At 44.7% G+C, this 72,089-nt stretch overlaps 2 protein-coding genes and 1 long non-coding RNA gene across 4 annotated transcripts; 1 reads left to right on the top strand and 2 right to left on the bottom strand.

Moving 5' to 3' along the window:
* Positions 1 to 23,936: 23,936 nt before the first annotated feature.
* On the bottom strand, positions 23,937 to 47,343 carry LOC139577345 (sorting nexin-18-like). 2 transcript variants are annotated; one of them, XM_071404396.1, is made up of 3 exons: positions 45,984 to 47,339; positions 34,052 to 34,521; positions 23,937 to 24,935 (listed from the first exon to the last, which is right to left on the bottom strand). In XM_071404396.1, the coding sequence occupies exons 1-3, from the start codon at positions 47,030 to 47,032 to the stop codon at positions 24,682 to 24,684; spliced, it is 1,773 nt and encodes a 590-aa protein (XP_071260497.1). In that variant the 5' UTR covers positions 47,033 to 47,339; the 3' UTR covers positions 23,937 to 24,681. The 2 variants fall into 2 exon arrangements, with proteins under 2 accessions (XP_071260497.1, XP_071260498.1); XM_071404397.1 differs by lacking the exon at positions 23,937 to 24,935 and adding an exon at positions 24,942 to 25,250 and having other exon boundaries at positions 45,984 to 47,343.
* On the top strand, positions 46,666 to 52,051 carry LOC139577347 (uncharacterized). Its single transcript, XR_011675260.1, has 4 exons — positions 46,666 to 46,804; positions 48,095 to 48,165; positions 48,282 to 48,358; positions 48,468 to 52,051. It is a non-coding gene; the product is annotated as an uncharacterized lncRNA (long non-coding RNA).
* A 580-nt stretch (positions 52,052 to 52,631) lies between these two features.
* On the bottom strand, positions 52,632 to 53,809 carry hspb3 (heat shock protein, alpha-crystallin-related, b3). Its single transcript, XM_071404398.1, has one exon. It carries the CDS (start codon positions 53,424 to 53,426, stop codon positions 52,905 to 52,907), a length of 522 nt encoding a protein of 173 aa, XP_071260499.1. The 5' UTR covers positions 53,427 to 53,809; the 3' UTR covers positions 52,632 to 52,904.
* Positions 53,810 to 72,089: the final 18,280 nt, after the last annotated feature.

The raw sequence follows: 72,089 nt of genomic DNA, 5'->3' as shown, positions 1-72,089 counted from the left end.
TATGTTTTCCCTAACCCTATAGACAAGGAAACTGACACCATGACCCTATAGACAAGGAAACTGACACAATAACCCTATAGACAAGGAAACTGACACCAAGGAAACTGACACCATGTCATATGGTGCAGTATGTTTTCCCTAACCCTATAGACAAGGAAACTGACACCAAGGAAACGGACACCATAACCCTATAGACAAGGAAACTGACACCAAGGAAACTGACACCATGACCCTATAGACAAGGAAACTGACACCATAACCCTATAGACAAGGAAACTGACACCAAGGAAACTGACACCATGACCCTATAGACAAGGAAACTGACACCATAACCCTATAGACAAGGAAACTGACACCATAACCCTATAGACAAGGAAACTGACACAATGTCCCTATAGACAAGGAAACTGACATCAAGGAAACTGACACCATGTCATATTTACATTTACATTTAAGTCATTTAGCAGACGCTCTTATCCAGAGCGACTTACAAATTGGAAAGTTCATACATATTCATCCTGGTCCCCCCGTGGGGAATGAACCCACAACCCTGGCGTTGCAAGCGCCATGCTCTACCAACTGAGCCACACGGGACCATATGGTGCAGTATGTTTTCACTAACCCTATAGACAAGGAAACTGACACCAAGGAAACTGACACCATGACCCTATAGACAAGGAAATTGACACCAAGAAAACTGACACCATGTGTGACTATTACAGGCCTCTGTTACTGATAACATCACAGTTAACCACTCTCCTTATTAAAGAAGACATCCAACACTTGCAAGTGCAGATTAATTTGTGTTATTCTGTGGAGTTAATTCAGCTGGAATGTGATGGAGTTAGCCTGCACTCAGGAGATTCCAACAGGAAACAGGCTCTAGTCTGTTTTCAATTACAGTCTGTACTGTTGGGACTCTGCTGCCCTTTGATGCCATAATGGAGTTAGCAGATCTGGGATCAGTCTGGGACCTACTGCTAGCCTCAGAGAGGGACCCTGGACATGGAGTTAGCAGATCTGGGATCAGTCTGGGACCTACTGCTAGCCTCAGAGAGGGACCCTGGACATATATACAGTATCGGTACAGGCCCTTCTTTGACCCCATTCTGTATTATAGAAATTACATCCAAACATGTTGAGTCAACCAGAGCAGACCTACAAGAGCTGAACAAATGGACACTATAGCTGTGAAGTGTTATTAACTGGCAGATAAACCTTACAGGAGGTCAGTGAAGCTGCTGAGTTCAATACCACAAATCCGCAGAGCTACGGTCTGTTGTGACTAATCTGCAGCTCGACGAATGTAAACATGTATTTAAGAGATCACGCCCTCGAAGCCAGTGTTTTGGAGAATATGGCATTATCACTTTTATTCAACGGGTTACCAACATATTTTAATAAAAAAATATATTTTAATGATTTTATTCATACTATTTCATCCTTCCACAAGATATAGTCCCGACACAAATCTAGGGTCGCTACCCAAGCCGGCTGGTCGTTCGTTCTATCAGTTCTGTGCCAGAGACGTGACCCAGTCGTTCAGTCTTTTAGTTCTGTATCTATGGACGTGACCCAGTCATTCAGGTCTTTTTGTTCTGTATCTGTCAGGACCCGGTGCGAGAAACAGTCACTAAATCGGCAGAACCCAGAAGATGAGGCAGACACAGCAGTACTAGAGATGGTGGTTTAATAAAAAATAGATATCTTCCAAAATACAAAGAAAATCCACAAAGTGGTAAAAACAGCAAGGGAAAAACAAACCTCAAAAGACTAATCCAAAATACAAAAGAACAAAACCAGAGAACCTCTGGAAAATCCAACAAGAGAAAAATATATGTTCACAACAAGGCTTGGGCTGGGGCTGGGTGCTAACATACAAACACTGAGCAAGGAACTGAGGAACACACAGGGATTAAATACTAACAAGGGAACGACATACAGGTGCAAACAATAATTAGAGCAAGGGAAAAACAAAAGGTACAAAAAAGGTGCAATGGGGACATCTAGTGACAAAAAAACAGAACAGTCCTGGCCAAAACCTGACAGAATCCCCCTCCTAGGAACGGCTCCTGACGTTCCTACCAGCCTTCTCAGGGTGGAGGGCCCTGAACTGACGAATGAGGTCAGGGTCCAGTATGTCCTTGGCAGGAACCCAGGAGCGCTCCTCGGGACCGTAGCCTTCCCAGTCCACCAGATACTGCCAGGACCGCTGCACCCGGCGGGAGTCCAGTATCCGGTGGACGGTATAAGCCGACTGGCCTCCGATGACACGGGGCGGAGGGGGAGGTCTGCCTGCCGGAATAAGGGGAGAAAAAACAACAGGTTTTAATAAAGAAATGTGAAATGTGGGATTGATTTTAAGGGATCTGGGTAAGTGCAGGCGAAAAGTAACGGGATTGACTCTCCTGGCAATCTTAAAGGGTCCGATGAATCTCTGGGACAGCTTGCGAGACTCCACCCGTAGCGGTAAGTTTTTTGTTGAGAGCCATACTCTCTGGCCGGGGTACAGGGTAGGACCGGGACGGCGACGTCTGTTGGCTTGTCGTTGGTACTGCTGTGAGGAACGCAGAAGATTAAGACGGGCCTTCTTCCACGTAAGCCGACAGCGTCTGATGAACCTCGAGGCTGAAGGCACTCTGACTTCTGCCTCCTGGTCCGGGAACAATAGAGGAGCATAGCCAAACTGACACTCGTGCGGGGATATACCAGTGGAGGAGGAGCACAAGGTGTTGTGCGCGTACTCAGCCCAAACAATGAAGGATGACCATGTGGATGGGTGTTTGGAAACCATACATCTGAGGGTGGTTTCCAGCTCCTGATTCATCCTCTCAGTTTGGCCGTTGGACTCCGGATGGTACCCTGAAGATAAACTGGCCGTGGCCCCTATGAGTTGGCAGAAGGCCTTCCAAAACCTTGAGGCGAACTGGGGACCTCTGTCGGAAACCATATCTTGCGGGATGCCAAAGACTCGGAACACATGGTTAATCACCAACTCAGCTGTTTCCTTGGCAGAAGGTAATTTGGTCAAGGGAACAAACCTGGCCGCCTTAGAAAACCTGTCGATGATGACTAGGATCGTAGTATTACCATGGGACGGAGGAAGGCCAGTAATAAAGTCCAGCGAGATATGGGACCAGGGTCGGTGGGGAATAGATAAAGGGTGAAGGAGTCCTTGAGGGCGGAGGTGAGAAGATTTGCCCTGGCAGCACACGGAACAGGCCTTGACGAAAGTGGCAACGTCTTCTTTTATGGTGGGCCACCAGAACTTACGCTGGATGAACTCCAAGGTGCGACCTACGCCCGGGTGACAGGTGAGGCGAGAGGAGTGCCCCCACAGAAGGACTTGGGACCTTGATGCCTTGGGAACAAACAACCGATTAGCAGGACCTCCTCCAGGGCCCGGTTCGATGGCTTGAGCTTGTTTCACGGTATCCTCCACTTGCCACGAGATCGGAGCCACGATCTTAGCGGCAGGAAGAACAGTCATGTCAGTATCTTCTCGAATGGCAGGAGAGTAGACTCGTGACAAGGCATCCGGTTTGAGATTCTTCGACCCGGGTCTATAGGTGAGAATAAACTGGAATCGGCTGAAGAAAAGAGACCATCGAGCTTGTCTGGAGTTCAACCGCTTCGCCTGCTGGATATACTCCAGATTTTTGTGGTCCGTAAGCACTTGAAACGGTTGAGAAGCCCCCTCGAGCCAGTGTCTCCATTCCTTCAATGCCATCTTAACAGCTAGGAGTTCACGATCCCCCACATCGTAATTCCTCTCGGCCGGGGTAAGCCGGTGAGAGAAGAAGGCGCAAGGATGAAGCCTCTTGTCTTCACCCCTCTGAGACAGGACAGCTCCAACACCAACCTCTGATGCGTCTACCTCCACCACAAAAGGTTCATCCGCCGTCGGTAGTGTCAGGATGGGAGCAGAGAGGATGCGCTGCTTGAGTCCTTGGAAGGCCGTCTCAGCTTCTCTTCCCCACAGAAACCTTGTGTTGCCACCCTTGGTTAAAGCTGAGAGAGGGGCTGCCACCGAGCTGAAGTTCTTGATGAACTTGCGGTAGAAGTTAGTGAAGCCCAGGAAACGCTGAACTTCCTTAACGGACTTGGGGGTGGGCCAATCTGCTACCGCCCCTACCTTCTTGGGGTCCATCTGGACTCGACCGGGTTCCACTACAAATCCCAGGAACTGTACTCGAGAGGAATGGAATTCACACTTTTCCGGCTTAACGTACAAATGGCTGTCTAGGAGGCGTTTGAGCACTTGTCTGACATGCTTAGTGTGTTCTTGAAGGGAGCTCGAAAAGGTGAGGATGTCATCCAAGTAAACAAACACGAAAATGTTAAGCATATCCCTAAGCACATCGTTTATGAGCGCTTGGAACATAGCCGGGGCATTGGTCAGGCCGAAGGGCATCACCAAGTATTCGTAGTGACCAGTAGGCGTGTTGAAAGCGGTCTTCCACTCGTCACCGGGTTTGATCCGCACAAGATGGTATGCGTTCCGCAGGTCAAGCTTAGTGAAGACCACTGCTTCCTGGAGCAGCTCAAAGGCTGTGGCCATAAGGGGTAGCAGGTAGCGGTTACGGACGGTTATGGCATTAAGTCCCCGGTAGTCGATGCAAGGACGTAATCCCCCGTCTTTTTTGGCCACAAAGAAAAACCCTGCTCCCGCCGGCGAGGTGGATGGACGCATGAGGCCTGCTGCCAGAGCGTCCTTGATGTAGGTATCCATAGCAGCTCGTTCGGGAGGAGATAGGGAAAAGATCCGACCCCTGGGGGGGCAGGTGCCCGGAAACAGGTCGATGGGGCAATCGTAAGGTCTATGAGGTGGTAGTTTGGTGGCCCTCTGTTTGCTAAATACCGGTTTGAGGTCATGGTAACACTCGGGAACTCGGGACAGGTCGATGGATTCTAGAGACTCGGGAGGGGAACTCGGGGAACTTGGGAAGATACAAGTGGCTTGGCACGTAGGACCCCACTGCTTGATAGTGCCCACAGACCAGTCGATGTGAGGGTTATGGCTGTGAAGCCAGGGGTATCCAAGGACGAGAGGGAACTCGGAACACGAGGTCAGATGAAAGTTCATCACTTCCTGGTGTTGGGAAACTGAAAGACGCAAGGGGGTAGTGACACGAGTGAGAAGTCCAGATCCCAAAGGGCTTCCATCCAACGTAGTAACCCTTATGGGGTCACTTAGAGGTTCAGAGGGAATGCCATTCTCCTTCGCCCAGACACCATCCATGAAGTTACCTGCGGCTCCAGAGTCTACCAAGGCTTGAAGGGGAAGCTCGTGGTTGTCCCAGGAAAGGGTAACTGGAATGAGCAGGCGGGAGTTGGATGGATGAGAGGAGGTTATGTTTCCCGTTACCGTCCTCCCAGGCCTGCACGGGAGAGTGCGTTTTCCCTGGAGCCCGGGACACGTGGAGAGGAAATGGCCCGGTTTGCCGCAATATAGACAGCATCGCTCCCTCATCCGGCGGTCTCTCTCAGCCTGGGAGATGCGTCCAACCTGCATGGGTTCCGGTGGAGTCAGCGGGGATAAAGGTGGAGACTCGGAGCTGGGACCGATAGGAGCTAGGGTGAGAGATCTACGGTTGAGCTCTCTCTCTCTCAGACGCTGGTCTATGCGTGAAGCCAACTTGATCAGGGACTCGAGGTTGTCCGGTGGTTCCCGAGTGACCAGTTCATCTTGGATGGTGTCGGAAAGACCCTTCAAAAAGCACACTGTGAGCGCCTCGTCATTCCAGCCACTCGCTGCTGCCACCGTGCGGAACTGGATGGCATAGTCCGTCACGCTGCGCCGACCTTGGCGGAGAGTCAGGAGCTGTTTGGCTGAGTCAGGACCGCTGGTAGGACCTTGAAACACTCGCTTGAATTCTTCAGCAAAGGTAGAGTAGCTGGCACAGCAGGGACTTTGGGCATCCCACACAGCAGTAGCCCAGGCTAGGGCTTTTTCCGACAGCAGGGTGATGATATATGCTATCTTGGACCGGTCGGTGGGAAATGACGAGGGTTGCAGCTCGAAGGAGAGAGAACATTTGGTGAAAAACCCCTTACAACCACTCGGATCACCTGAGAACCGTTGGGGAGGCGGCAGACGAGGTTCAGCCAGGGGGTTAACTGCCACGGGCACTTGAATCTGATGAACTGGAGCAGAAGCGGTTGCAGGAGAAAGTTGATCAGAAATCTGCTTTATGGAAGTCATCATCTCCGACAGAAGTTGAGAATGTCCAGCCATTAAGGCCTCTTGCTGAACCAGAGCAGCTTCGTGACGTTGGACAGTCCCCTCGTGGTGGGACAGCATGGGAAAAAAGTCCTGGGTACTGGCTGCCTCTGGGCTCATTTTAATGGCTCAGTGTTTCTGTCAGGACCCGGTGCGAGAAACAGTCACTAAATCGGCAGAACCCAGAAGATGAGGCAGACACAGCAGTACTAGAGATGGTGGTTTAATAAAAAATAGATATCTTCCAAAATACAAAGAAAATCCACAAAGTGGTAAAAACAGCAAGGGAAAAACAAACCTCAAAAGACTAATACAAAATACAAAAGAACAAAACCAGAGAACCTCTGGAAAATCCAACAAGAGAAAAATATATGTTCACAACAAGGCTTGGGCTGGGGCTGGGTGCTAACATACAAACACTGAGCAAGGAACTGAGGAACACACAGGGATTAAATACTAACAAGGGAACGACATACAGGTGCAAACAATAATTAGAGCAAGGGAAAAACAAAAGGTACAAAAAAGGTGCAATGGGGACATCTAGTGACAAAAAACCAGAACAGTCCTGGCCAAAACCTGACAGTATCTATGGACGTGACCCAGTCATTCAGGTCTTTTTGTTCTGTATCTATGGACGTGACCCAGTCGTTCAGTCTTTTTGTTCTGTATCTATGGACGTGACCCAGTCGTTAAGTCTTTTTGTTCTGTATGTATGGACGCGACCCAATCGTTGAGTCTTTTTGTTCTGTATCTATGGACGCGACCCAGTCGTTCAGTCTTTTTGTTCTGTATCTATGGACGCGACCCAGTCGTTCAGTCTTTTTGTTCTGTATCTATGGCATCCCAGTTGTTCGTTGTAAATGTCCCATTACCATACTGGCTAGCAACGTTCTTATTCCTTGCTTGCTAGCTAGCCAACTATGGTTAATTTACAGTGCCTTGCAAAAGTATTCACCCACTTGTAATTTAAATAGATTTTTATTTGGATTTCATGTAATGGACATACACAAAATAGTCCAAATTGGTGAAATGAAAAAAAATGAAAAAAAAAAATCACACGATGCGCAACGATGTCGTCATTGGAAACACAAATGTTCACATATGTTGATGTTGGTGAGATGATGAATATGACGTTGAAATAGTGTAACGTTTCCCTTTAAGAGTATCAGTCTTTCAACCTGAAAAGCTGTAGGCTAATACCGTATCCAATCTAGCGTTGGGTGGTATCCAGACATTCATACCGCCATACAGTTTCTGTGCAATACCGTGGTTATATGGTATTACCGAACGTGCACACAAGGATTACTATTAAAAATGTAAAAAAATAAACACACGAAACAATTCATGAAACGTGGATCTTGATCCAGGAGGGGGTTGAGTATCTCTGCTGTAAACCAACAAGCTTGATCTTGACATCTAGCCACTTAGCTAGCAAGTTGGCAAACTAAATACATAGCCGGAGCCCTGATCTGGATGTCATCTATTTGACACATCTTGGGCTGTGGCGGTCATGAAATTATGTCAGGAGATTACTGTCATGCCAAAGACTGCTGGTTTTATGGTAATTGCCCCGTAATTAACAAACATGATGTACATCTCATTCATATAAGCTGCTGATGTCTTTGGAACATCAAAATAAATCAACTATTTATTTTAGCCATGTCTAAAGAAAACATTTGAAGAAAATGTATTTTAGAAGAACAGAGTTGACCTACTGTATGTTATCTGGCTATGCGCCACGCCATGGGCTGTAGCCCAGCTAGGACAGTGGATCTGGGCCGATTCCGGCTGAGAGTCGAGGCACTTGGCTGAGAGTTAGACTCGGCAGACGTGTCATGTGGCCCGAGTCTGGGCCGCCTTCTGCAGTATTACTTATGGCTAGGATGCGGGGATTGAGCTCGGGCCAAATCCAGTGTGAGTTATCTGGCCCAAATGTATTACTTGGGGCTCGTGCCGATTGGGGCTACTCTCTGGCAGATGATTACACGTGCTGCTTTATATCATTTAAATGTAATTATTTATTTTTCCATATTTTCTCATTGTTCCTGTGATTAAAAAAATACAATTAACATTTAACTGAATTTCTTTAAGAGTCCTGTGTAGTAGTTTCATATTTTGATACTTGCAAAGCAATTGATCAGCATTAAACACTTGGTGGATGGAGCCTCCTGCCTGGCGCAGTGGTCTGGTCTAAGGTCTAACCTGCGGTGCTACAGATGCTGGTTCGGAGATCCGTGCCGGCCGCGCCCAGGAGACTCATGAGGCAACGCACAATTGGCCCAGCGTCGTCCGAGTTAGGGGAGATGTTCTTGTCCTATCGCGCTGTAGCGACACCTGTAGCTAGAGAGAGGAGACGGTCAGTGTTACTGGAGAAGGAGAGAGGAGACGGTCAGTGTTACTGGAGAAGGAGAGAGGAGACGGTCAGTGCTCCTGGAGAAGGAGAGAGGAGACGGTCAGTGCTCCTGGAGAAGGAGAGAGGAGACGGTCAGTGTTACTGGAGAAGGAGAGAGGAGACGGTCAGTGCTCCTGGAGAAGGAGAGAGGAGACGGTCAGTGCTCCTGGAGAAGGAGAGAGGAGACGGTCAGTGCTCCTGGAGAAGGAGAGAGGAGACGGTCAGTGCTCCTGGAGAAGGAGAGAGGAGACGGTCAGTGCTCCTGGAGAAGGAGAGAGGAGACGATCAGTGCTCCTGGAGAAGGAGAGAGGAGACGGTCAGTGCTCCTGGAGAAGGAGAGAGGAGACGGTCAGTGTTCCTGGAGAAGGAGAGAGGAGACGGTCAGTGCTCCTGGAGAAGGAGAGAGGAGACGGTCAGTGCTCCTGGAGAAGGAGAGAGGAGACAGTCAGTGCTCCTGGAGAGAGAAGAGTGAGGAGAGGAGGGGTCAGTGATGTTTTACTGGAGTCAATAGAAGGACAGCACTTCTGGCAACAACAACTTGATACGCCCATTATGTGACCACCAGGTATGTATGTTGAGAGCAAGTTCACTTACACTGAGTGTACAAAACCTTCCTAATATTGAGTTGCCTCCCCCTTTTCCCTCAGAACAGCTTCAATTGGTCGGGGCCTGGACTCTACAAGGTGTTGAAATCTTACCTTAGGGATGCTGGCCCCATGTTGACGCCAATGCTTCTCACAGTTTTGTCAAATTGAGTGTTGGATCATTTTTGATACACACGGGAAACTGTTGAGTGTGAAAAAAACAAACAGCAAGCAGTTCTTGACACAAACCGGTGCTCCTGGCACCTACTACCCTACACCATTCAAAGGCACTTAAAATATTTTGTCTTACCCATTCACCCTCAGAATGGCACACATACACAATCCATGTCTCAATTGTCTCAAGGCTTAAAAATCCTTCTTTAACCCGTCTCCTCCCCTTCATCTACACTGATTGAAGTGGATTTAACAAGTGACATCAATAAGGGATCATAGCTTTCACCTGGTCAGTCATGGAAATGTTTTGTACATTCATTGCATGTGTAAACTTACATTCAACCACTTCATCACTGATGAGATCATGGTAGATGTAAAACTGTCTTGATGGCCGAGTGCTCGACCCCAAAATAATAGTCTCCAAATTCCTGGCATGAACGATCTGTTCCCATCGGCCAGAGACCGCTGCCCGGGCTACTCTGTAGGCATTGTTTGATCTGATGAGAATGGTTCCCGAACAGGGAACTGCAGCTAAAAATACCAAACGCATTACCGCCAAGGCTCAGTCTGGATACCCATGTTAGGGCTTCAAAGCTGTGGACTACAGTGCCTGCATGGCTCAATAAAAATGATTTACAAACACTAAATATAGCGCTGAGTTTTTTGGGCCTTGCCAGAGGCAATGAGAACAAGAGGAATGAAACTAGAAAAAGGTAAAACAGAACAAATGGTTTTCTGTTTGATACTTTAAGGTCAGATATTGTTAACGATAAGCATAAGCAATGCTTCTCCATCGTTTTCACAAACAAACTAATAGCTAATCAAGCACCACTATGAATATTAGGTGATTTAACCAATATGGCTGTTTAAGCTAAATGTTATTTACATGTCATCTCTTTTGGATTGTAGGACTATTTAATTCGATGCCAAGCAGCATTGGTTCCCATGATTTAGGCAACATTTCTTAACCAGGTGTTCCCAAACTGAACCCCCGCCGGGGTTCCGCCAAATAAAAATGTGATTCACATAAAAAAATAAAATAAAAAATGTTCTTCAGATTTTCAAACAGTCCATTTATATTTTAGTTTTTTTTCTCGCCTGAGTAGCCTCGTTTCACTGCCAAAAATTTTATTAAACCATCTAGTGTTCAGCGAAATAACAACACAATGTCAAATACAGGTAGCCTAGTCAAAAAAGTAACATCCAATCACATTAACCGTTACTCTCTCGTGGGAAACCTTCACTCTTGCTTAGACATTTAGAAACAAAACATGACAATTTGAAAAATAAGCCACGGGAGTTTTTTGAGCGAGAATTAAGACGACTTTTGAGTAGTAAGAAGATACCATTAATAAGAAGGGGCTAGAAGTGTCTTATATGGTGAGCTACCGAGTGGCTAGGACAGGCAAGCCCCATACTATTGTGGGGGACCTAATTCTTCCTGCTGCTGTGGATAAGGTTGGGACAATGCTGGCGGAAAATAACAAAAAAACTATACAGACAGTGCCTTCATCAAACAACACTGTTTCATGACGCATCAGTGATCTCATACAAGCCAGTGAATTATATACGTTACAGCTGGATGAGTCAACAGACGTGGCGGGCCTGGCACAGCTCCTGGTATATGTCCGTTACGTTCATGGGGGGTCAATTAAGGAAGACATCCTCTTCTGCAAACCACTGGAAACCAGGACAACATCAGAGGATATTTTTAAAGTACTGAACAGCTTTGTGACGTCAAATGGACTTTGTTGGTCAAGATGTGTTGGTATCTGTACTGATGGAGCAAAAGCCATGACAGGGAGACATAGTGGAGTGGTAACGCGTGTGCAAGCAGTTGCTCTTGACGCCACTTGGGTACACCGTAGCATCCACCGAGAGGCTCTTGCTGACAAGGGAATGCCTGACAGCTTGGAAAACGTTTTGGACACTACAGAGAAAATGGTTAACTTTGTTAAAGCAAGGCCCCTGAACTCTCGTGTATTTTCTGCACTATGCAATGATATGGGCAGCGACCATGTAACACTTTTACAACATACAGAAGTGCGCTGGTTATCAAGGGGCAAAGTATTGACACGTTTAAAAAAAATTGAAAGCTGACCCTGGTGCTAGAGGGGGTACAGCTGACCCTGGTGCTAGAGGGGGTACGCAACTGCATCAGTAGTAGAACATTAGAACAGCATCAGAACATTAGAACAGCATCAGTATTAGAACATTAGAACAGTATCAGTAGTAGAACATTAGAACAGTAACAGTAGTAGAACATTAGAACAGTATCAGTATTAGAATATTAGAACAGCATCAGTATTAGAACATTAGAACAGTATCAGTATTAGAACATTAGAACAGTAACAGTATTAGAACATTAGAACAGTATCAGTATTAGAATATTAGAACAGCATCAGTATTAGAACATTAGAACAGTAACAGTAGTAGAACATTAGAACAGTATCAGTAGTAGAACAGTATCAGTATTAGAACATTAGAACAGTATCAGTAGTAGAACATTAGAACAGTAACAGTATTACAACATTAGAACAGTATCAGTATTACAACATTAGAACAGCATCAGTATTAGAACATTAGAACAGTAACAGTAGTAGAACAGTATCAGTATTAGAACATTAGAAAAGTATCAGTAGTAGAACATTAGAACAGTATCAGTATTAGAACATTAGAACAGTATCAGTATTAGAACATTAGAACAGTATCAGTATTAGAACATTAGAACAGCATCAGTATTATAACATTAGAACAGCATCAGTATTAGAATATTAGAACAGCATCAGTGGTAGAACATTAGAACAGCATCCGTATTAGAACAGCATCAGTAGTCGAACATTAGAACAGCATCAGTATTATAACATTAGAACAGCATCAGTATTAGAATATTAGAACAGCATCAGTATTAGAACATTAGAACAGCATCAGTATTAGAACATTAGAACAGTAACAGTAGTAGAACATTAGAACAGTATCAGTATTAGAACATTAGAACAGTATCAGTAGTAGAACATTAGAACAGTATCAGTATTAGAATATTAGAACAGAATCAGTATTAGAACATTAGAACAGTAACAGTAGTAGAACATTAGAACAGTATCAGTAGTAGAACAGTATCAGTATTAGAACATTAGAACAGTATCAGTAGTAGAACATTAGAACAGTAACAGTATTACAACATTAGAACAGCATCAGTATTAGAATATTAGAACAGCATCAGTATTAGAACATTAGAACAGTAACAGTAGTAGAACAGTATCAGTATTAGAACATTAGAACAGTATCAGTAGTAGAACATTAGAACAGTATCAGTATTAGAACATTAGAACAGCATCCGTATTAGAACAGCATCAGTAGTAGAACATTAGAACAGCATCAGTATTAGAACATTAGAACAGCATCAGTATTAGAACATTAGAACAGCATCAGTATTAGAATATTAGAACAGCATCAGTAGTAGAACATTAGAACAGCATCCGTATTAGAACAACATCAGTAGTAGAACATTAGAACAGCATCAGTATTAGAACATTAGAACAGCATCAGTATTAGAATATTAGAACAGCATCAGTATTAGAACATTAGAACAGCATCAGTATTAGAACATTAGAACAGTAACAGTAGTAGAACATTAGAACAGTATCAGTATTAGAACATTAGAACAGTATCAGTATTAGAACATTAGAACAGTATCAGAACATTAGAACAGTAACAGTATTACAACATTAGAACAGTATCAGTATTAGAACAACTGCATCAGTAGTAGAACATTAGAACAGCATCAGAACATTAGAACAGCATCAGTATTAGAACATTAGAACAGTATCAGTAGTAGAACATTAGAACCGTAACAGTATTAGAACATTAGAACAGTAACAGTAGTAGAACATTAGAACAGCATCAGTATTAGAACATTAGAACAGTATCAGTAGTAGAACATTAGAACAGTAACAGTAGTAGAACATTAGAACAGTATCAGTATTAGAATATTAGAACAGCATCCGTATTAGAACATTAGAACAGTAACAGTAGTAGAACATTAGAACAGTATCAGTATTAGAATATTAGAACAGCATCAGTATTAGAACATTAGAACAGTAACAGTAGTAGAACATTAGAACAGCATCAGTAGTAGAACATTAGAACAGTATCAGTAGTAGAACATTAGAACAGTAACAGTATTAGAATATTAGAACAGCATCAGTATTAGAACATTAGAACAGTAACAGTAGTAGAACAGTATCAGTATTAGAACATTAGAAGAGTATCAGTAGTAGAACATTAGAACAGTATCAGTATTAGAACATTAGAAAAGCACCCGTATTAGAACAGCATCAGTAGTAGAACATTAGAACAGCATCAGTATTAGAACATTAGAACAGCATCAGTATTAGAACATTAGAACAGCATCGGTATTAGAATATTAGAACAGCATCAGTAGTAGAACATTAGAACAGCATCCGTATTAGAACAGCATCAGTAGTAGAACATAAGAACAGCATCAGTATTAGAACATTAGAACAGCATCAGTATTCGAATATTAGAACAGCATCAGTATTAGAACATTAGAACAGCATCAGTATTAGAACATTAGAACAGTAACAGTAGTAGAACATTAGAACAGTATCAGTATTAGAACATTAGAACAGTATCAGTATTAGAACATTAGAACAGTATCAGAACATTAGAACAGTAACAGTATTACAACATTAGAACAGCATCAGTATTAGAATATTAGAACAGTATCAGTATTAGAACATTAGAACAGTATCAGTATTAGAACATTAGAACAGTATCAGTAGTAGAACATTAGAACAGTATCAGTAGTAGAACATTAGAACATCATCAGTAGTAGGACATTAGAACAGCATCAGTATTAGAATATTAGAACAGCATCAGTAGTAGAACATTAGAACAGTATCAGTATTAGAACATTAGAACAGTATCAGTAGTAGAACATTAGAACCGTATCAGTAGTAGAACATTAGAACAGTATCAGTATTAGAACATTAGAACAGCATCAGTATTAGAATATTAGAACAGCATCAGTATTAAAATATTAGAACAGCATCAGTATTAGAACATTAGAACAGCATCAGTATTAGAACATTAGAACAGCATCGGTATTAGAATATTAGAACAGCATCAGTAGTAGAACATTAGAACAGCATCCGTATTAGAACAGCATCAGTAGTAGAACATAAGAACAGCATCAGTATTAGAACATTAGAACAGCATCAGTATTCGAATATTAGAACAGCATCAGTATTAGAACATTAGAACAGCATCAGTATTAGAACATTAGAACAGTAACAGTAGTAGAACATTAGAACAGTATCAGTATTAGAACATTAGAACAGTATCAGTATTAGAACATTAGAACAGTATCAGAACATTAGAACAGTAACAGTATTACAACATTAGAACAGCATCAGTATTAGAATATTAGAACAGTATCAGTATTAGAACATTAGAACAGTATCAGTATTAGAACATTAGAACAGTATCAGTAGTAGAACATTAGAACAGTATCAGTAGTAGAACATTAGAACATCATCAGTAGTAGGACATTAGAACAGCATCAGTATTAGAATATTAGAACAGCATCAGTAGTAGAACATTAGAACAGTATCAGTATTAGAACATTAGAACAGTATCAGTAGTAGAACATTAGAACCGTATCAGTAGTAGAACATTAGAACAGTATCAGTATTAGAACATTAGAACAGCATCAGTATTAGAATATTAGAACAGCATCAGTATTAAAATATTAGAACAGCATCAGTATTAGAACATTAGAACAGCATCAGAACATTAGAACAGTAACAGTATTACAACATTAGAACAGCATCAGTAGTAGAACATTAGAACAGTATCAGTATTAGAACATTAGAACAGCATCAGTATTAGAATATTAGAACAGCATCAGTAGTAGAACATTGGAACAGTATCAGTATTAGAACATTAGAACAGTATCAGTAGTAGAACATTAGAACAGTATCAGTAGTAGAACATTAGAACAGTATCAGTATTAGAACATTAGAACAGCATCCGTATTAGAACAGCATCAGTAGTAGAACATTAGAACAGCATCAGTATTAGAACATTAGAACAGCATCAGTATTAGAATATTAGAACAGCATCAGTATTAGAACATTAGAACAGTAACAGTAGTAGAACATTAGAACAGTATCAGTATTAGAACATTAGAACAGCATCAGTATTAGAATATTAGAACAGCATCAGTATTAGAACATTAGAACAGTAACAGTAGTAGAACATTAGAACAGTATCAGTATTAGAACATTAGAACAGTATCAGTATTAGAACATTAGAACAGCATCAGAACATTAGAACAGTATCAGTAGTAGAACATTAGAACAGTAACAGTAGTAGAACATTAGAACAGCATCAGTAGTAGAACATTAGAACAGCATCAGTAGTGGAACATTAGAACAGTATCAGTATTAGAACATTAGAACAGCATCAGTATTATAACATTAGAACAGTAACAGTATTATAACATTAGAACAGTAACAGTATTAGAACATTAGAACAGCATCAGTATTAGAACATTAGAACAGCATCAGTAGTAGAACATTAGAACAGCATCAGTATTATAACATTAGAACAGTAACAGTATTAGAACATTAGAACAGTAACAGTATTAGAACATTAGAACAGCATCCGTATTAGAACATTAGAACAGCATCAGTAGTAGAACATTAGAACATCAACAGTATTAGAACGTTAGAACAGTATCAGTATTAGAACATTAGAACAGTATCAGTATTAGAACATTAGAACAGTATCAGTAGTAGAACATTAGAACAGTATCAGTAGTAGAACATTAGAACAGTATCAGTATTAGAAACTTAGAACAGTATCAGTATTAGAACCTTAGAACAGTAACAGTAGTAGAACAGTATCAGTAGTAGAACATTAGAACAGTAACAGTAGTAGAACAGTATCAGTAGTAGAACCTTAGAACAGTATCAGTATTAGAACCTTAGAACAGTAACAGTAGTAGAACAGTATCAGTAGTAGAACATTAGAACAGTAACAGTAGTAGAACAGTATCAGTAGTAGAACATTAGAACAGTATCAGAAGTAGAACATTAGAACAGTATCAGTAGTAGAACATTAGAACAGTAACAATAGTAGAACATTAGAACAGCATAAGTATTAGAACATTAGAACAGTATCAGTAGTAGAACATTAGAACAGTAACAGTAGTAGAACATTAGAACAGCATCAGTATTAGAACAGCATCAGTAGTAGAACATTAGAACAGTATCAGTAGTAGAACCTTAGAACAGTAACAGTAGTAGAACATTAGAACAGTATCAGTAGTAGAACATTAGAACAGTATCAGTATTAGAACCTTAGAACAGTATCAGTATTAGAACCTTAGAACAGTAACAGTAGTAGAACAGTATCAGTAGTAGAACATTAGAACAGTAACAGTAGTAGAACATTAGAACAGCATCAGTATTAGAATATTAGAACAGCATCAGTATTAGAATATTAGAACAGCATCAGTATTAGAACATTAGAACAGTAACAGTAGTAGAACATTAGAACAGTATCAGTATTAGAACAGTATTAGAACATTAGAACAGTATCAGTAGTAGAACATTAGAACAGTATCAGTATTAGAACATTAGAACAGTATCAGTATTAGAACATTAGAACAGTATCAGTAGTAGAACCTTAGAACAGTATCAGTATTAGAACCTTAGAACAGTAACAGTAGTAGAACAGTATCAGTAGTAGAACATTAGAACAGTAACAGTAGTAGAACAGTATCAGTAGTAGAACATTAGAACAGTAACAGTAGTATAATATTAGAACAGCATAAGTATTAGAACATTAGAACAGTATCAGTAGTAGAACATTAGAACAGTAACAGTAGTAGAACATTAGAACAGCATCAGTATTAGAACAGTATCAGTAGTAGAACATTAGAACATTATCAGTAGTAGAACATTAGAACAGCATCAGTAGTAGAACATTAGAACAGTATCAGTATTAGAACATTAGAACATCATCAGTAGTAGGACATTAGAACAGCATCAGAATTAGAACATTAGAACAGTATCAGTATTATAACATTAGAACAGTATCAGTATTATAACATTAGAACAGCATCAGAATTAGAACATTAGAACAGCATCAGTATTAGAACATTAGAACAGTAACAGTATTAGAACATTAGAACAGTATCAGTATTAGAACATTAGAATATCATCAGTATTAGAACATTAGAACAGTATCAGTATTAGAACATTAGAACAGTATCAGTATTATAACATTAGAACAGTATCAGTATTATAACATTAGAACAGTATCAGTATTATAACATTAGAACATCATCAGTATTAGAACATTAGAACAGTATCAGTATTAGAACATTAGAACAGTATCAGTATTATAACATTAGAACAGTATCAGTATTATAACATTAGAACAGTATCAGTATTATAACATTAGAAGAGCATCAGTATTAGAACATTAGAACAGCATCAGAACATTAGAACAGTATCAGTATTAGAACATTAGAACAGCATCAGTATTAGAACATTAGAACAGTAACAGTATTAGAACATTAGAACAGCATCAGTATTAGAACATTAGAACAGCATCAGAACATTAGAACAGCATCAGTATTACAACATTAGAACAGTATCAGTATTATAACATTAGAACAGTATCAGTATTAGAACATTAGAACAGTATCAGTATTATAACATTAGAACAGTATCAGTATTAGAACATTAGAACAGTATCAGTATTATAACATTAGAACAGTATCAGTATTATAACATTAGAACAGTATCAGTATTAGAACATTAGAACAGTATCAGTATTAGAACATTAGAACAGTATCAGTATTAGAACATTAGAACAGTATCAGTATTATAACATTAGAACAGCATCAGTATTAGAACATTAGAACAGTATCAGTATTATAACATTAGAACAGTATCAGTATTACAACATTAGAACAGTATCAGTATTAGAACATTAGAACAGTATCAGTATTATAACATTAGAACAGTATCAGTATTACAACATTAGAACAGTATCAGTATTAGAACATTAGAACAGTATCAGTAGTAGAACATTAGAACAGCATCAGTAGTAGAACATTAGAACAGTATCAGTGTTAGAACATTAGAACAGTATCAGTAGTAGAACATTAGAACAGCATCAGTATTAGAACATTAGAACAGTATCAGTATTAGAACATTAGAACAGTATCAGTAGTAGAACATTAGAACAGCATCAGTAGTAGAACATTAGAACAGTATCAGTAGTAGAACATTAGAACAGTATCAGTAGTAGAACATTAGAACAGTGTCAGTATTAGAACATTAGAACAGTATCAGTAGTAGGACATTAGAACAGCATCAGTATTAGAACATTAGAACAGTATCAGTATTAGAACATTAGAACAGCATCAGTAGTAGAACATTAGAACAGCATCAGTAGTAGAACATTAGAACAGAGTCAGTATTAGAACATTAGAACAGTATCAGTATTAGAATATTAGAACAGCATCAGTAGTAGAACATTAGAACAGCATCAGTAGTAGAACATTAGAACATCATCAGTATTAGAACATTAGAACAGTAACAGCATTAGAACATTAGAACAGCATCAGTAGTAGAACATTAGAACAGTATCAGTATTAGAACATTAGAACAGTATCAGTAGTAGAACATTAGAACAGCATCAGTATTAGAACATTAGAACAGCATCAGTATTAGAACATTAGAACAGTAACAGTATTACAACATTAGAACAGCATCAGTAGTAGAACACTAGAACAGCATCAGTATTAGAACATTAGAACATCATCAGTATTAGAACATTAGAACAGTAACAGCATTAGAACATTAGAACAGCATCAGTAGTAGAACATTAGAACAGTATCAGTATTAGAACATTAGAACAGCATCAGTATTAGAACATTAGAACAGTATCAGTATTATAACATTAGAACAGTATCAGTATTAGAACATTAGAACAGTATCAGTATTATAACATTAGAACAGTATCAGTATTATAACATTAGAACAGTATCAGTATTATAACATTAGAACAGTATCAGTATTATAACATTAGAACATCATCAGTAGTAGAACATTAGAACAGCATCAGTAGTAGAACATTAGAACAGCATCAGTAGTAGAACATTAGAACAGTGTCAGTATTAGAACATTAGAACAGTGTCAGTATTAGAACATTAGAACAGCATCAGTATTAGAACATTAGAACAGTAACAGTATTACAACATTAGAACAGCATCAGTAGTAGAACACTAGAACAGCATCAGTATTAGAACATTAGAACAGCATCAGTATTAGAACATTAGAACAGTAACAGTATTAGAACATTAGAACGGCATCAGTAGTAGAACATTAGAACAGTATCAGTATTAGAACATTAGAACAGCATCAGTATTAGAACATTAGAACAGTATCAGTATTATAACATTAGAACAGTAGCAGTATTAGAACATTAGAACAGTATCAGTATTATAACATTAGAACAGTATCAGTATTAAAACATTAGAACAGTATCAGTATTATAACATTAGAACAGTATCAGTATTATAACATTAGAACAGTAGCAGTATTAGAACATTAGAACAGTATCAGTATTATAACATTAGAACAGTATCAGTATTACAACATTAGAACAGTATCAGTATTATAACATTAGAACAGTATCAGTATTACAACATTAGAACAGCATCAGTATTATAACATTAGAACAGCATCAGTATTAGAACATTAGAACAGTAACAGTATTATAACATTAGAACATCATCAGTAGTAGAACATTAGAACAGCATCAGTAGTAGAACATTAGAACAGTATCAGTATTAGAACATTAGAACAGTATCAGTATTAGAACATTAGAACAGCATCAGTATTAGAACATTAGAACAGTATCAGTAGTAGAACATTAGAACAGCATCAGTAGTAGAACATTAGACCAGCATCAGTAGTAGAACATTAGAACAGTATCAGTATTATAACATTAGAACAGTATCAGTATTATAACATTAGAACAGTATCAGTAGTAGAACATTAGAACAGTGTCAGTATTAGAACATTAGAACAGCATCAGCATTAGAACATTAGAACAGTATCAGTATTAGAACATTAGAACAGTATCAGTATTAGAACATTAGAACAGCATCAGTATTATAACATTAGAACAGTAACAGTATTAGAACATTAGAACAGCATCAGTATTAGAACATTAGAACAGTATCAGTATTAGAACATTAGAACAGCATCAGTATTAGAACATTAGAACAGTAACAGTATTAGAACATTAGAACAGCATCAGTAGTAGAACATTAGAACAGCATCAGTGTTAGAGGGTCAGGACTAGGACTAGTTATCAGAGGATCAGGGTTTAGGACTAGTTATCAGAGGATTAGGGGTTAGGACTAGTTATCAGAGGATCAGGGTTTAGGACTAGTTAACAGAGGATCAGGGTTTAGGACTAGTTAACAGAGGATTAGGGTTTAGGACTAGTTATCAGAGGGTCTTGGTTTAGGACTAGTTAACAGAGGATCAGGGTTTAGGACTAGTTATCAGAGGATCAGGGTTTAGGACTAGTTATCAGAGGGTCAGGGTTTAGGACTAGTTATCAGAGGGTCAGGGTTTAGGACTAGTTAACAGAGGATCAGGGTTTAGGACTAGTTAACAGAGGGTCAGGGTTTAGGACTAGTTAACAGAGGGTCAGGGTTTAGGACTAGTTAACAGAGGATCAGGGTTTAGGACTAGTTAACAGAGGATCAGGGTTTAGGACTAGTTAACAGAGAATTAGGGTTTAGGACTAGTTATCAGAGGGTCTTGGTTTAGGACTAGTTAACAGAGGATCAGGGTTTAGGACTAGTTATCAGAGGATCAGGGTTTAGGACTAGTTAACAGAGGGTCAGGGTTTAGGACTAGTTATCAGAGGGTCAGGGTTTAGGACTAGTTAACAGAGGATCAGGGTTTAGGACTAGTTAACAGAGGGTCAGGGTTTAGGACTAGTTAACAGATGACCAGGGTTTAGGACTAGTTATCAGAGGATCAGGGTTTAGGACTAGTTATCAGAGGGTCAGGGTTTAGGACTAATTATCAGAGGGTCAGGGTTTAGGACTAGTTATCAGAGGGTCAGGGTTTAGGAGTAGTTATCAGAGGATCAGGGTTTAGGACTAGTTATCAGAGGGTCAGGGTTTAGGACTAGTTATCAGAGGGTCAGGGTTTAGGACTAGTTATCAGAGGGTCAGGGTTTAGGACTAGTTATCAGAGGGTCAGGGTTTAGGACTAGTTATCAGAGGGTCTTGGTTTAGGACTAGTTATCAGAGGGTCAGGGTTTAGGACTAGTTAACAGAGGATCAGGGTTTAGGACTAGTTAACAGAGGATCAGGGTTTAGGACTAGTTATCAGAGGATCAGGGTTTAGGACTAGTTATCAGAGCGTCAGGGTTTAGGACTAGTTATCAGAGGGTCAGGGTTTAGGACTAGTTAACAGAGGGTCAGGGTTTAGGACTAGTTAACAGAGGATCAGGGTTTAGGACTAGTTAACAGAGGATCAGGGTTTAGGACTAGTTATCAGAGGGTCAGGGTTTAGGACTAGTTATCAGAGGGTCAGGGTTTAGGACTAGTTATCAGAGGATCAGGGTTTAGGACTAGTTATCAGAGGGTCTTGGTTTAGGACTAGTTATCAGAGGGTCAGGGTTTAGGACTAGTTATCAGAGCGTCAGGGTTTAGGACTAGTTATCAGAGGGTCAGGGTTTAGGACTAGTTAACAGAGGATCAGGGTTTAGGACTAGTTATCAGAGGGTCAGGGTTTAGGACCAGTTATCAGAGGATCAGGGTTTAGGTCTAGTTAACAGAGGATCAGGGTTTAGGACTAGTTATCAGAGGGTCAGGGGTTAGGACTAGTTATCAGAGGGTCAGGGGTTAGGACTAGTTATCAGAGGGTCAGGGTTTAGGACTAGTTAACAGAGGATCAGGGTTTAGGACTAGTTAGTAACACAGCAGAGGCAGAATGGTTGTCTGTGTGTTAACTCAGTGAGTTTCTCAGTCCACGCAACAACCAACCACAACCACGACACACCAGAACACGATGCGACACTGACCAAAGACTTCCTGTCTGTTAGAAAAGCCACAACTGTCTCTGCTCTGACACGCAGTACCCAACATCCCTCACTCTTGACCCTCCTCTCTCTCTCCTTAACCCTCCTCTCTCTCCTTAACCCTCCTCTCTCTCCTTAACCCTCCTCTCTCTCCTTAACCCTGCTCTCTCTCCTTAACCCTCCTCTCTCTCCGTAACCCTCCTCTCTCTCCTTAACCCTCCTCTCTCTCCTTAACCCTCCTCTCTCTCGTTAACCCTGCTCTCTCTCCTTAACCCTCCTCTCTCTCGTTAACCCTGCTCTCTCTCCTTAACCCTCCTCTCTCTCCTTAACCCTGCTCTCTCTCCTTAACCCTCCTCTCTCTCCTTAACCCTGCTCTCTCTCCTTAACCCTCCTCTCTCTCCTTAACCCTGCTCTCTCTCCTTAACCCTCATCTCTCTCCTTAACCCTCCTCTCTCTCCTTAACCTTCCTCTCTCTCCTTAACCCTCATCTCTCTCCTTAACCCTGCTCTCTCTCCTTAACCCTCCTCTCTCTCCTTAACCCTCCTCTCTCTCCTTAACCTTCCTCTCTCTCCTTAACCCTCATCTCTCTCCTTAACCCTGCTCTCCCTCCAGACTGTTGCAGTTCTGGTACACTCTAGTTGAGAACTAAATCTAACCACTTACTCTCAGACTGAGCAATCATTTCCATTGAAGACGTGTGTTGAACTCGCTGTGGTTGTTGAGGTTGTCCTCATCTCTAACGAGGTGGGGTCTGATGTGTGACAAGCCGGGGTAAGAAATGTCTCAAGTTACCTTTTGTTCAGGATGTGTTGAACATTTAGGCCCAGAGCTAGAGACTGTTTGATAGCAATCATTCAGGGAGGTTTGATTTGACCGACCTACTGCTATTGACACTATTCTAGCTCTCTGTTCTGTTAACGGGGCGGAAGTATTAGTTTAGGACTACATTATTAGCTTACATCAATAACTGGGGAGTTTGTAGCCGATTCAGAGACACATGGATGTGGTGCGTGTCAGCTGTGTCATGGGATAGTTGACACGAGTCTTGGTTTGCACAATTTCAAAAACGTTAAAAGACCGAATGTCATTTATTCATCTCCATCTGACTTTCGGGGTTCACCGTATTTTTTTAAACATTTTTTTTTATATAGATGTATTTTTTTTTCAGCTGCAGAGTATTAAAACTCTCCTGTATCGTTGCTCTAAATCAGTGAACCAGAGAGCACTCTCTCACATTCGTTCTCCCTCTCCTTCAGGTCCATTTAAATTGCATCCAAAATAGATAATCCTGTTCAAGATTGATAGATAGCCCTATACTGTGTGTGTGTGTGTGTGTTTATATATACACAGTACCTGTCACGATGTGCGCAACTGGTTGAAGGTAAGTCAGGTGCAGGAGAACAGGAGCTGGGTGACACACTTTATTCATGCCCAAGGTACACAAACGGTACAATAAACAAAACACCCGGCGCAAACCAGCCTGATGCGAACCACACGTAACAAACAAACAATTCCACACACAGACATGGGGGGGGGGGGGGAAACAGAGGGTAATATACATTTTAGTCAGATGAGGGAATGTGAACCAGGTGTGCGGAAAACCAAGACAAAACAAATGGAAAATGAAAAGGTGGAGCGGCGACGGCTTAAAGACCGCCGAACGCCGCCCGAACAATGAGAGGGACCGACTTCGGCGGAAGTCGTGACCGTACCAGTGAAAGGTTTGGACACCTACTCATTCAAGGGTTTTTCTTTATTTTTTTTACTATTTTCTACATTGTAGAATAATAGTGAAGACAACAGAACTATGAAATAACACATATGGAATCATGTAGTAACCAAAAAAGTGTTAAACAAATCAGAATATAATTTATATTTGAGATCCTTCAAAGTAGCCACCCTTTGCTAATGACAGCTAATCAATCTCATGTTTGATGCTATCCAGGTTTCTCTGTCTTTTTCTCACAGTGGATTGTATTGCTGTCAGGCGGTTGACTGTAATGTCGATGATTGGCTGGAAAAGCAAGGTCAAAAGTTCAGATCTGGAACAATCTAGACCTAATAGGAGGGCCGGATCTGAGATCTGGACCAATCAGAAAGTGTCCGATCAGATCTAGACCAATCAGGGGTGTCCCTCCAAACCCCTCTCTGCTCTAAGCGGTGTCGTACTTCTGCAGGGCCTCCTCCAGCTTGCCTGTGATCTTCTGGAAGAAACCAATCTGCTCGGTTAGATACCGCTGCATCTGGGCCTTGAAGTCCCTCACCCTGACCTGGTGGAAGTGCTGGATCTCTGCCAGCGTGGCGAAGGAGATGATGTCACAGCGCTCGTTGACGCCGTCCGCCTGGGGAGCGTCCATCTTGCCTTCCTCAACGTGCTTCTGGGACTCCTTCACCTTGGTAAGTGCTCCTGGAGAAGGAGGAGAGAGGAGAGGGTCAGTACTCCTGGAGAAGGAGGAGAGAGGAGAGGGTCAGTACTCCTGGAGAGAGAGAAGAGAGGAGAGGGTCAGTGCTCCTGGAGAAGGAGGAGAGAGGAGAGGGTCAGTACTCCTGGAGAAGGAGGAGAGAGGAGAGGGTCAGTACTCCTGGAGAGAGAGAAGAGAGGAGAGGGTCAGTGCTCCTGGAGAAGGAGGAGAGAGGAGAGGGTCAGTGCTCCTGGAGAAGGAGGAGAGAGGAGAGGGTCAGTGCTCCTGGAGAAGGAGGAGAGAGGAGAGGGTCAGTGCTCCTGGAGAAGGAGGAGAAAGGAGAGGGTAAAAGAACAACAAAGTCACACTGTCAGATGAGGCAAAAAAAAAGACTAAAGTTGTATTTTCACTAATATTTCCTAAGTATGAAGTCATTAAGTAACTAAGTATTAGTGCATTACGGTGATGAGAAGCAGGTTTCAGAGATGAGATTTCGCTATTGAAAAACGGTACTGAGCTCTATTAAAGATTACATCATCAAAATGCCATTTTGTTCATCCCAAACTAAAATCACAGATCTAAACGCAACTGAATAAAACCCTTTATTTTATCATTAGTAATTACGCGCTTTGTATTTTCAAAAGTTAATTTTAAAGGTAATATTTGCATATTAGTTCATGAATGCTTGGTTCTAAAAGTATTTTTCGATGCATTTCTAAATTGAATGGGATCCTATGAGCAAATGGCATGATATGTGTATAAAGGATCGACATATGTGGGATATGGACCAAGAAACATTATTGGGGAAAATCAAACAACAGTACAGGTAAGTTTCAAAACAGATACACGTGTCAAAATGGGGGATATCTCCCTTTTATGTGCTCCCGAGAGGCGCAGTGGTCTAAGACACTGCATCCCAGTGCAGGAGGGCGTCACTGCAGTACCTGGTTCGAATCCAGGCTGTATCACATCCGGGCCGTGATTGGGAGTCCCAGAGGGCGGCGCACAATTGGCCCAGCGTCGTCCGGGTTTGGCCCGGTGTAGGCCGTCATTGTAAATAAGAATTTGTTCTTAACTGGCTTGCCTAGTTAAATAAAGGTTAAATAAATAAATAAAATAATGAGACGGTTGCTCTTTGCTGAAACACAAACTCCAGATTGTATTTAAGTATATTAAAAAAGGGGTATTATTATAAACCTATATTTCTTGACAACTTAATTAAATAGCTGATGTTTTACATAACATCTATACATTTTATGTAAAACAAACGAATTCTAATATATAGTCACAATGGGTGTGCTGGTAACTTTTTATTATTTAATAGGACCACTGCTTTTCCTATACAATAGGTGGATACAGTGGTCCTATTAAATAATAAAAAGTTACCAGCACACCCATTGTGACTATATATTAGAATTAGTTCATGATCATTGCCAAAATGAAGGATCTTATAAGAGAAACGGACCTAAAAATGATGAGAAACGTGTATTTCGGTAATGCGAGGCCATTAGCCTTACAGTTGAAGTCGGAAGTTTAAATCAACTTTTGCTAAAATACATTTAAAAAACTCAGTTTTTCCACAATTCCTGACATTTAATCCTAGTAAAAATTCCCTGTCTTGGGCCAGTTAGAATCACCACTTTATTTTAAGGATGTGAAATGTCAGAATAATAGTAGAGAGAATTATTTATTTCAGCTTTAATTTCTTTCATCACATTCCCAGTGGGTCAGAAGTTTACATACACTCAATTAGTATGTGGTAGCATTGCCTTTAAAATTGTTTAACTTTGGTCAAACGTTTCGGGTAGCCTTCCACAAGCTTCCCACAATAAATTGGGTGAATTTTGGCCCATTCCTCCTGACAGAGCTGGTGTAACTGAGTCAGGTTTGTAGGCCTCCTTGCTCGCACACACTTTTTCAGTTCTGCCCACAGATTTTCTATAGGATTGAGGTCAGGGCTTTGTGATGGCCACTACCTTGACTTTGTTGTCCTTAAGCCATTTTGCCACAACTTTGTAAGTATGCTTGGGGTCATTGTCCATTTGGAAGACCCATTTGTGACCAAGCTTTAACTTCCTGACTGATGTCTTGAGATGTTGCTTCAATATATCGACATAATTTTCCTGCCTCATGATGCCATCTATTTTGTGAAGTGCACCAGTCCGTCCTGCAGCAAAGCACCTCCACAACATGATGCTGCCACCCCCGTGCTTCACGGTTGGGATGGTGTTCTTCGGCTTGCAAGCATCCCCCTTTTTCCTCCAAACATAATGATGGTCATTATGGCCAAACAGTTACATTTTTGTTTCATCAGACCAGAGAATATTTCTCCAAAAAGTACGATCTTTGTCCCCATGTTCAGTTGCAAACCGTAGTCTGGCTTTTTTATGGTGGTTTTGGAGCAGTGGCTTCTTCCTTACTGAGTGGCCTTTCAGGTTATGTCGATATAGGACTCGTTTTACTGTGGATATAGATACTTTGTACCTGTTTCCTCCAGCATCTTCACAAGGTCCTTTGCTGTTGTTCTGCGATTTATTTGTACTTTTCGCAACAAAGTCCGTTCATCTCTAGGAGACAGAACGCATCTCCTTCCTGAGCAGTATGACGGCTGCGTGGTCCCATGGTGTTTATACGTGCATACTATTGTTTGTACAGATGAACGTGGTACCTACAGGCGTTTGGAAATTGCTCCCAAGGATGAACCAGACTTGTGGAGGTATACAATTGTTTTTCTGAGGTCTTGGCTGATTTCTTTTGATTTTCCCATCATATCAAGCAAAGAGGCACTGAGTTTGATGGTAGGCCTTGAAATACATCCACAGGTACACCTCCAAGTGACTAAAATTATGTCGATTAGCCTATCAGAAGCTTCTAAAGCCATGACATCATTTCATGGAATTATCCAAGCTGTTTAAAGGCACAGTCAACTTAGTGTATGTAAACTTCTGACCCACTGGAATTGTGATACAAGTGAATTAATCTGCCTGTAAACAATTGTTGTAAAAATGACTTGTGTCATGCACAAAGTAGATGTCCTAACCAACTTGCCAAAACTATAGTTTGATTAACAAGAAGTGTGTGTATGTGTATGTAAACTTCCGACTTCAACTGTATATTTCCCTCACTAACTTTAAGCATCAGCTGTCAGAGCAGCTTAGCGATCACTGCACCTGTACATAGCCCATCTGTAAATAGCCCACCCAACTACCTCATCCCCATATAGTTGTTTATTTTTTTTGCTCCTTTATACCCCATTATCTCTACTTGCACATTCATCTTCTGCACATCTATCACTCCAGTGTTTAATTGCTAAATTGTAATTATTTCATCACTATGGCCTATTTATTGCCTTACCTCCCTAATCTTACTACATTTGCGCACCTTGTTTAAAGACATTTCTATTGTGTGCTTTGCTTTCTTTTTTTCCCCCCTCTTTTTTTGTTGTTGTCGTAGATGTAAATGAGAACTTATTTTCAACTGGCCTACCTGGTTAAATAAAGGTTAAATTAAATAAAAAATAAAAAGCCTTCATGACTCAGCAAACAATTGACCACATCACTAAACCCCATTCATGCCTCCGTGTTGGTTCTCTAAATTTCTCCCAATTTTAGCTTTTTTGTTGTTGTCATTTTGGTAATGAGAAGTTGAAGTGTCTTAAAGGGGATGTTTGAAAATAAGATCCTCATTCATAATAAAAGTCAAGAAATTAAATGAACTAAGGACTAAATCCTCTAGATCATGGGTGTCAAACTCTGGCCCGCGGGCCAAATTTGGCCCGTGGGGTAATTATATTTGGCCCGCGAGACAATACCAAATTACTACTAGAGCTGGCCCGCCGGTATTATACAGCGCATTCACCGCTAATACTACGAATCCCATAATGCTCTGCTGTTGTTTTCGCGCGCCAATCAGGACAGGACCCAGAAACGCCCTCTCCTCTGTGACAGTAGTCATAGCAACATAGACGCTACAACTGTCAGCGCGCTATCCCTTCCCAAAAATGGCGAAAAGAAAGGCAGAAAACAGGAGCTTTCTGGACAAGTGGGAGGCAGAATGTCTGTTTACATATGTAAAAGACAAACCTGTTTGTCTTGTTTGTGGAGTCAACGTGGCTGTAAGTAAGGAGTACAACATTAGACGACACTATGAAACGAAACACCATGACAAATACAAGGACCTGGACATGACTCAAAGGAGCCAGGAAGTAGAGGAGATGAAAAGAAGTTTGGTTTCACAACAGAATATGTTCAAAAAAGCCACATCACAAAGTGAGGCTGCTGTAAAGGCTAGTTATATAGTGGCAGCAGAGATCGCAAAATCAGCCCGGCCCTTTAATGAGGGAGAGTTCGTGAAAAAGTGCATGATGAAAGTTTGTGACCTCGTATGCCCAGAGAAAAAGCAAGCATTTTCAAACGTGAGCCTGAGCAGGAACACAGTAGCTGATCGCACATGTGATCTTGCCACCAATCTGTATGACCAGCTGATGGAAAAGGGAAAAGATTTCGTTGCGTTCTCCCTCGCTGTGGATGAGAGCTGCGACGCATCTGGAAAAAGTTTATTTTGGTATTTAAATCAGAAGGCTGCAAATAGAAAAGAGGCATACGATTTTTATTTACATTTTATTTATTTAATAAATGAATGCCATTGATGTGTTTTTTCATTTGAAATTCGATTTTGCATGTCTCCACTATTAAATTATATATTGTATGGTAATAAGCGATTCTTGTTCCATATTCAATGTTAAGGTTCATTTGTTCAATGTTGGCCCGCGACTTTGTTCAGGTTTTACATTTTGGCCCACTGGGTATTTGAGTTTGACACCCCTGCTCTAGATGATGCATTGTGGGAGAATAAATCCGTATTTTAAAAAAATTATTGGAGTTTACAGCAACTCTAAAAAGTGTTACGTAACGAGAAATATGTCCACAGACACTCATCACGTAATAATTATTATAGTTTAATGTAATGTAAACTTAAAGTAGTATAACATTTGTATGATTTATGGACAAACTACAGCAACATATCTAGTGTTATTTTCAAATAAATTAGGTTTCTCTAAAGTAAAAATTTATAAAATTACCCGAGAATTTAATCCAGACACATTTCGATAATGAGAATTATTGGTGTGAAAATTGTCCAAATTCTGGCATAAAAAAAAAAAAAAAAGTATTTAAAATAAGACACAAACTAGGCATCTTAGTCTTCAGAATGATAGTTATCATACCCATCATGGTTATCTAACTCAATTTGCTACTGACATGGTTAAAAACTGGTTTCATGAGAAGCATCCGAATCTTGTTTTTTTTGCTGCCTAAAAGAAATGAGGGATTTCGGTAACATAACTTTTCAGTCAGAGTGGCTGTAACAAAATGGCTGTAATTAGGAAGCAGCTTCAGCACCACAGACACAAAACACACGGTTGCTGCTGCCTGTGCTCTCACTCACTCAGCTGCAAGTTAGCAGACATTCAGCTTAAAGAGGGACGGAGGGAGGGAGAGACAGAGAGCATCACCCAGATTCAGCTGAAATGAGAGACGGAGGGAGGGAGAGAGTGTGAGAGAGAGTGTGAGAGAGAGAGAAATAGAAAGAGAGAGAGAGAGAGAGAGAGAGAGAGAGAGAGAGAGAGAGAGAGAGAGAGAAAGAGAGAGAGAGAGAGAGAGAAAGAGAGAGAGAGAGAGAGTGCGAGAGAGAAGAGAGGCTGCACCAGTCACATGCTGTCATTTCTATTTACAGCGTGGCAATTCCGAGCCCGGACAAAATTAATCGTAGAACATTCTGGCTCAGTCCAGCCCGTCGGGTTCAGGCAGAAAAGAACAACTATAGTGTGAGTGCAGGTCACGGGTGATAGACTGACTGGCTTTCCTGGCAAACCCTGTGGCATTTTCCGTTGTTTCCTGGCTTTATACAGTGTCTGATAGGTCATGTACCACAGTGACTGCAAACACACACACACAAGCACTAACAGTTGTGGAAAAACACACAACGCATCTGTGAAACCACATGCTGCCTCCCATGTGACTTGAGCAGTCAAATGAAACGTGTGTGTGTCTGTGTGTGTATATGTCTTTGTGTAAGGGAGGGTGTGTGGTGTGGGTTAATATCTCAATGAAAACATTTCCTATTTCTCATGCAAACTAAGTCCCCTCCCTCTCCCTGTAATAAAGAGCAGCCTACAGGCTTTCATCTCTGTAACTGAATTTACAAGCTGCGCCGCATCAGTCAGGAACGATCGATCAATCAATCAGATAATAGTGATCATTCGATGATTGACAACCCAGACGATGCAAATAGTAATTTGATCACTTGGATTAATCGAATAACTGTGAACAAAAAGAAACAGTGTGACGGCCTAGTCCTGATAGACTTGGTGTGTGGCGGCCTAGTCCTGATAGACTTGGTGTGTGACGGCCTAGTCCTGATAGACGTGGTGTGTGACGGCCTAGTCCTGATAGACGTGGCGTGTGACGGCCTAGTCCTGATAGACGTGGCGTGTGACGGCCTAGTCCTGATAGACGTGGCGTGTGACGGCCTAGTCCTGATAGACGTGGCGTGTGACGGCCTAGTCCTGATAGACGTGGCGTGTGACGGCCTAGTCCTGATAGACTCGGCGTGTGACGGCCTAGTCCTGATAGACTCGGTGTGTGACGGCCTAGTCCTGATAGACTCGGTGTGTGACGGCCTAGTCCTGATAGACTCGGTGTGTGACGGCCTAGTCCTGATAGACGTGGCGTGTGGCGGCCTAGTCCTGATAGACGTGGCGTGTGGCGGCCTAGTCCTGAACGACTCGGCGTGTGGCGGCCTAGTCCTGATAGACGTGGCGTGTGGCGGCCTAGTCCTGATAGACTCGGTGTGTGGCGGCCTAGTCCTGATAGACTCGGCGTGTGGCGGCCTAGTCCTGATAGACTCGGTGTGTGGCGGCCTAGTCCTGATAGACTTGGCGTGTGGCGGCCTAGTCCTGATAGACTTGGTGTGTGGCGGCCTAGTCCTGATAGACTTGGCGTGTGGCGGCCTAGTCCTGATAGACGTGGCGTGTGACGGCCTATTCTTATAGGCAGCCTCAACAGCCTTGGTTTCTCAAATGACTGCCTCGCCTGGTTCACCAACTACTTCTCAGACAGAGTTCAGTGTGTCAAATCGGAGGGCCTGTTGTCCGGACCTGTGGCAGTCTCTATGGGGGTGCCACAGGGTTCAATTCTCGGGCCGTCTCTTTTCTCTGTATACATCAATGATGTCGCTCTTGCTGCTGGTGATTCTCTGATCCACTTCTACACAGACGACATCATTCTGTATACTTCTGGCCCTTCTTTGGACATTGTGTTAACTAACCTCAAAACGAGCTTCAATGCCATACAACACTCCTTCCGTGGCCTCCAACTGCTCTTAAATGCAAGTAAAACTAAATGCATGCTCTTCAACCGATCACTGCCCACACCTGCCCGCCCGTCCAGCATCACTACTCTGTACGGTTCTGACTTAGAATATGTGCACAACTACAAATACCTAGGTGTCTGGTTAGACTGTAAACTCTCCTCCAGACTCACATCAAACATCTCCAATCCAAAGTTAAATCTAGAATCGGCTTCCTATTTCGCAACAAAGCATCCTTCACTCATGCTGCCAAACATACCCTCGTAAAACTGACCGTCCTACCGATCCTTGACTTCGGTGATGTCATTTACAAAATAGCCTCCAACACTCTACTCAACAAATTGGATGCAGTCTATCACAGTGCCATCCGTTTTGTCACCAAAGCCCCATATACTATCCACCACTGCGACCTGTACACTCTCGTTGGCTGGCCCTCGCTTCATACTCGTCGCCAAACCCACTGGCTCCAGGTCATCTACAAGACCCTGCTAGGTAAAGTCACCCCTTATCTCAGCTCGCTGGTCACCATAGCAGCACCCACCTGTAGCACGCGCTCCAGCAGGTATATCTCACTGGTCACCCCCAAAGCCAACTCCTCATTTGGCCGCCTCTCCTTCCAGTTCTCTGCTGCCAATGACTGGAACGAACTACAAAAATCACTGAAGCCGGAGACTCATATCTCCCTCACTAGCTTTAAGCACCAGCTGTCAGAGCAGCTCACAGATCACTGCACCTGTAAACAGCCCATCCAACTACCTCATCCCCATACTGTATTTATTTATTTTTGCTCCTTTGCACCCCAGTATCTCTACTTGCACATTCATCTCCTGCACATCACTCCAGTGTTAATTTGCTAAATTGTAATTATTTCGCCACCATGGCCTATTTATTGCCTTACCTCCCTTATCCTACCTCATTTGCACACACTGTATATAGATTTTTCTATTGTGTTATTGACTGTATGTTTGTTAATTCCATGTGTAACTGTGTTGTTTGTGTCTCACTGCTTTGCTTTATCTTGGCCAGGTCGCAGTTGTAAATGAGAACTTGTTCTCAACTAGCCTACCTGGTTAAATAAAGGTGAAATAAAAATAATATGTAACTTTCTGTACGTGGATGATATCAGGGTAGTATGAGGACATTACCTCTCTGTACCGTGGATGATATCAGGGTAGTATGAGGACATTACCTTTCTGTACCGTGGATGATATCAGGGTAGTATGAGGACATTACCTTTCTGTACGTGGATGATATCAGGGTAGTATGAGGACATTACCTTTCTGTACCGTGGATGATATCAGGGTAGTATGAGGACATTACCTTTCTGTACCGTGGATGATATCAGGGTAGTATGAGGACATTACCTTTCTGTACGTGGATGACATCAGGGTAGTATGAGGACATTACCTTTCTGTACGTGGATGATATCAGGGTAGTATGAGGACATTACCTTTCTGTACCGTGGATGATATCAGGGTAGTATGAGGACATTACCTTTCTGTACGTGGATGATATCAGGGTAGTATGAGGACATTACCTTTCTGTACGTGGATGATATCAGGGTAGTATGAGGACATTACCTTTCTGTACCGTGGATGATATCAGGGTAGTATGAGGACATTACCTTTCTGTACGTGGATGATATCAGGGTAGTATGAGGACATTACCTTTCTGTACGTGGATGATATCAGGGTAGTATGAGGACATTACCTTTCTGTACGTGGATGATATCAGGGTAGTATGAGGACATTACCTTTCTGTACGTGGATGATGTCAGGGTAGTTGGCCAGATGTCCCTGGTACAGCTGTAACAAATCCATTAAAGGGTCCACATCATGTCTTGGCTGCTCTGCAAAGTAGTCTCCAATAGCATCGTATGCTTCTCCTGTATACGCTATGGCCTGGTTCAACCCTACCGAGTATGCCTGCTGGTCCAGCTCAAACACCTGCCCCAGGACTTTAAACGCCTGGCCCACTTTCTGGTACTCCTTCTTAAACCCTGTGATCTGTTTCCGGGCGAATTCGTTGGTGGTGGCATTGACTTGGACCACGCTGTCGTCCATTTTCTTAGTGAACGCTTTGAAGCCGTCGATCTTGGACTCGACTTCGACCAGGTCCAGGGGGGGTCCGGAGGGGGTGGAGATAGTGAGGAAGAAGTTGGCCCCCACCATCTCGTCCTTCTCTGCCTTCCTCTTCCCCTGTTTCCATGACTTCTGGTCCATGCTGTTGAATAGAACACAATAAAGGTTAGAGCCCCTACAGGACCGCCCGGTAGAGTCAGTAGAGCCCCTACAGGACCGCCCGGTAGAGCCAGTAGAGCCCCTAAAGGACCGCCCGGTAGAGTCAGTAGAGCCCTTACAGGACCGCCCGGTAGAGTCAGTAGAGCCCCTACAGGACCGCCCGGTAGAGTCAGTAGAGCCCCTAAAGGACCGCCCGGTAGAGCCAGTAGAGCACCTTCAGGACCGCCCGGTAGAGTCAGTAGAGCCCCTTCAGGACCGCCCGGTAGAGTCAGTAGAGCCCCTACAGGACCGCCCGGTAGAGTCAGTAGAGCCCCTACAGGACCGCCCGGTAGAGTCAGTAGAGCCCCTAAAGGACCGCCCGGTAGAGCCAGTAGAGCCCCTACAGGACCGCCCAGTAGAGTCAGTAGAGCCCCTAAGGACCGCCCGGTAGAGTCAGTAGAGCCCCTTCAGGACCGCCCGGTAGAGTCAGTAGAGCCCTTCCTGGACCGCCCGGTAGAGTCAGTAGAGCACCTTCAGGACCGCCCGGTAGAGTCAGTAGAGCCCTTACAGGACCGCCCGGTAGAGCCAGTAGAGCCCCTTCAGGACCGCCCGGTAGAGTCAGTAGAGCCCCTAAAGGACCGCCCGGTAGAGTCAGTAGAGCCCCTTCAGGACCTCCCGGTAGAGTCAGTAGAGCCCCTTCAGGACCGCCCGGTAGAGTCAGTAGAGCCCCTACAGGACCGCCCGGTAGAGTCAGTAGAGCCCCTACAGGACCGCCCGGTAGAGTCAGTAGAGCCCCTAAAGGACCGCCCGGTAGAGTCAGTAGAGCCCCTAAAGGACCGCCCGGTAGAGTCAGTAGAGCCCCTTCAGGACCGCCCGGTAGAGTCAGTAGAGCCCCTACAGGACCGCCCGGTAGAGTCAGTAGAGCCCCTAAAGGACCGCCCGGTAGAGTCAGTAGAGCCCCTAAAGGACCGCCCGGTAGAGTCAGTAGAGCCCCTAAAGGACCGCCCGGTAGAGTCAGTAGAGCCCCTACAGGACCGCCCGGTAGAGTCAGTAGAGCCCCTACAGGACCGCCCGGTAGAGTCAGTAGAGCCCCTACAGGACCGCCCGGTAGAGTCAGTAGAGCCCTTACAGGACCGCCCGGTAGAGTCAGTAGAGCCCCTACAGGACCGCCCGGTAGAGTCAGTAGAGCCCCTTCAGGACCGCCCGGTAGAGTCAGTAGAGCCCTTACAGGACCGCCCGGTAGAGCCAGTAGAGCCCCTTCAGGACCGCCCGGTAGAGTCAGTAGAGCCCTTACAGGACCGCCCGGTAGAGTCAGTAGAGCCCCTAAAGGACCGCCCGGTAGAGTCAGTAGAGCCCTTACAGGACCGCCCGGTAGAGTCAGTAGAGCCCTTACAGGACCGCCCGGTAGAGTCAGTAGAGCCCTTACAGGACCGCCCGGTAGAGCCAGTAGAGCCGGTAGAGCCCTTACAGGACCCTGATATCATCCAAGTACAGAAAGTTAATGTCATGTTGGATCTGATATCTCTGGTGATATGTTGGTGTCTCATTCATTATGCTGGTGAAGACAGTAGTGTCTGGAGCCATGTTGGATCTAATATCTCTGGTGATATGTTGGTGTCTCATTCATTATGCTGGTGAAGACAGTAGTGTCTGGAGCCATGTTGGATCTAATATCTCTGGTGATATGTTGGTGTCTCATTCATTATGCTGGTGAAGACAGTAGTGTCTGGAGCCATGTTGGATCTAATATCTCTGGTGATATGTTGGTGTCTCATTCATTATGCTGGTGAAGACAGTAGTGTCTGGAGCCATGTTGGATCTAATATCTCTGGTGATATGTTGGTGTCTCATTCATTATGCTGGTGAAGACAGTAGTGTCTGGAGCCATGTTGGATCTAATATCTCTGGTGAACTGATGATCTGTTGTTGTCTGATTTACAGCAGTGTCTCATTAGATTTAACACAGAATGTATCAAGGTAATGAGTTCATGTTTTTGTGCATCGGATTGGACACCAAGGCTACTGTGTTGTTATCTGATTGGACACCAAGGCTACTGTGTTGCTGTCTGATTGGACACCAAGGCTACTGTGTTGCTGTCTGATTGGACACCAAGGCTACTGTGTTGTTATCTGATTGGACACCAAGGCTACTGTGTTGCTGTCTGATTGGACACCAATGCTACTGTGTTGCTGTCTGATTGGACACCAATGCTACTGTGTTGCTGTCTGATTGGACACCAAGGCTACTGTGTTGCTGTCTGATTGGACACCAGGGCTACTGTGTTGTTGTCTGATTGGACACCAAGGCTACTGTGTTGCTGTCTGATTGGACACCAAGGCTACTGTGTTGTTGTCTGATTGGACACCACGGCTACTGTGTTGCTGTCTGATTGGACACCACGGCTACTGTGTTGCTGTCTGATTGGACACCAAGGCTACTGTGTTGCTGTCTGATTGGACACCAAGGCTACTGTGTTGCTGTCTGATTGGACACCAAGGCTACTGTGTTGCTGTCTGATTGGACACCAAGGCTACTGTGTTGTTATCTGATTGGACACCAAGGCTACTGTGTTGCTGTCTGATTGGACACCAAGGCTACTGTGTTGCTGTCTGATTGGACACCAAGGCTACTGTGTTGCTGTCTGATTGGACACCAGGGCTACTGTGTTGTTGTCTGATTGGACACCAAGGCTACTGTGTTGCTGTCTGATTGGACACCAAGGCTACTGTGTTGCTGTCTGATTGGACACCAGGGCTACTGTGTTGTTGTCTGATTGGACACCAAGGTTACTGTGTTGCTGTCTGATTGGACACCAAGGCTACTGTGTTGCTGTCTGATTGGACACAAAGGCTACTGGGTTGCTGTCTGATTGGACACCAAGGCTACCGGGCTGTTGTCTGATTGGACACCAAGGCTACTGTGTTGCTGTCTGATTGGACACCAAGGCTACTGTGTTGCTGTCTGATTGGACACCAAGGCTACTGGGTTGTCTGATTGGACACCAAGGCTACTGTGTTGTTGTCTGATTGGACACCAAGGCTACTGGGTTGTCTGATTGGACACCAAGGCTACTGTGTTGTTGTCTGATTGGACACCAAGGCTACTGTGTTGTCTGATTGGACACCAAGGCTACTGTGTTGTTGTCTGATTGGACACCAAGGCTACTGTGTTGCTGTCTGATTGGACACCAAGGCTACTGGGTTGTCTGATTGGACACCAAGGCTATTGTGTTGTTGTCTGATTGGACACCAAGGCTATTGTGTTGTTGTCTGATTGGACACCAAGGCTACTGTGTTGCTGTCTGATTGGACACCAAGGCTATTGTGTTGTTGTCTGATTGGACACCAAGGCTACTGTGTTGCTGTCTGATTGGACACCAAGGCTACTGGGTTGTTGTCTGATTGGACACCAAGGCTACTGTGTTGCTGTCTGATTGGACACCAAGGCTACTGGATTGTTGTCTGATTGGTAGACTACTTAGAAGTAGACTACTTAGAATAGGCCTACGAGTGGCTTGACGTAGACTACCTGAACAAGTAGGCTGCTAGAAGAGGCCTACGAGTGGCTTGACGTAGACTACCTGAACAAGTAGGCTGCTAGAAGAGGCCTACGAGGGGCTTGACGTAGACTACCTGAACAGGTAGGCTGCTAGAAGAGGTCTACGAGGGGCTTGACGTAGACTACCTGAACAAGTAGGCTGCTAGAAGAGACCTACGAGGGGCTTGACGTAGACTACCTGAACAAGTAGGCTGCTAGAAGAGACCTACGAGGGGCTTGACGTAGACTACCTGAACAAGTAGGCTGCTAGAAGAGGCCTACGAGGGGCTTGAAGTAGACTACCTGAACAAGTAGGCTGCTAGAAGAGACCTACGAGGGGCTTGAAGTAGACTACTTAGAATAGGCCTACGAGGGGCTTGAAGTAGACTACCTGAACAAGTAGGCTGCTAGAAGAGGCCTACGAGGGGCTTGAAGTAGACTACCTGAACATGTAGGCTGCTAGAAGAGGCCTACGAGGGGCTTGAAGTAGACTACCTGAACATGTAGGCTGCTAGAAGAGGCCTACGTTGAAATGCAGACATTTCTAAAACCCGTGATTTCATTTCTGATCAGTGTTTTGTTGTTGTTGTGAGAGATGTGGCCACTTCCGGTTGTTTCCCACCGCTTCAATTGAAGGGTATTCTGTTGCATAGGATAGGATAGGATTGCCGCCTTTCCAAAAATTCAGTTGGTAAAATTTCTGCCCTGCTAGAGCTGCCCCAGGACAACTGTAAGTGCTGTTATTGTGAAGTGGAAACGACAATGGCTCAGCCTTGAAGTGGTTGGCTACACAAGCTCACAGAACAGGACTGCCGAGTGCTGAAGCGTGTAAAAATCTCGGTCCTACCAATCACTACCGAGTTCCAAACTGCCTCTGGAAGCAACAATGCCCCCGTGCACAAAGCGAAGTCCATACAGAAACGGTTTGTCGATATCGGTGTGGAAGAACTTGACTCGCCTGCACCGAGCCCTGACCTCAACCCCATCGAACACCTTTGGAATTAATTGGAACGCCAACTGTGAGCACGACCTCACTAATGCTCTTGTGGCTGAATGGAAGCAAGTCCCTGCAGAAATGTTCCAACATCTAGTGGAAAGCCTTCCCAGAAAAGTGGAGGCTGTTATAGCAGCAAAGGGGGTCCAACTCCATATTAATGACTTCCCTGAAGAGTGGAGGCTGTTATAGCAGCAAAGGGGGACCAACTCCATATTAATGACTTCCCAGAAGAGTGGAGGCTGTTATAGCAGCAAAGGGGGGACCAACTCCATATTAATGACTTCCCAGAAGAGTGGAGGCTGTTATAGCAGCAAAGGGGGGACCAACTCCATATTAATGACTTCCCAGAAGAGTGGAGGCTGTTAAAGCAGCAAAGGGGGACCAACTCCATATTAATGACTTCCCAGAAGAGTGGAGGCTGTTATAGCAGCAAAGGGGGGACCAACTCCATATTAATGACTTCCCAGAAGAGTGGAGGCTGTTATAGCAGCAAAGGGAGGACCAACTCCATATGAATGACTTCCCAGAAGAGTGGAGGCTGTTATAGCAGCAAAGGGAGGACCAACTCCATATTAATGACTTCCCAGAAGAGTGGAGGCTGTTATAGCAGCAAAGGGAGGACCAACTCCATATGAATGACTTCCCAGAAGAGTGGAGGCTGTTATAGCAGCAAAGGAAGGACCAACTCCATATTAATGACTTCCCAGAAGAGTGGAGGCTGTTATAGCAGCAAAGGGAGGGGACCAACTCCATATTTTTGACTTCCCAGAAGAGTGGAGGCTTTTATAGCAGCAAAGGGAGGACCAACTCCATATGAATGACTTCCCAGAAGAGTGGAGGCTGTTATAGCAGCAAAGGGGGGACCAACTCCATATTAATGACTTCCCAGAAGAGTGGAGGCTGTTATAGCAGCAAAGGGAGGGGACCAACTCCATATGAATGACTTCCCAGAAGAGTGGAGGCTGTTATAGCAGCAAAGGGAGGACCAACTCCATATGAATGACTTCCCAGAAGAGTGGAGGCTGTTATAGCAGCAAAGGAAGGACCAACTCCATATTAATGACTTCCCAGAAGAGTGGAGGCTGTTATAGCAGCAAAGGGAGGGGACCAACTCCATATTTTTGACTTCCCAGAAGAGTGGAGGCTTTTATAGCAGCAAAGGGAGGACCAACTCCATATTAATGACTTCCCAGAAGAGTGGAGGCTGTTATAGCAGCAAAGGGGGGACCAACTCCATATTAATGACTTCCCAGAGGAGTGGAGGCTGTTATAGCAGCAAAGGGGGGACCAACTCCATATTAATGACTTCCCAGAGGAGTGGAGGCTGTTATAGCAGCAAAGGGAGGGGACCAACTCCATATTAATGACTTCCCAGAAGAGCGGAGGCTGTTATAGCAGCAAAGGGGGGACCAACTCTATATTAATGACTTCCCAGAAGAGTGGAGGCTGTTATAGCAGCAAAGGGAGGACCAACTCCATATTAATCCCCATGATTTTGCGATGAGATGTTTGACGAGCAGGTGTCCACATACATTTGGTCAAGTAGTGTATCTTACAAGGATAGACCATTACATTTTAAAATGTTAATAAAACAGTTTGACCGTTTTTATGAGTGCGGCTCCATTAAAAGAAAAGACGTACCGGTGTAGCTGGTATTGTCGACCAATCACAGTGGCGCTACAGGCAGAGGCTCAATGCGTAACAAAGTGATTTCTAATTACGGAATGAAGTTGGCTGAATGAGAAGGAGTAGGCTGTGGTTTTTATATGAGTTGGAGTTGTTGTAGACATTGGACAGGAAGTGCAGCAAAACAGCCTCAATTAGCCTTGTTCCTTTAGCTAACTTAGCCGGCTACTGCAGCTAGGCTAACTTAGCTGGCTACTGTAGCTAGCGAGCTTCTTTACAACAATTTGATACAGTCAAGACAGGCACTACCAGATGGTATGGTGGATAACCTTTGGCAGCAACAAGTTTTTCTAACTAGCACAAGTCGGTTTGGCTACTTTCTCTCTCCCCCCCCTCTGTGCTACCCACACACTGTCACACACACCGGCCCCTGCTCATCTCCCCCTCCTCTCTCTCTCCCTCTCTCTGTCACACACACCGGCCCCTGCTCATCTCCCCCTCCCTCTGTCACACACACCGGCCCCTGCTCATCTCTCCCTCCCTCTGTCACACACACGGGCCCCTGCTCATCTCTCCCTCCCTCTGTCACACACACCGGCCCCTGCTCATCTCTCCCTCCCTCTGTCACACACACCGGCCCCTGCTCATCTCCCCCTTCTCTCTCTCTCCCTCCCTCTGTCACACACACCGGCCCCTGCTCATCTCTCCCTCCCTCTGTCACACACACCGGCCCCTGCTCATCTCTCCCTCCCTCTGTCACACACACCGGCCCCTGCTCATCTCTCCCTCCCTCTGTCACACACACCGGCCCCTGCTCATCTCTCCCTCCCTCTGTCACACACACCGGCCCCTGCTCATCTCCCCCTCCTCTCTCTCTCCCTCCCTCTGTCACACACACCGGCCCCTGCTCATCTGTCCCTCCCTCTGTCACACACACCGGCCCCTGTTCATCTCTCCCTCCTCTCTCTCTCCCTCCCTCTGTCACACACACCGGCCCCTGCTCATCTCTCCCTCCCTCTGTCACACACACCGGCCCCTGCTCATCTCTCCCTCCCCTCTCTCTCCCTCCCTCTGTCACACACACCGGCCCCTGTTCATCTCCCCCTCCTCTCTCTCTCCCTCCCTCTGTCACACACACCGGCCCCTGCTCATCTCCCCCTCCTCTCTCTCTCTCTCTCCCTCCCTCTGTCACACACACCGGCCCCTGCTCATCTCCCCCTCCTCTCTCTCTCCCTCCCCTCTGTCACACACACCGGCCCCTGCTCATCTGTCCCTCCCTCTGTCACACACACTGGCCCCTGCTCCTCTCTCCCAAACAATCTTGGCCTTATTTTTAACTACAGTTGAAGTCGGAGGTTTACATACACCTTAGCCAAATACATTTAAACTCTGTTTTTCACAATTCCTGACATTTAATCCTAGTAAAACTTCCCTGTCTCAGGTCAGTTAGGATCACCACTTTATTTTAAGAATGTGAAATGTCAGAATAATAGTAGAGAGAATGATTTATTTCAGCTTTTATTTCTTTCATCACATTCCCAGTGGGTCAGAAGTTTACATACACTTAATTAGTATTTGGTAGCATTGCCTTTAAATTGTTCAACTTAGGGTCAAGATTTTCGGGTAGCCTTCCACAAGCTTCCCACAATAAGTTGGGTGAATTTTGTCCCATTCCTCCTGACAGAGCTGTTGTAACCGAGTCAGGTTTGTAGGCCTCCTTTGCTCGCACACGCTTTTTCAGTTCTGCCCACACATTTTCTATAGGATTGAGGTCAGGGCTTTGTGATGGCCACTCCAATACCTTGACTTTGTTGTCCTTAAGCCATTTTGCCACAACTTTGGAAGTATGCTTGGGGTCATTGTTCATTTGGAAGACCCATTTGCAACCAAGCTTTAACTTCCTGACTGAGGTCTTGAGATGTTGCTTCAATATATCCAAATCATTTTCCTACCTCATGATGCCATTTATTTTGTGAAGTGCACCAGTCCCTCCTGCAGCAAAGCACCCCCACAACATGATGCTGCCACCCCCGTGCTTCACGGTTGGGATGGTGTTCTTCGGCTTGCAAGCCTCCCCCTTTTTCCTCCAAACATAATGATGGTCATTATGGCCAAACAGTTCTATTTTTGTTTCATCAGACCAGAGGACATTTCTCCAAAAAGTACGATCCTTGTCCCCATGTGCAGTTGCAAACTGTAGTTTTTATGGCGGTTTTGGAGCAGTGGCTTCTTCCTTGCCAAGCGGCCTTTCAGGTTATGTCGATATAGGACTCGTTTTACTGTGGATATGGATACTTTTGTACCTGTTTCCTCCAGCATCTTCACAAGGTCCTCTGCTGTTGTTCTGGGATTGATTTGCACTTTTCGCACCAAAGGACGTTCATCTCTAGGAGACAGAACGCGTCTCCTTCCTGAGCGGTATGACGGCTGCGTGGTCCCATGGTGTTTATACTTGCGTACTATTGTTTGTACAGATGAACGTGGTACCTTCAGGCGTTTGGAAATTGCTCCCAAGGATGAATCAGACTTGTGGAGGTCTACAATTTATTTTCTGAGGACTTCTCTGATTTATTTTGATTTTCCCATGATGACAAGCAAAGGGGCACTGAGTGTGAAGGTAGACCTTGAAATACATCCACAGGTACACCTCCAATTGACTCAAATTATGTCAATTAGCCTATCAGAAGCTTCCAAAGCCATGACATAATTTTCTGGAATTTTCCAAGCTGTTCAGTCAACTTAGTGTATGTAAACTTCTGACCCACTGGAATTGTGATACAGTGAATTATAAGTGAAATAATCTGTCTGTGAACAATTGTTGGAAAAATTACTTGTGTCATGCACACAGTAGATGTCCTAACCGACTTTCCAAAACTATAGTTTGTTAACAAGAAATTTGTAGAGTGGTTGAAAAACAAGTTTTAATGACTCCAACCTAAGTGTATGTAAACTTTCGACTTCAACTGTAAATGTTGCAATTGCGATTTGACTTGCGATTTAGAGAGAAACATTTGGGCAAACTGTTGGATGGAAATAGAATGACTATTCTAATTCTATAGTTAGAATATAATAGTGGGTTTGTGACGTTATGTAAATATTTCAGAAAAAGTGGGAGAAAACACCTGCAACCTATCCAGAACGCTGCAGCCCACCTGGTTTTCAACCTTCCCAAGTTCTCCCATCCCGCTCCTCTCCACACTCTACTGGCTTCCAGTTGAAGCTCGCATCCACTACAAGACCATGGTGCTAACCTACAGAACAGCAAGAGGAACTGTCCCTCCCTACCTTCAGGCTCTGCTCAAACCCTACACCCCAACCCGAGCATTACGTTCTGCCACCTCAGGTCTCTTTGGACTGGGCAGCTCCCGCTCAGCCCTGTCCAAGCACTTCCCTGTCCTGGCACCCCAATGGTTCAACCAGCTCCCCCCTGAAGCTAGGACAGCACAGTCCCTGCCCATCTTCAAACAGTCTCTTAAATAATCCACCTCCATGGGATGGCTTTCAATACCGTGATTTATTTTTAATTTTTTATGTAAATACCTTCAGTCAACTAGTGTAATACATTAGCAGATAATGTTCTTCATTTCACCTGTCATATAATTTTTCATTATGAAGCTTACTGGTAGTCCCCAGTCACATGGTGTTTGTTAACTTCTTTGGGACTGGGGGGGGGGCAGTATTGAGTAGCTTGGATGAATAAGGTGCCCAGAGTAAACTGCCTGCTACTCAGGCCCAGAAGCTAAGATATGCATATTACTAGTAGATTTGGATAGAAAACACTCTGAAGTTTCTAAAACTGTTTGAATGATGTCTGTGAGTATAACAGAACTCATATGGCAGGCAAAAACCTGAGAAAAAATCCAACCAGGAAGTGGGAAATCTGAGGTTTGCAGTTTTTCAACTCTTTGCCTATCCAAGATACAGTGTAAATTTGGTCCGATTGCACTTGGTATTTGGACATAAATTATGGACTTTATCGAACAAAACAAAAATTTATTGTGAAACTGGGATTCCTGGGAGTGCATTTGTAACGGATGTGAAATGGCTAGCTAGTTAGCGGTGGTGCGCGCTAATAGCGTTTCAATCGGTTACGTCACTCGCTTTGAGACTTTGAAGTAGTGGTTCCCCTTGCTCTGCAAGGGCCGCGGCTTTTGTGGAGCGATGGGTAACGATGCTTCGTGGGTGACTGTTGTTGATGTGTGCAGAGGGTCCCTGGTTCGCGCGAGGGGACGGACTAAACGGACGGTACGGACGGAATGTCTGGTGTAAACTTATGAGCTGGAATGTCTGGTGTAAAGTTATGAGCTGGAATGTCTGGTGTAAAGTTATGAGCTGGAATGTCAGGTGTAAAGTTATGAGCTGGAATGTCTGGTATAAAGTTATGAGCTGGAATGTCTGGTGTAAAGTTATGAGCTGGAATGTCTGGTGTAAAGTTATGAGCTGGAATGTCCGGTATAAAGTTACGAGCTGGAATGTCTGGTGTAAAGTTATGAGCTGGAATGTCTGGTATAAAGTTACGAGCTGGAACGTCTAGTATAAAGTTATGAGCTGGAATGTCTGTCCTGCAAATAGTTTGTCAGAGACTGTCATTTGCTATGAGATTTTACATTACATTAGAATTGCTAATCTTCTAGATTACAGAGGCTCAGTAGGGTTTGAAAATAGCGCCCCTAGTGTTCAGTGCCGATTATTACCCAAACATCCAGGGATGGCACAAGGTCGGTATGAAGGTGTGACAATCTGAATAGTGTTTAAACCTAATGTACAAGCAACATTTTTCTCCAAAACTATCGAAAAAATAATCATGTTATTAAATCATACACAAGTTTTACTGCACGTGATGTTTCAAACGTATTCTGGCATTACTAAACGTGTAACGTTATTCAAATATTTAAATCGGGTTATTTTCCTCAAAATGAAAGTGAATGATGATGCAATATTTGCGAGAGGGAAGGGAATCTGATTTCATTGGTCCTCAACTCACAGCTCAGAGACTTAATTCAGGACAAATGGAGTTATCCCTGAGTTAGCCTGCCTGAGAACAGGTTCGTTCTGAAGGATTCATTGCCATTGAAAATGTACCTACCTGGCTAAAAAGGTGAGCCACTTCCACTGTACCTCTTATCCAGAGTTGAACTCAATAGTTGATCAAAGTTAGCTTGCTAATTTCTCCAACCACGTAATGTAGTATAAGGACTCTGGCCAACTCATTGTAATGTTTGACAGGACAATTCCGTAAGGAATTGACAAGCGAATAAATAGTAACAGATTGACGAGGAGATGAGAGCAGCGAAGAGAAACCTACCTGTTGCAAGTGAGGAAGTGCTGGAAAACGTCACATTTGGACAGTACCGGGTGACTAGTCATGTGATTCATCCACCATATCAACCCTTTTCTCCTTTTAGAGATGAAGTCGTCTTCAAACCGCCCCGTGGCCTGTTTCTCCGGTATGTGGGGCACCGAGATGACAGGGAACTTCTCCACCAGCCGGGCATAGAGCCAGTCAAAGTGTTTATACCTCCTGTTTACCTGGATCTGTGTGTGGGTGGGCGTCAGCTTGTAGGCAATGTAACTCTTCATCCCTTTGAACTTGGTCTGCTTGGTGGGGTCGTCGATGGTACAGGCGAAGGGGTATGGGTTTTCCTGCCATTCTGGGCCGTATTGTCCCGTTACAACACATATCTTATCCCCATCTTTCACAAACCCAGCTGCCTCACCTAACACGAACGCTTCTCCTCCTGATTTCACAAATGTTGAAAACCTATTGAGGTTTCTACTGACCGTGGCAGAGCTCTTGGCTTGTTGAACGTTGCCACTTCTGGATATAGAAGATGTTGACACGCTGTATGTAGACGATCCATTGCCATCAAAGTCCCCCTGGTGACTTCCCCCAACAACCCCGGGCTCGTCAGCCACCGTCGAGGTGTCATCCCAGTCATCATCCCAGTCTTCATCGCTGCCCTGGCTGGCTTGGTAACCGCGCTGCTGCTGCGCTGGGGCAGGCGGTGAGGACGCTGTAAACCCAGACGATGTTGATGTTTTGGACAAGTTTTCAATTTGATTTAATGTTTTATTTGAGGTGTCCCCGAAATCTCCGGTTGGAATATTGGCGTATCGGGATCCCGGGTAAGTATCCTCTGATGTGCTGTTGTTAAACGTGGACGCGGTATCGTTAATCAGTATCTCGACGTAGGACGCGGGGAAGAGACCTCTCTCGCCTTTGCCGTTGGACCCTTCTAGCCATCCTTCAATGTCCTGTTCGCTGTACAAACTCACTATTTCATGTTCCTTTAATGATATCTCCCCTGTGTTTTCGGAATTGAAGTCGTATAAAGCCCTCGCCTTGAGCGCCATAGTTCAACAAATGACTCTGTAGTGTCTAGCGCTCCAAAACAAATAGCCAGCAAACTCTTAACGGGCTAGTCTATACAAACTACACTACTTCTGTAGGCACACTCCCTCCTAAATGTCCCTCCTTAAGCGATCTACTTCGCAATCCAGTTGTCTTTTACTACTGTACATTTAAAAAATAATAATAAGTGCAATAAAATCCCGTTATTTCGTCCAAGTCTTTGCCGTGTAAAGTTGAAGGGACTAGTTGCAGTGGTGGCTCCTGCCTCACTCATCACACACTCCCTTCTCGCATTCAACAACCACACGTAATCAGTCTGAGTAATCGAGGGTAGATATGGAGGGTGATATGAGACGGAATTAAGTCTAGGCAACGGTACCACCCTGTGGCTGTCGCCTACTATTGAACGTCTGACTGACATGACATAATACCGTAACGAGCATGTCATCATACCAACGTCTGTGTGACGCCTGTGCGTTAATGAAAGTCATAAGGTGTGTCGTTTTATATTTATATTATTAATTAAATCTCAACCATAAATGCTAAAAATTTACAGTTTTCCCCCGTGTAAAAAACGGAAGGGTATTTTCCCCATTGTAAAGTAATGGAGTTAGGCTAGGTTGCTAATGGTTTTACATGTAAGAGAAGGTTATTAAAATGGCGTTCAAACTTCCTGTACCTTTTTTTCAACAACATTTTTGCATCCAATTTGTTTTATTTTCTATCAACAAAGACTCAGATTAGTTCAGGTAATATATGTAAATATGCGATGTCACGATAAAATGTGTTAGTGTTAATGTTTGTACGAAAATAGCATTTAACAGTTTGCTAGCTTGATGTTAACCAAATGTAGCTTGTCCACCAGTAATTTAGATTTTGTAAAAAAAAATAAAAAATAGAAATTGACACTGATAGTACAGTGTGTAATGTGTAATATGTGTAGATGTATGGTGACTCCAGATTTGGATTAACGGACCAACGGGTTCTGCCATGGGCAAGTCCCTTGACTGGTACCAGGAATGGTGGGAGGACAATCTGAAAATATTTATCTTTGCTCACAACAGCAGCGTCCAGGCCTCCAGAACAATCCCCCATCACCTGCTGTACGGACCGGAAGCCACAACTGTTTACTGAGGTAAGCAACGCAATTGTGTATAAATTATTGCCTATACTGTAGTATGAAACATTTGTGATTTTTAGATATTTCTATTGTTGTTTTTGTATAACATACTTTATTATCACTGATACAAGTTGTTGAACCAGATCAGAATGCCTTCGAGGACCACCTTCAAGCAGCGACTGAGAAGGATGTGGAGGTTTTTGACCAGGTAAAAATGTCTGCTGTTCATTTTATTTTCTGGCCTTCCAAGAGATATATAAGAGATGTATTTGTAATAACATAAAATATAATTGCATTTATTTCTATTATCAATCAAGGTGAGACTGAACATGGAGAAGGTGCCGGAGAAACAGAATGAGAGCCACCGGAGGAGAATCGAGGGGACAAAATGCTTTGAACATCCGGGCTAATGCCTTGGTTTGGAAGAAAGACAAAAGGAAGGCGAGACCTGCGAAAACTTCCCGCTCTTTCGCTCCTAGCTGGGCTCACCATCCGTTAAGGAGAATATAAAAATCTCACATAACTATTTGCATTTTCCTCCTCGTGGTGGGCGGCATCGCCATGCTGTCAGCAGTACCAACACTGGCCCAGGGGTTATCTCCAAATAGTCCATCTCAAGGCCAACCGCTGGCTCACGTTAAGGCCAACCGCTGGGTCACGTTAAGGCCAACCGCTGGCTCACGTTAAGGCCAACCGCTGGCTCACGTTAAGGCCAACCGCTGGCTCACGTTAAGGCCAACCGCCGGGTCACGTTAAGGCCAACCGCCGGCTCACGTTAAGGCCAACCGCCGGCTCACGTTAAGGCCAACCGCCGGCTCACGTTAAGGCCAACCGCCGGCTCACGTTAAGGCCAACCGCCGGCTCACGTTAAGGCCAACCGCCGGCTCACGTTAAGGCCAACCGCCGGCTCACGTTAAGGCCAACCGCCGGGTCACGTTAAGGCCAACCGCCGGGTCACGTTAAGGCCAACCGCCGGGTCACGTTAAGGCCAACCGCCGGGTCACGTTAAGGCCAACCGCCGGGTCACGTTAAGGCCAACCGCTGGCTCACGTTAAGGCCAACCGCTGGCTCACGTTAAGGCCAACCGCTGGGTCACGTTAAGGCCAACCGCCGGGTCACGTTAAGGCCAACCGCCGGGTCACGTTAAGGCCAACCGCCGGGTCACGTTAAGGCCAACCGCCGGGTCACGTTAAGGCCAACCGCCGGGTCACGTTAAGGCCAACCGCCGGGTCACGTTAAGGCCAACCGCTGGGTCACGTTAAGTGACCAGGGGCGGCAGGTAGCCTAGTGGTTAGAACGTTGGGACAGTAACCAAAAAGATGCTGGATCGAATCCCTGAGTTGACAAGGTAAATATATGTCGTTCTGCCCCTGAACAAGGCAGTTAACCCACTGTTACCCAGAACACTATCATACTGGGCACATAATGTGAGCTGCACAGATTAGCTAAAAACACGAGCACCGCAAAGACTGACTGCCTGTTGAAAACCAAGTGAAAGGCTGAACCACACAGCACCCACCTACTCTCTATTCCACACCCCAGAATTCAGTATCTCAGTCTATAATACTATAATGTGAGTGTACAATCAAATCTAAAAGTAAATTGACACACATGTACCCTCAAAAAAATCTACGTTTATATATTTAAATCTAAAATATTGCCAGATTGGTTTTTACAGCTGTTTTCATGAATGTGTTCATTATTGTTGTAATGTATCCCTTGATGGTATTTGTTAATTCAACATTATTCATTGTTCTATCGTAGGACGTACACTAGATATATATTCAACCACAAGGGTGTGCTAATGAGCTATGATTTTTTTTTTAAAGTCATAGTAGAGGACTACTGAAATAATATTATTTCAGTGTAAATATGGGAAGATTTGTTTAAAATGAAAACATGCCAGCTAGACAAGCCAGTGTATGAATCAAATGTATTTGCCTATAAATGGAGTGGAAATTGGCTGACTTTTGTGATCTGTAAAGTAAGTCAGATTAATGTGTGGGGGGGAGCATTGAAATAATAAAATTTTTTTTACCCCGATGCCTGTTTATTCATAAAAAGCAGAAGATAGTAAATAACATTTAATCGCAATGGTTCGTCTAGGCAAATTCATAGGAAAATAAATACATTAGCCTAATTGGTAACAAATATGACGTGGGGGAAAAGTCAGGATTCCTAGTCAGGCTATTGTTTGTCAAATCCAGATTAAATATAGGTCTTCATGTGTATCAAATCTGCGATTGTGGACTAAATCAATGACAAACAGCTGAAATGTTCAGGTTTCATCATGATCTGTGATCGAAACAGGCTGGGGTGTTTTCGTTTCTGTTTAGGCTAAGGTGGTTATGCGTAAAAACAAAGAAACTTTACTGAAATGAATAGCCTGATTCAATGGGATTCTCCTGAATAAAAAACGTGTTTATCTGTTAAGCTGTTTGCTCTGTGCATAGACCCATACCGATTCTATCTTTTTGGTCTTTTGCTTGTAGGCATAGCCTACAAATAATATTCTAAATTGCGGAGCATTTAGTAAACCAACCATATTTTCCTGAGACTGAGCAAGACCTTCGACAGGCTAGTAGACTATGGGGAAATAATCCTGGAGTTAATCATTGTTATTCCCTAGATCACTTTATATAATATGGATTGTTGTTTTTTATAAGGCTAAGCTAACAAGGGGTAGCATATGCTTTTTGCCCATCTCTATAACAAGGTTTAGTCCTATATCCTCACATACCGCCAATTCGAGCTCTCTCAATTCGAGCTCTGCTTTTAAACATAAGACATCTCCATAGAAATGTATAGCCTAAGGATCGCATGGTGACAGTGATTATGACAGTGATTATGTCTGTTAAACCGGTAAACTGGGAACTCGGGGGGGGGGGGGACTTTTTTGTCATATCATGACATCAGTGATTTTCAGGTCAGAGAAAGATGCCAGAGTTTCTGAATTGGAATTCCAAGTTTGCAAAACAAAAAATAATCCCAGTCTGAGCTCGTTTTTTCCCGAGTTCCAAGTTGTCTTGAACGCACTGAAGTCGGAAGTCAGAGATTGCCGAGTTCCGAGTTATTTTGAATGCGCCACTAGAGACCTCCCTCTTATCTCTGAATAGGACTACCTCCAACAAACAAGCCCTTTTTTGTATTGAGGTGATATGTCTATTTTAGCTAAATCGACAAATGAAATTCATTAGATTACTCTGGCAATCATTACATTTTTTAAATAAAATCATGTACATGTAGACGTTTTTAAGGCGTTCATGGTAAGATCGTTCATAATAAATTTACAAGCAAACTGACACGTGACGTGTCTGTGTCACGTTGCATGACGTGAACACGATGTCTACACGACGTGTACGTATCACGTGACATTTTTTTTTTTAACCTTTATTTAATTAGGCAAGTCAGTTAAGAACAAATTCTTATTTTCAATGACGGCCTAGGAACAGTGGGGTAACTGCCTCGTTCAGGGGCAGAACGACAGATTTGTACCTTGTCAGCTCGGGGATTCGATCTTGCGGTTACTAGTCCAACACTCTAACCACTAGGCTACCCTGCCGTGAACGCGTTGGAAGTTTGATGCCTTGGAAAAAAACTTGTCTCTATTGACAGTCCATGTTAATTCACGGCGGTATTTTATGGCGCAAGGAAGACGTTAGGTGAAAAGTATCAGTAGCTTCACGAGGCTTAATTCTGGCACTTATCACCCCCTATAGGTGCAGCTAGGGAGATGAACAATCTAATGGCATCACAAATCAAACACTGACCGCTTTAGTTGAGTGGTGTGATTTGATTGATTCTAGATGGTATCAGAATCCTACTGTATTTAGAATAGTTTGTACATATCCTTTTTTTGTCAGAATGTAACATGGATATAAACAATGTAAACAATCTGTAACAATGTAACATCTTTCTTTTTTATTTATTTAACCTTTATTTAATTAGGCAAGTCAGTTAAGAACAAATTCTTATTTACAATTACAGCCTACTTGTAAAGCCCCCCCCTGGCCAAACCCTCCCCTAACCCGGACAATGCTGGGCCAATTGTGCGCCGCCCTATGGGACTCCCGATCACGGCCGGTTGTGATACAGCCCGGGATCGAACCCGGGTCTGTAGTGACGCCTCTAGCACTGCGATGCAGTGCCTTTAGACCGATAACATCTGATAACAATATTTATGTTTCTATCACATTTTTACGTCTCTTCCTTCAACAGTGAACAATTTCTAAACAATCTCATGAAATTTGTATTGTAAAAACAACATGATCACAGATGCTGAAAGCGTCATGCTTAACATTCCCATTGTAGTCATAGATATCATACGTTTTCAATGACTGGAGAGGAACTTCCTCTGTCTATTTACCAAATTCAATATACACTTCATATTTTTGCTCAAATGAAATACATAATTGTTTCAATTGAGGTGAGAGGAGTTGGAGTAACATTTTAAAGCGAGGAGGGGGAAAAAAAACAACGTATTTTCAGAAAATAGATTTTAATTACTTATTTTCATTACTGCTGTTATATAATTCGATAACATTAGCACCAACAGCTTTTTTATAGCAAAGTAGCTTTCCGATAGAAATGTTACAATAACAATGTTTAGAGAAATATTAGAAAATTTAACTTCACACGAGAATAACAGACACAATGAATCACTCAATCACTCATGTTAGTGGTACTGTAGCAGCTGATCTGGCCTCATCCTTACCTGATCAATACAGTAATAATCAATAATCAACAGTCAATAATCAATAGGGGTCCTCCTCACTGTGTTGTATCCTGACAGGTGTTCTCTGTTTGGATTCCACCACCAGTATCCCATCATGACATAGCAGAGCCCTCAGATCCCCCGCCTGCTGTAGGTTCTCAGGTAGTGGGTACTGACGGGTGAAGCTTCGGGTAACAAACCCATGTTCATCCATTCTGGCTCCATGCTGAGCCTTGATCAAGAGCCATCCCTCAAACACCTGAATCATGATATCCTCAGGTCTGAACTGGGACACGTCCAGAAGCGCCTGGTAAACAGGCTCAGTCCGCTGGGGCTGGGATGTGGCAGTACCTTCGCAGACCCCTTCTAGCTTCACTACCCCAGGGCCAGGCTTCACTACCCCAGGGTCGGGGAAGGCAGGCCCGGGCAGGGCGAATAGGTCATGGTCCTCCACACAGTCGTCCAAGTCCCTTCCTTGGAACAGGGCCTGGTGGCGGACTGGGCTGTTCACCCAGTGGGTTATAGACAGTCCCTCCATGGTTCTGCCTTCCTCCCAGTCCATGTCCCAGAAAGCCTCTTGTGTTGCTGCTGTGTGGCAGAGAGGAGTGAGCTTCACAATCGCACAAATCAAGGATAGAAAAGAAAGTGCTGTCTCTGAACAACTGATTAAACGGAATATGAGAAGATATCCAGCAACTCTTGATAGGACACTGGAGGTTTGCTTCCAAAGTAAATCTTCTATTGTTAAAACCCGGTGCTCGTCAGTCAGAAATACTTTTCTATTGTTAAAACCCAGTGCTCGCCAGTCAGAAATACTTTTCTATTTTGTTGCCATTGCAAAGCAGAGGATTTGCGATTGGCGGGTCTGTGATCGTGTCGCTCGCAGTCTCTCAGTCTGAAAACCTCGTGTATATTGCTGTGGCAGAGTCACTGAGTTCGATAGTCGGTCAGATGAAATCAAGACGAGCCAGGCCTATATATAGGACAGCATGTGATAGGTCCGTGGTTGCTCTATCAGACCCCCACGTTGCTGTGGCACGGCAGAGGAGTGAGTTTGACGGACAGTTAGTTGAAATCATGCCAAACCTGTCTATATTAAGGACAGCGTGTGATTCTGGGGGTGGTGGTTATGGGGGTGGGGCCAGAGGGTGGTGGTTTTGGGGGTGGGGTCAGGGGGTGGTGGTTTTGGGGGTGGGGCCAGAGGGTGGTGGTTTTGGGGGTGGGGCCTGGCGGTGGGGGTTTCTGGTGGTGGGGGTTTCTGGGGGGTGGTTTTTAGGGGTGGGGCCTGGCGGTGGGGGTTTCTGGGGGTGGGGCCTGGGGTTGGTGGTTTTGGGGGTGGGGCCAGGGGTTGGTGGTTTTGGGGGTGGTGGTTTTGGGGGTGGGGCCTGGCAGTGGGGGTTTCTGGGGGTGGGGCCTGTTGGTGGGCGTTTCTGGGGGTGGGCCTCTCAAGTCCTAATAGCGGTGGGAAGGGATCAGACCTGGGTTCAAATTTCTATTTAAAATTTTTCAAACTATTTTCATTTGCTTTAGCCTGGAGTACAGATGGGTTTGCACTTTTCAAACTATTTTCATTTGGTTCCATTGACCAGGCAAGATCAATCAAGCCCAGATAAAGTATTAATTTCAAAAAGTATTTGAAGCCAGGTCTGGACATAAGAGGGCTGTTTTTAGAGCTGGTATATATGTAGCAGAAGCTAAGATTGCATATTCTATAAACCATTATTTAACCAGGCAACTCAGTTAGGAACAAATTCTTATTTACAATGACGGCCTAGGAACAGTGGGTTACCTGCCTTGTTCAGTGGGCAGAACGTCATTTTTTTTTATAACCTTGTCAGCTCGGGGGATTCCATCTAGCAACCTTTCGGTTATTAGGCCAAAGAGCTAATGTCTCATATGTTTCCTTACACACTAAATATAATAATAAAATGACCATGGTACTGTTCTGAGAGATATGATGGGGATATACACTATGTATACTAAGCATTAGGAACACCTTCCTAAGCCTAATATGAGTTTTTTAAAAGCATTTGTTGAACTTGCAGCATATTATTGTTTCGCCAAATCAAGTATTTTTTTTGTGAAGAATGTACTTGTTTATGTTAATGGAAGCAGCAACATGAGTGTAGTTAGTCCTATAAAACCATCTCTCTGGCGCCATGGGAGTTAGAGTTCTACTTTGGGATTCTCTAACCCCCAGCAGAATCTACCGTCCCCCCCAGTCATTCACACCTTTGGCCCGGACCATTCTGATTGGTTGCCAAGGGTGGTTACTAGGGGGTGGAGTCTTGAGAGCCCTCTGGAAAAGTGTAAGTCCCTCAGTTAAACTTAACTTATCTTAACCTCAGTTAATTCAATTAAAATAGATGTATTGGTGTAGGAGACATGTTTACATTGACAAAACAAATGGAATAGATAATAAATAAAGGTGAAATAAACTATCGGAAATTAACAGTAAACATTAAAGAAAAGAGACATTTCAAATGTTAGATTATTATTATGTACAGTGGTGCAACAACGAGCAAATAGTTTAAGTACAAAAGGGAAAATAAATCTACATAAATATAGGTTGTATTTACAATGGTGTTTGTTCTTCACTGGTTGCCCTTTTCTTGTGGCAACAGGTCACACATCTTGCTACATCATGCTAACCATGTTGTGCTGCTGCCATGTCAAATAAAATCTAATTGTATTGGTCACATACACATACACATGGCTAGCAGATGTTAATGCGAGTGTAGAGAAGTGCTTGTGCTTCTAGTTCCCGACAACGCTGTAACATCTAACAAGTAATCTAACAAATTCACAACAACTACCTGATACACACAAGGAATGAATAAGATAATGTACATATAAATATATGGATGAGCGATGGTTGCAGTAGATGGTATAGAGTACAGTATATACATATGAGATGACTAATGTAGTGTATGTAATCATTATATAAGTAGCATTGTTTAAAGTGGCTAGTGATACATGTATTACATAAAGATGGCAAGATGCAATAGATGGTATAGAGTACAGTAGATACAAATGACATGAGTAATGTAGGATATGTAAACATTATTAAAGTGGCGTTATTTGAAGTGACTAGTGATACCTTTATTAAGTGCATTTATTAAAGTGGCCAGAGATTTGAGTCAGTATGTTGGCAGCAGCCTCTCTATGTTAGTGATGGCTGTTTAACAGTCGTATGGCCTTGAGATAGAAGCTGTTTTTCAGTCTCTCGTCCCCAGCTTTGATGCACCTGTACTGACCTCGCCTTCTGAATGATAGCGGATCTTGAGGATCTTTTTAGGCCTTCCTGTGACATCGGGTGGTGTAGGTGTCCTGGAGGGCAGGTAGTTTGCCCCCGGTAATGCGTTGTGCAGACCTCACTACCCTCTGGAGTGCCTTGCGGTTGTGGGCGGAGCTGTTGCCGTACCAGGTGGTGATACAGCCCGACAGGATGCTCTCGATTGTGCATCTGTAAAAGTTTGTGAGTGTTTTAGGTGACAAGCCAAATTTCGTCAGCCTCCTGAGGTTGAAGAGGCTCTGTTGCGCCTTCTTCACCACACTGTCTGTGTGGGTGGACCAATTCAGTTTGTCCATGATGTGTACGCCGAGGATCTTAAAACTTTACACCTTCTCCAATGCAGTCCCTTCGATGTGGATAGGGGGGTGCTCCCTCTGCTGTTTCCTGACGTCCATGATCATCTCCTTTGTTTTGTTGACATTGAGTGTGAGGTTATTTTCACATTCGGAGGGCCCTCAACCCCTCCCTGTAGGCCGTCTCGTCGTTGTTGGTAATCAAGCCCACTACTGTTGTGTCGTCTGCAAACTTGATGATTGAGTTGGAGGCGTGCATGGTCACGCAGTCATGTGTGAACAGGGAGTACAGGAGGGGGCTGAGCACGCACCCTTGTGGGGCCCCAGTGTTGAGGATAAGCGGGCTGGAGATGTTGTTACCTACCCTCAGCACCTGGGGGCGGCCCGTCAGGAAGTCCAGGACCCAGTTGCACAGGGCGGGGTTGAGACCTAGGGTCTCGAGCTTAATGACGAGTTTGGAGGGTACTATGGTATTAATACTGAGCTGTTGTCAATGAACAGCATTCTTACATAGGTATTCCTCTTGTCCAGATGGGTTAGGGCAGTGTGATTGCGATTGCATCGTCTGTGGACCTATTGGGTCGGTAAGCACATTGGAGTGGGTCTAGGGTGTCCGGTAGGGTGGAGGTGATATGGTCCTTGACTAGTCTCTCAAAGCACTTCATGATGACGGAAGTGAGTGCTACGGGGTGATAGTCATTTAGTTCAGTTACCTTCGCTTTCTTGGGTACAGGAACAATGGTGGCCATCTTGAAGCATGTGGAGACAGCAGACTGGGATAGAGAGAGATTGAATATGTCCGTAAACACACCAGCCAGCTGGTCTGCGCATGCTCTGAGGACGCGGCTGGGAATGCCGTCTGGGCCTGCAGCCTTGCGAGGGTTAACACGTTTAAATGTTTTACTCACGTCGGCTGCAGTGAAGGAGAGCCCGCAGGTTTTGGTAGTGGGCCGTGTCAGTGGCACTATATTGTCCTCAAAGCGAGCAAAGAAGTTGTTTAATTTGTCTGGGAGCAAGACATCCTGGTCCGCGACGGGGCTGGTTTTCTTTTTGTAATCCGTGATTGACTGTTTGAGCCGTTGAATTACGACTCTACTTTGTCTCTATACTGACGCTTTGATTGTTTGATTGCCTTGCGGAGGGAATAGCTGCACCGTTTGTATTCTGTCATGTTTCCAGTCGCCTTGCCAATATGGATGGTGTGCTCGCCTTCTAAATCTGACCAGCAGGCCGCTCCGTCAGCCTCTCCTACGGCGACCGCGTTGTTTTGGGTCGGGCCTCTGGGATTAGATCCCATGTCCAGGATGGAGGTCTGAACAAACGATTCGCTGTGAGAAGACGTATTCCTGGTGGTAATGTTGGTAAGTTGACGTCACTCTGATATCCAATAGTTCTTCCCGGCTGTATGTAATAACACTTAAGGTTTCCTGGGCTAACAATGTAAGAAATAATACATAAAAAAATACATAAAAAAACAAATAACTGCATAGTTTCCTAAGGACCTGAAGCGAGGCGACCATCTCTGACTAGGGTCGCGTTTTCAAGAATAGGGAGAGGAGGGGAAGGAGAAGAGAGGACATGATGGGATGTTTATGTTTAATATATTTGTCACTCAAACACCCTCATTAGGATCCAATTACCAGGAACAGTGCTCCATCAGACAGACAGACAGACAGACAGACAGACAGACAGACAGACAGACAGACAGACAGACAGACAGACAGACAGACAGACAGACAGACAGACAGACAGACAGAGACACACACACACACACACACACACGTGAGCAATGAGATATATTATAAAGTATATACTGCCACATACTGTTGCCATAAAGAAATGAACATGGCTCTCCTCTCTGGGCCACTGTCCTGTAGATGGCGCTATAGGGTCAGGAATGAGAGGTGTGTGTTGACGCTGTTGAAAGGGATGGAGCAGACGGCAGTGGTACATTGTGTTGGTTCCTCAGCGTTGAACGTCTGGTTGTTTCATATACTGTAGGTCAGCTGAGGTAAACTCACTCAGATCAGTCGGAAGAACATCTGTAAGTGTTTAAAAGGTATTTTTTGGGCAATTCTGTGGCATTGTAATATATCGAGAATTCATAGGCTACTTCTATAGGGTAAATTACACAATTAAAGAGAGCAGTGTGATATTATATCTAAATGGGGGAAATCATACTACATTACTGCAGCTCATATAAGGTAAAGACACATGGCTAACACATGGCTAACACATGGCTAACACATGGCTAACACATGGCTAACACATGGCTAACATAAGGCTAACACATGGCTAACACATGGCTAACACATGGCTAACACATGGCTAACACATGGCTAACATAAGGCTAACACATGGCTAACACATGGCTAACACATGGCTAACATAAGGCTAACACATGGCTAACACATGGCTAACACATGGCTAACACATTTATTTTTTTTATTTCACCTTTATTTAACCAGGTAGGCTAGTTGAGAACAAGTTCTCATTTGCAACTGCGACCTGGCCAAGATAAAGCATAGCAGTGTGAACAGACAACACAGAGTTACACATGGAGTAAACAATAAACAAGTCAATAACATGGTAGAAAAAAAGAGAATCTATATACAATGTGTGCAAAAGGCATGAGGTAGGCAATAAATCGAATAATTACAATTTAGCAGATTAACACTGGAGTGATAAATCATCAGATGATCATGTGCAAGAAGAGATACTGGTGTGCAAAAGAGCAGAAAAGTAAATAAATAAAAGCAGTATGGGGGGTGAGGTAGGTAAATTGGGTGGGTAGTTTACAGATGGACTATGTACAGCTGCAGCGATCGGTTAGCTGCTCGGATAGCAGATTTTTAAAGTTGTTGAGGGAGATAAAAGTCTCCAACTTCAGAGATTTTTGCAATTCGTTCCAGTCGCAGGCAGCAGAGAACTGGAAGGAAAGGCGTCCAAATGAGGTTTTGGCTTTAGGGATGATCAGTGAGATACACCTGCTGGAGCGCGTGCTGCGGGTGGGTGTAGCCATCGTGACCAGTGAACTGAGATAAGGCGGCACTTTACCTAGCATAGCCTTGTAGATGACCTGGAGCCAGTGGGTCTGACGACGAACATGTAGCGAGGGCCAGCCGACTAGGGCATACAGGTCGCAGTGGTGGGTCGTATAAGGTGCTTTAGTAACAAAACGAATGGCACTGTGATAAACTGCATCCAGTTTGCTGAGTAGAGTATTGGAAGCTATTTTGTAGATGACATCGCCGAAGTCGAGGATCGGTAGGATAGTCAGTTTTACTAGGGTAAGTTTGGCGGCGTGAGTGAAGGAGGCTTTGTTGCGGAATAGAAAGCCGATTCTTGATTTGATTTTGGATTGGAGATGTTTGATATGAGTCTGGAAGGAGAGTTTGCAGTCTAGCCAGACACCTAGGTACTTATAGATGTCCACATATTCTAGGTCGGAACCGTCCAGGGTGGTGATGCTAGTCGGGCGTGCGGGTGCAGGCAGCGAACGGTTGAAAAGCATGCATTTGGTTTTACTAGCGTTTAAGAGCAGTTGGAGGCCACGGAAGGAGTGTTGTATGGCATTGAAGCTCGTTTGGAGGTTAGATAGCACAGTGTCCAAGGAAGGGCCGGAAGTATATAGAATGGTGTCGTCTGCGTAGAGGTGGATCAGGGAATCGCCCGCAGCAAGAGCAACATCATTGATGTATACAGAGAAAAGAGTCGGCCCGAGAATTGAACCCTGTGGTACCCCCATAGAGACTGCCAGAGGACCGGACAACATGCCCTCCGATTTGACACACTGAACTCTGTCTGCAAAGTAGTTGGTGAACCAGGCAAGGCAGTCATTAGAAAAACCGAGGCTACTGAGTCTGCCGATAAGAATATGGTGATTGACAGAGTCGAAAGCCTTGGCCAGGTCGATGAAGACGGCTGCACAGTAATGTCTTTTATCGATGGCGGTTATGATATCGTTTAGTACCTTGAGCGTGGCTGAGGTGCACCCGTGACCGGCTCGGAAACCGGATTGCACAGCGGAGAAGGTACGGTGGGATTCGAGATGGTCAGTGATCTGTTTGTTGACTTGGCTTTCGAAGACCTTAGATAGGCAGGGCAGGATGGATATAGGTCTGTAACAGTTTGGGTCCAGGGTGTCTCCCCCTTTGAAGAGGGGGATGACCGCGGCAGCTTTCCAATCCTTGGGGATCTCAGATGATACGAAGGAGAGGTTGAACAGGCTGGTAATAGGGGGTGCGACAATGGCGGCGGACAGTTTCAGAAATAGGGGGTCCAGATTGTCAAGCCCAGCTGATTTGTATGGGTCCAGGTTTTCCAGCTCTTTCAGAACATCTGCTATCTGGATTTGGGTAAAGGAGAAGCTGGGGAGGCTTGGGCGAGTAGCAGCGGGGGGGGCGGGGCTGTTGGCCAAGGTTGGAGTCGCCAGGAGGAAGGCATGGCCAGCCATTGAGAAATGCTTGTTGAAGTCTTCGATTATCACGGATTTATCGGTGGTGACCGTGTTACCTAGCCTCAGTGCAGTGGGCAGCTGGGAGGAGGTGCTCTTGTTCTCCATGGACTTTACAGTATCCCAGAACTTTTTGGAGTTAGAGCTACAGGATGCAAATTTCTGCTTGAAAAAGCTGGCCTTTGCTTTCCTGACTGACTGCGTGTATTGGTTCCTGACTTCCCTGAACAGTTGCATATCGCGGGGGCTCTTCGATGCTATTGCAGTTCGCCACAGGATGTTTTTGTGCTGGTCGAGGGCAGTCAGGTCTGGAGTGAACCAAGGGCTATATCTGTTCTTGGTTCTGCATTTTTTGAACGGAGCATGCTTGTCTAATATGGTGAGGAAGTAACTTTTAAAGAATGACCAGGCATCCTCAACTGACAGGATGAGGTCAATATCCTTCCAGGGTACCCGGGCCAGGTCGATTAGAAAGGCCTGCTCGCAGAAGTGTTTTGGGGAGCGTTTGACAGTGATGAGGGGTGGTCGTTTGACCGCGGACCCGTGGCGGATACAGGCAATGAGGCAGTGATCGCTGAGATCTTGATTGAAGACAGCAGAGGTGTATTTGGAGGGCAGGTTGGTCAGGATAATGTCTATTAGGGTGCCCATGTTTACGGATTTAGGGTTGTACCTGGTGGGTTCCTTGATGATTTGTGTGAGATTGAGGGCATCAAGCTTGGATTGTAGGACTGCCGGGGTGTTAAGCATATCCCAGTTTAGGTCACCTAACAGAACAAACTCTGAAGCTAGATGGGGAGCGATCAATTCACAGATGGTGTCCAGGGCACAGCTGGGAGCTGAGGGGGGTCGGTAGCAGGCGGCAACAGTGAGAGACTTATTTCTGGAGAGATTAATTTTTTAAATTAGAAGTTCGAACTGTTTGGGCATAGACCTGGAAAGTATGACAGAACTTTGCAGGCTATCTCTGCAGTAGATTGCAACTCCTCCCCCTTTGGCAGTTCTATCTTGACGGAAAGTGTTATAGTTGGGTATGGAAATCCCAGAATTTTTGGTGGCCTTCCTAAGCCAGCATTCGGACACGGCAAGGACATCAGGGTTGGCAGAGTGTGCTAAAGCGGTGAGTAAGGCAAACTTAGGGAGGAGGCTTCTGATGTTGACATGCATGAGGCCAAGGCTTTTTCGATCACAGAAGTCAACAAATGAGGGTGACTGGGGACATGCAGGGCCTGGGTTTACCTCCACATCACCCGAGGAACAGAGGAGTAGTAGGATGAGGGTGCGGCTAAAGGCTATCAAAACTGGTCGCCTAGAGCGTTGGGGACAAAGAATAAAAGGAGCAGATTTATGGGCGTGGTAGAATAGATTCTGGGCATAATGTGCAGACAGGGGTATGGTGGGGCACGGGTACAGCGGAGGCAAGCCCAGGCACTGGGTGATGATAAGAGAGGTTGTATCTCTGGACATGCTGGTCTCAATGGGTGAGGTCACCGCATGTGTGGGGGGTGGGACAAAGGAGGTATCAGATGTACGGAGAGTGGAACTACAGGGTCCATTGCAAACCAAAACAATGATAATGATAACTAGCCTGAACAACAGTATGCAAGGCATATTGATATTTGAGAGAGACATACAATAAGGCATAAAGTGATTGCAGGTCTTGATTGGGAGAGCTAGCTAAAACAACAGGTAAGATAACAGCAGCAATAACAGGGTGCTAGTCTAACACAGCAACAACAGGTAAAAATGGCGACGACTAGGCAGAGAGGGTCGGATTAACTACACACAGATCCTGAGTTAAAGCACAGAGCCGACAGATAAAACACAAATAAACAGAATGGAGTACCGTGAATTAATGGACAGTCAAGCATGCATCAGCTATGTAGCCAAGTGATCATAGTGTCCAGGGGGCAACCGTAGATGGAGCAGGGAGGCCTCCACTAAGCTAGCACGCGGCGTTTAAAGTTAGTAGCCCGGGGGGTGGTCTGCTCAGACGGAGGGGGTCTGCTCAGACGTGGTCGTGTCGACAGAGAATCCAAGCCGGATGGCGAAAGAGAGGTTGTGAATTGTAGAATTGTGTTTGCTAACTGGTGCTAGCTTCGTGGCAGTGGCGCTAGCTGCGCTAGCTGCGCTAGCTGCGCTAGCTGCAAGCTAGCTGTGAGGATCAGAAGTAGTGGCTCAGGGATTACGGCAGGAATCCGGCGTTGTTGTCGAGAGACAGTCCGATGCTGGTAAATTGGTGAGTAATATCCAGGCTAATAACAGGGCTGGTGTCTGTGCAGAAGGTAAAAGCTACTAGCAGCGGCAAAAAAAATGGCTAAATTAGCTTGTAGCTGATTTAGACCAGTTGTGATGGATTGGCAGGGCTCTGTGTCGGCAAAAAAAGGTCCAGTCCAATTGGCAAAAGAGGTATTGTAGCCCAAGAATTCGCTGGTAGACCTCTTCGGCTAGCCGGCAGATGGGCCTAGCTCGAGGCTAGCTCAAGGCTAACTGGTGCTTGCTTCGGGACAGAGGTGTTAGCCAGTAGTAGCCACTCGGTTGCAGCTAGCTAGCTGTGATGATACGGTGTAATTGTCCAGAGCTTGCGTCAGGAATCCGGTGATGTGGTAGAGAAAAAGCAGTCCTATATGCTCTGGGTTGATATCGCGCTTGCAGACTGGCAGGTATTGGCCCGAGCTGAAGCTGGCTGTGTCCGAGTTAAGGGTGAAGACCGCAGCAGTGGCTAACTGACTACTAGCTAGTAGCTAGTTATCTGGCTAGCTTCTGATTGGGGTTACGGTTCTAAAGTATAAAAAATAGCAGGTCCGTACCACATTGGGTGAGGCGGAATGTAGGAATGTATATTCAGTTCCTAGATGGAAAGTGAAATTAAAATATATACGAAATGTATACGAAAAATACGAAGACTATTTACACAGGACAAGACAAGACAAACACACGTCCGACTGCTACGCCATCTTGGAATAGAGGCTAACACATGGCTAACACATGGCTAACACATGGCTAACATAAGGCTAACACATGGCTAACACATGGCTAACACATGGCTAACACATGGCTAACACATGGCTAACATAAGACGTCAAAGAACAGGATAGTGAGGATAGTGCCCCAGTTTCCCTCTCTCTCCTGGTGGAGGATAGTGCCCCAGTTTCCCTCTCTCTCCTGGTGGAGGATAGTGTCCCAGTTTCCCTCTCTCTCCTGGTGGAGGATAGTGAGGATAGTGCCCCAGTTTCCCTCTCTCTCCTGGTGGAGGATAGTGAGGATAGTGCCCCAGTTTCCCTCTCTCCTGGTGGAGGATAGTGCCCCAGTTTCCCTCTCTCTCCTGGTGAAGGATAGTGAGGATAGTGCCCCAGTTTCCCTCTCTCCTGGTGGAGGATAGTGCCCCAGTTTCCCTCTCTCTCCTGGTGGAGGATAGTGCCCCAGTTTCCCTCTCTCCTGGTGGAGGATAGTGATGATAGTGCCCCAGTTTCCCTCTCTCCTGGTGGAGGATAGTGCCCCAGTTTCCCTCTCTCTCCTGGTGGAGGATAGTGCCCCAGTTTCCCTCTCTCTCCTGGTGGAGGATAGTGAGGATAGTGCCCCAGTTTCCCTCTCTCTCCTGGTGGAGGATAGTGATGATAGTGCCCCAGTTTCCTTCTCTCTCCTGGTGGAGGATAGTGCCCCAGTTTCCCTCTCTCTCCTGGTGGAGGATAGTGATGATAGTGCCCCAGTTTCCCTCTCTCCTGGTGGAGGATAGTGATGATAGTGCCCCAGTTTCCTTCTCTCTCCTGGTGGAGGATAGTGCCCCAGTTTCCCTCTCTCCTGGTGGAGGATAGTGATGATAGTGCCCCAGTTTCCTTCTCTCTCCTGGTGGAGGATAGTGCCCCAGTTTCCCTCTCTCTCCTGGTGGAGGATAGTGATGATAGTGCCCCAGTTTCCCTCTCTCCTGGTGGAGGATAGTGAGGATAGTGTCCCCCCAAAAAAACAGCAGGTCTGGGACAGGTAGCGCATCCGGAGAAACAGGTCAGGGTTCCATAGCAGCAGGCAGAACAGTTGAAACTGGAGCAGCAGCACAGCCAGGTGGACTGGGGACAGCAAGGAGTCATCATGCCAGGTAGTCCTGAGGCATGGTCCTAGGGCTTAGGTCCTGATGACACTAACAGGTCCGAATGACACTGATACCAACTCCTTGTGACTCTGAGGAAGTCCTATTATGGTGTTGTGACCAATAGGCTTACCTCAGTGTTGAGTTGGATGCTGTGTTCGGTTCTCTGTTCTGGCATCATGAGGCAGGAAAATTATGTGGATATATTGAAGCAATATCTCAAGACATCAGTCAGGAAGTTAATGCTTGGCCACAAATGGGTCTTCCAAATGGACAATGACCTCAAGCATACTTCCAAAGTTGTGGCAAAATGGCTTAAGGACAACACAGGCAAGGTATTGGAGTGGCCATCACAAAGCTCTGACCTCAATCCTATAGAAAATTTGTGGGCAGAACTGAAAAAGCGTGTGCAAGCAAGGAGGCCTACAAACCTGACTCAGTTTCACCAGCTCTGTCTGGAGGAATGGGCTAAAATTCACCCAACTTATTGTGGGAAGCTTGTGGAAGGCTACCCGAAACATTTGACCCAAGTTAAACAATTTAAAGGCAATGCTACCAAATACTAATTAAGTGTATGTAAACTTCTGACCCACTGGGAATGTGATGAAAGAAATAAAAGCTGAAATAAATCATTCTCTCTACTATTATTCTGACATTTCACATTCTTAAAATAAATTGTTGATCTTAACTGACCTAAGACAGGGACTTTTTACTAGAATTAAATGTCAGGAATTGTGAAAAACTGAGTTTAAATGTATTTGGCTAAGGTGTATGTAAACTTCCGACTTCAACTGTATCTGACTCTGCTCCCTCTGCTCTTTGTGTCGATGTGTTTCTGTGTTTGTGTATTTCTGTGTTTGTGTATTTCCATGTGTGTGTTCCTTGGTACATCTCTGTCCTCCTTGAACCACTCTTGGTTTGGAATAGAGTTTCCATGATCATTTACAATGCTTTGAACCCACACACGACCTCTGAACCCAAACATGGCCTCTGAACCCACACACGACCTCTGAACCCACACATGACCTCTGAACCCACACATGACCTCTGAACCCACACATGACCTCTGAACCCACACATGACCTCTGAACCCATACATGACCTCTGAACCCACACACGACCTCTGAACCCACACATGGCCTCTGAACCCACACACGACCTCTGAACCCACACATGACCTCTGAACCCACACATGACCTCTGAACCCACACATGACCTCTGAACCCAAACATGACCTCTGAACCCACACATGACCTCTGAACCCACACTTGACCTCTGAACCCACACATGACCTCTGAACCCAAACATGACCTCTGATCCCACACATGACCTCTGAACCCACACATGACCTCTGAACCCACACATGACCTCTGAACCAACACATGACCTCTGAACCCACACATGACCTCTGAACCCACACATGACCTCTGAACCCACACACGACCTCTGAACCCACACTTGACCTCAGAACCCACACATGACCTCCGAACCTACACATGACCTCTGAACCCACACATGGCTCTTTTCATGGATAACAGACTGTTGCCATAATTTGACAGTATTACATAACTTGTTCGTGTTAGCAATTGTTTAATCCCTATCGGTTTACAAAAACATTGCAATCATTTTGAGACATAGTCCCTGTTTCCTTCAAGTCGTCCTGGTCCAATTAAGCCAAAGACAAAGTGGGCAAATGATTGATATTGACTTGCTGATGAAGACACTGCAGTGACTTCATCAGTCTGTGGGTAAGTGGGGTAGTCAGTCAGCAGGTGGCAGTGTTGCCCTACACATCCAGGCACTCAACGATGACCTGTTGATGGCATCCCGTCTGGTGTGTAGTGGTCCGGCCTGAGCGACAGAGAGAGAGAGAGTGTGTAAGAGAGAGAGAGAGAGACAGAGAGAGAGAGAGAGAGACACAGAGAGAGAGAGAGAGAGAGAGATAGAGAGAGAGAGAGAGAGAGAGAGACAGAGAGAGAGAGAGAGAGAGAGATAGAGAGAGACACAGAGAGAGAGAGAGAGAGATAGAGAGAGACACAGAGAGAGAGAGAGAGACACAGAGAGAGAGAGAAAGAGAGAGACAGAGAGAGAGAAAGAGAAAGAGAGATTCAACAGTAAATAAAGCATACCAACAAGCTCTCTGTTGATTGGCTGGCACTTTCCACGCCCTCCCCCTGGTGGTAGTGTTGTTGCTGGTGATAGTGTTGTTGCTGGTGATAGTGTTGTTGCTGGTGATAGTGTTGTTGCTGGTGGTAGTGGTGTTGCTGGTGATAGTGTTGTTGCTGGTGATAGTGTTGTTGCTGGTGATAGTGTTGTTGCTGGTGATAGTGTTGTTGCTGGTGATAGTGTTGTTGCTGGTGGTAGTGTTGTTGCTGGTGATAGTGTTGTTGCTGGTGGTAGTGTTGTTGCTGGTGATAGTGTTGTTGCTGGTGGTAGTGTTGTTGCTGGTGATAGTGTTGTTGCTGGTGGTAGTGTTGTTGCTGGTGATAGTGTTGTTGCTGGTGATAGTGTTGTTGCTGGTGATAGTGTTGTTGCTGGTGATAGTGGTGTTGCTGGTGATAGTGTTGTTGCTGGTGGTAGTGGTGTTGCTGGTGATAGTGTTGTTGCTGGTGATAGTGTTGTTGCTGGTGATAGTGTTGTTGCTGGTGATAGTGTTGTTGCTGGTGATAGTGTTGTTGCTGGTGATAGTGTTGTTGCTGGTGGTAGTGGTGTTGCTGGTGATAGTGTTGTTGCTGGTGATAGTGTTGTTGCTGGTGATAGTGTTGTTGCTGGTGATAGTGTTGTTGCTGGTGGTAGTGTTGTTGCTGGTGATAGTGTTGTTGCTGGTGGTAGTGTTGTTGCTGGTGATAGTGTTGTTGCTGGTGATAGTGTTGTTGCTGGTGATAGTGTTGTTGCTGGTGATAGTGTTGTTGCTGGTGATAGTGTTGTTGCTGGTGGTAGTGTTGTTGCTGGTGATAGTGTTGTTGCTGGTGATAGTGTTGTTGCTGGTGGTAGTGTTGTTGCTGGTGATAGTGTTGTTGCTGGTGATAGTGTTGTTGCTGGTGATAGTGTTGTTGCTGGTGATAGTGTTGTTGCTGGTGATAGTGTTGTTGCTGGTGGTAGTGTTGTTGCTGGGGTTGGGGGTTGTATGGTGGTGGGGTTGGGGGTTGTATGGTGGTGGGGTTGGGGGTTGTATGGTGGTGGGGTTGGGGGTTGTATGGTGGAGGGGTTGGGGGTTGTATGGTGCTGGGGTTGGGGGTTGTATGGTGCTGGGGTTGGGGGTTGTATGGTGGTGGGGTTGGGGGTTGTATGGCAGCAGGGTTGGGGGTTGTATGGTGGCGGGGTTGGGGGTTGTATGGTGGTGGGGTTGGGGGTTGTATGGTGGTGGGGTTGGGGGTTGTATGGTGGTGGTGGGGTTGGGGGTTGTATGGTGGAGGGGTTGGGGGTTGTATGGTGGTGGGGTTGGGGGTTGTATGGTGGTGGGGTTGGGGGTTGTATGGTGGTGGTGTTGGGGGTTGTATGGTGGTGGTGGGGTTGGGGGTTGTATGGTGGAGGGGTTGGGGGTTGTATGGTGGTGGGGTTGGGGGTTGTATGGTGGTGGGGTTGGGGGTTGTATGGTGGTGGTGTTGGGGGTTGTATGGTGGAGGGGTTGGGGGTTGTATGGTGTTGGGGGTTGTATGGTGGTGGGTTTGGGGGTTGTATGGTGGTGGGTTTGGGGGTTGTATGGTGTTGGGGGTTGTATGGTGGTGGGGTTGGGGGTTGTATGGTGCTGGGGTTGGGGGTTGTATGGTGGTGGGTTTGGGGGTTGTATGGTGGTGGGGTTGGGGGTTATATGGTGGTGGGTTTGGGGGTTGTATGGTGCTGGGGTTGGGGGTTGTATGGTGGTGGGGGGGTTATATGGTGGTGGGTTTGGGGGTTGTATGGTGCTGGGGTTGGGGGTTGTATGGTGGTGGGTTTGGGGGTTGTATGGTGGTGGGGTTGGGGGTTATATGGTGGTGGGGTTGGGGGTTGTATGGTGTTGGGGTTGGGGGTTATATGGTGGTGGGTTTGGGGGTTGTATGGTGGTGGGTTTGGGGGTTATATGGTGGTGGTGGGGTTGGGGGTTGTATGATGGTGGGGTTGGGGGTTGTATGGTGTTGGGGGTTGTATGGTGGTGGGGTTGGGGGTTGTATGGTGGTGGTGGGGTTGGGGGTTGTATGGTGGTGGGGTTGGGGGTTGTATGGTGGTGGGGTTGGGGGTTGTATGGTGTTGGGGGTTGTATGGTGTTGGGGGTTGTATGGTGGTGGGGTTGGGGGTTGTATGGTGGTGGGGTTGGGGGTTGTATGGTGGAGGGGTTGGGGGTTGTATGGTGGTGGGGTTGGGGTTGGGGGTTGTATGGTGTTGGGGGTTGTATGGTGGTGGGGTTGGGGGTTGTATGGTGGTGGGGTTGGGGGTTGTATGGTGGAGGGGTTGGGGGTTGTATGGTGGAGGGGTTGGGGGTTGTATGGTGGAGGGGTTGGGGGTTGTATGGTGTTGGGGGTTGTACGGTGGTGGGGTTGGGGGTTGTATGGTGGTGGGGTTGGGGGTTGTATGGTGGTGGGGTTGGGGGTTGTATGGTGGTGGGGTTGGGGGGTTGTATGGTGTTGGGGGTTGTATGGTGGTGGGGTTGGGGGTTGTATGGTGGTGGGGTTGGGGGTTGTATGGTGTTGGGGGTTGTATGGTGGTGGGGTTGGGGGTTGTATGTTGTTGGGGGTTGTATGGTGGAGGGGATGGGGGTTGTATGGTGGTGGGGTTGGGGGTTGTATGGTGGTGGGGTTGGGGGTTGTATGGTGGTGGGGTTGGGGGTTGTATGGTGGTGGGGTTGGGGTTGGGGGTTGTATGGTGGTGGGGTTGGGGGTTATATGGTGGTGGGGTTGGGGGTTGTATTGCAGTTCGGGTTTCTATAGCAGCAGAGTTGGGAGTTCTATGGCAGCAGAGTTGGGAGTTCTATGGCAGCAGAGTTGAGAGTTCTATGGCAGCAGAGTTGGTGTTTCTATGGCAGCAGAGTTGGTGTTTCTATGGCAGCAGAGTTCGGAGTTCTATGGCAGCAGAGTTGGGAGTTCTTTGGCAGCAGAGTTGTGTTTCTATGGCAGCAGAGTTGGGAGTTCTATGGCAGCAGAGTTGGTGTTTCTATGTCAGCAGAGTTGAGAGTTCTATGGCAGCAGAATTGGTGTTTCTATGGCAGCAGAGTTGGGAGTTCTATGGTAGCAGAGTTGGGAGTTCTATGGCAGCAGAGTTGGTGTTTCTATGGCAGCATAGTTGGGGTTTCTATGGCAGCAGAGTTGCTGTTTCTATGGCAGCAGAGTTGGGGTTTCCATGGCAGCAGAGTTGGGAGTTCTATGGCAGCAGAGTTGGGAGTTCTATGGCAGCAGAGTTGGGGTTTCTATGGCAGCAGAGTTGGGAGTTCTATGGCAGCAGAGTTGCTGTTTCTATGGCAGCAGAGTTGAGAGTTCTATGGTAGCAGAGTTGGTGTATCTATGGCAGCAGAGTTGGGAGTTCTATGGCAGCAGAGTTGGGAGTTCTATGGCAGCAGAGTTGGGAGTTCTATGGCAGCAGAGTTGAGAGTTCTATGGCAGCAGAGTTGGTGTTTCTATGGCAGCAGAGTTGGTGTTTCTATGGCAGCAGAGTTCGGAGTTCTATGGCAGCAGAGTTGGGAGTTCTTTGGCAGCAGAGTTGTGTTTCTATGGCAGCAGAGTTGGGAGTTCTATGGCAGCAGAGTTGGTGTTTCTATGTCAGCAGAGTTGAGAGTTCTATGGCAGCAGAATTGGTGTTTCTATGGCAGCAGAGTTGGGAGTTCTATGGTAGCAGAGCTGGGAGTTCTATGGCAGCAGAGTTGGTGTTTCTATGGCAGCATAGTTGGGGTTTCTATGGCAGCAGAGTTGAGAGTTCTATGGTAGCAGAGTTGGTGTTTCTATGGCAGCAGAGTTGGGAGTTCTATGGCAGCAGAGTTCGGAGTTTTATGGCAGCAGAGTTGGTGTTTCTATGGCAGCAGAGTTGGGAGTTCTATGGCAGCAGAGTTGGGAGTTCTATGCAGCAGAGTTGGTGTTTCTATGGCAGCAGATTTGTGAGTTCTGTGGCAGCAGAGTTGGTGTTTATATGGCAGCAGAGTTGGGAGTACTATGGCAGCAGAGTTGGGGTTTCTATGGCAGCAGAGTTGCTGTTTTTATGGCAGCAGAGTTGGGAGTTCTATGGCAGCAGAGTTGCTGTTTCTATGGCAGCAGAGTTGGTGTTTCTATGGAAGCAGAGTTGGGAGTTCTATGGCAGCAGAGTTGGTGTTTCTATGGCAGCAGAGTTGGTGTTTCTATGGCAGCAGAGTTGAGAGTTCTATGGCAGCAGAATTGGTGTTTCTATGGCAGCAGAGTTGGGAGTTCTATGGTAGCAGAGTTGGGAGTTCTATGGCAGCAGAGTTGGTGTTTCTATGGCAGCATAGTTGGGGTTTCTATGGCAGCAGAGTTGAGAGTTAGATGGTAGCAGAGTTGGTGTTTCTATGGCAGCAGAGTTGGGAGTTCTATGGCAGCAGAGTTCGGAGTTTTATGGCAGCAGAGTTGGTGTTTCTATGGCAGCAGAGTTGGGAGTTCTATGGCAGCAGAGTTGGGAGTTCTATGCAGCAGAGTTGGGATTTCTATGGCAGCAGAGTTGGTGTTTCTATGGCAGCAGAGTTGGTGTTTATATGGCAGCAGATTTGTGAGTTCTGTGGCAGCAGAGTTGGTGTTTATATGGCAGCAGAGTTGGGAGTACTATGGCAGCAGAGTTGGGGTTTCTATGGCAGCAGAGTTGCTGTTTTTATGGCAGCAGAGTTGGGAGTTCTATGGCAGCAGAGTTGGGAGTTCTTTGGCAGCAGAGTTGTGTTTCTATGGCAGCAGAGTTGGGAGTTCTATGGCAGCAGAGTTGGTGTTTCTATGTCAGCAGAGTTGAGAGTTCTATGGCAGCAGAATTGGTGTTTCTATGGCAGCAGAGTTGGGAGTTCTATGGTAGCAGAGTTGGGAGTTCTATGGCAGCAGAGTTGGTGTTTCTATGGCAGCATAGTTGGGGTTTCTATGGCAGCAGAGTTGAGAGTTCTATGGTAGCAGAGTTGGTGTTTCTATGGCAGCAGAGTTGGG

This window comes from Salvelinus alpinus, chromosome 5 (genome assembly GCF_045679555.1).
Source record: "Salvelinus alpinus chromosome 5, SLU_Salpinus.1, whole genome shotgun sequence".
NCBI classification, from domain to species: Eukaryota; Metazoa; Chordata; class Actinopteri; order Salmoniformes; family Salmonidae; genus Salvelinus; species Salvelinus alpinus.
Note: the sequence above shows the minus strand (reverse complement) of the source record. Positions and strands in the feature narration are given on the sequence as shown.

What these genes read in the sequence shown, in the direction of transcription:
- LOC139577345 (XM_071404396.1), bottom strand. Translation starts at nt 47,032, where the DNA reads ATGGCGCTCAAGGCGAGGGCTTTATACGACTTCAATTCCGAAAACACA. An exon ending in CACTTCCTCACTTGCAACAG is followed by an intron (nt 34,522 to 45,983) that starts GTAGGTTTCTCT and finishes TCTATTCAACAG; the next exon opens with CATGGACCAGAAGTCATGGA. An exon ending in CATCATCCACGTACAGAAAG is followed by an intron (nt 24,936 to 34,051) that starts GTAATGTCCTCA and finishes CTCCTTCTCCAG; the next exon opens with GAGCACTTACCAAGGTGAAG.
- hspb3 (XM_071404398.1), bottom strand. Translation starts at nt 53,426, where the DNA reads ATGGACTGGGAGGAAGGCAGAACCATGGAGGGACTGTCTATAACCCAC.